This window comes from Budorcas taxicolor, chromosome 25, assembly GCF_023091745.1.
Source record: "Budorcas taxicolor isolate Tak-1 chromosome 25, Takin1.1, whole genome shotgun sequence".
Classification (NCBI taxonomy): Eukaryota; Metazoa; Chordata; class Mammalia; order Artiodactyla; family Bovidae; genus Budorcas; species Budorcas taxicolor.
The window spans coordinates 35,369,598-35,441,686 of record NC_068934.1 but is presented as its reverse complement, the minus strand read 5'-3'; positions in this window follow the sequence as shown (position 1 = coordinate 35,441,686).

Here is a 72,089-nt window from a genome sequence, read left to right as displayed (position 1 = left end):
GTTACAAGGTTCTAAATCCTCGGACTACGTCCCCTCACCGATCACTTACAGCTTTGAGCTGAGAAAGGCCAGTGCCTGTGTGGCCACTTCTCTGAGCTGTCCAGGCCTTTTACTTGTTGAACAGGAGCAAGGTGGAAGGGATAATGAGACAGAAGCAAAGACTTGAGACAATGAATGTTTTCCCCTTCTTGTCCCCAATTTCGGACAAACATGGGGCCCAGAATGAGTGAGGGAATTAAATTAACGAAGACAATTTCTCCCTGTCATTGAACTCTGACTAATGAGTCTATTTCTGGGTAATAAGAAGGAGCAGGAAGTGACAAGGCAGTGTAATGAATTAGTGGCCCAGAACCTCGTTAGTCAGAATAATCTTTCCACGAAAGATAAATGAGGCAAACATTAATTATAAAGCCAGGCTGGAAATGCATCCCATTATTTGGCTTCCTAAGAAATATCTCCCAGTTATCACAGGCATTTCAACCAACAACAATAACAATAAAGTAAAGGTTCACTGAGAACTCTGATCCTGGGGAGACTGGCTGGTGGTGAGAGCCTGGGGACCAGCCCTGCTCTCTAAAGTGGCCCATTCTCAAATCTCCTGCAATCTCAGGGTCTTGTCCCAGCCCGGCCTCTCTGTGACCTGCAGCTTCTCTGTCTCTCCGGCTTGGCCATTCAGAGCCGTCCACTCGGGGCCATTAGAGCCAGATGAGGCCAGGAGTTCAACAGGACTGTTCTCCCACGTCAAAGAGAGAGAGGGCAAGATCAGGATTTTCCCAGTGACTCCAGCATCCTAAAAGAGAGCTAGAGATCAAAACTGTGAGGGAATAGAGGAACAGGGGTCAGCTAAGTTTCTGTCCCGGCTCTCTGTGTTTGAAAACTTACTTAGCCTGCCGTTTTGCTTATTTGTTTGTTTGATCATAGAACTGCTGAGAGTGAGGTCTCTGGTTAAGAGTGCTCTTGGTGAGGGTTAAGTCAGGTTGGCACCTATTAAGTGCTGGGTGAATGCTGTCAGCACGTGCTGTGATGTAGTTTCAAGGCTGCAGAGCTGGCAAGGGTATGGAGCATTGGGGGCAGTTCTCTTGGAACAGGGATGAGGGAGAGAGAGGCACCTGCCTGCCAACGTCCCTAGGGGGTGAGTGCCAGGCCCCTGAGGGGCTGTCATCTCAGGCTGGTTATCAGCTGGAATTTTGGGAGGTGCCCAGAAGGGAAGGGAGGAGAGGGAGGAGGCCTTCACTTGGAACCAGAGCAGAGATGGAGTCAGTAATAAATGTGCTTTGCTGCGGCCATTACTCCGAAAAGTAAACAAGCCGGAATTAAAAACTATAAAAAAGTCCTCGGCAGCGTCCGGTAATAAACTTGTCCGTGACTTCATGGCTTAGAGGTTCCTGAGCTTCTAAGGATGTTTGCTCCCTCCTGCCCACGGAGGGGCTAGGAATCCTTTGCTGCAGACCTGGGAGTCTGAAGCCCAGAGGCTGGAAGGTTCCGAGCCTCCTTCCAGGTAGCACCATCGAAGCAGAGGCTGCAGGCGGCTTTGTTTCTAAGGCTTGGTTGTTATCTGACTGGCAACTCTTGGTAATGAGAGAAGAAAAAACCAATTAATCGGGAATGAATTTTAATTGTCTCCGACTTCTCATTTGTAGGCTATTAAAATGAGTTGCTATTAAGTGATCACATTGGGTTGCATCATCCGAGAAGATGGATCTTCCCAAAAGTGCCCTTTCCTCTTCCAGCCTCCCCTTTGGACAAAACTGGGCTCTTGGGCTTTACGCAAAGTGAACCCATGGGGGGGAAATATAGAAAAAGGAATCTTGTTGCCAAAATCTAATTTTTTTCTTTCTTGTTTCTACTGAAGATCAACTGCCTGCACTTGTCTGTGATTCTGTGGCTGTCCACCTCTTGCGCATTTTGGGAGCTGTAGGAGGGTTGCTGGGGAGGCAGGGCTTGCTTTCGGCAGCTTCTCTGTCAGCTCATCACCGGCTCTGCGGTTGTGGGGATGGGAGAGGCTGTACAGGGTCCCCGGAATCAGCCTGTCTGGGCAGAAGGAGGGGACCCGGCCTGCGAAAGGACTGCCAGGGCCACTCCCCGACTTCCTCCCCTCCACCCACCTCTTACTGCTCCAAAATGAGCTTTTATTTTTTTTAAGCTTTGTGTGTGCCTGTGTGCATGCCAAGTTGCTTCAGTTGTGTCTGACGCTTTGCGACCTCATGAACTGTAACCTGCCCGGCGCTTCTGGCCATGGGATTCTCCAGGCCAGAATACTGGAGTGGGTAGCCTTCCCTTCCTCCAGGGGATCTTCCTGACCCAGGGATGGAACCCGCATCTCTTAGTGTTCCTGCGTTGGCAGGCGGGTTCTTTACCACTAGCACCACCTGGGAAGTCTGTTTTGAGGTGTGATTGCCAGATAAAATTTATATATATGGAAGGTGTACAGCCTGATGCTTTGATGTATGAATACATTGTGGAAGGATGCTCACAATCAAGCTAACTAAGGCATCCATCACCTCACACAGTGACCATGTTGTGTGTGATGAGGACCCTTAGGATCTGCTCTTAGCAAATTCCAAGTGCGGGATAGGATACCGTTAACTGGAGTCACCTTGCTGTACACCAGGTCTCCGGAAGTCACTCATCTTGATAACCTAAACTCTGCAAGCTTTGGCCAGCATCTCCCCACATCCGCCTCCCTGTGGCTTCCACTATTTTAGATTGTGCAGTATTTGTCTCTCTGTGTCCAGATTATTTTACTTAGGATAGTATTCTCGGCAGAATTATTCACAGTAGCCAAGATGTGGAAACGAGCTAAATGTCCATGGGGGATTAATTGGTAAAGGAAACACGGCCTATCCATACCATGGAATATTACTCAGCCTTAAGGAAGAAGGGAATCCTGCCGTTTGGGTCCTTGTGGAGGGGCCCACAGGGTCAGCGAGGTCTCCTTGCTGGAAGCTGGGGGGCGTAGCAAGGTGGGTACCTGAGCTACTATGGACATGGCAGGTCACTAGATGTTTCTGAACCTGCCCGGGCAGTGCAAGGAGTGGAGATCGCAGCCCCTCCCTGAGGGCTTGTGTAGATGTCATAGGTCAGATGTAGGTTGTGTAGGTGTCCAGCTAAATGCTTACCCCGAGGGCCCGGGGGTCCCCAAAGTGATGGAACCCCAACCTCTCCCCTTCCAGCTCTCCCTCATCGGCCCCCTTCCCATCCCTCTCTGATCTTTCTCTCTGCTCAGTTTTCTGAATGCCCATCACCTGTATCTCACCCTCCATGTCCCCCCACTCTCTCCACACAAAAGGGCCAGGGCACCCATAGAAGGCTCTGCTGAAGGCTCTGCTGGATAGGGCTTGGCTCTCTGCCTGTCCAGGTGAGCTCTGCCCTCAGCAGCTTTATGACTTTCAAGGTGGAGCTGTCTCTGCCCCCTTGGGCAGAGATATAATCAGCTTGGAAGGCCAGTCCCGCCCCCTCTGCTCCCAGGGGTCTTATCTGGCCTCTCTCTCCGCCCCGCAGCCCACCTGGCAGCTGCACAGTATTTATGGAGGGCCGGGCACCTGTCCCCTTCCATCTCCTTCCATCTAAATCACCTGTATGTTCAGGGACTAATTCATGGCTCCTACTTCACATGGCTTGTCAGCTCTGGGCTTTGCAGAGGAGGCGGTGAAATCGCTCTGAACTCTGCAACTGGTGGTGCGGTGGGTGGGGCCCAAGGGACCCTCACCAACACCCCACCTCCCCCACACACATACCAGAGCCCACGCTGGACAGGGCACCTCTGTGACATGACGGGGCTGGCAAGCGGCTTGGCTTGTGAGACTGGCCAGGAGTCAGAGGTGTAAGACGTTAAGGCTGGAGCAAATCTGGAAGTCACCAGAGGGTGACGAAATGCTGCTAATCGACAGTAGCTGATCAAAACGACATCAGAAATGCAGAGAGCCCAGTCCTGAATGAAGACAGAGAGGCTGGCTGAGGCAGTGCTATTTCTCAGTTTTGGGGCTGAGGCCCCTCTGAAGGTCGAGGTCCAGGGACTGGAATGCGGCACCTCTGATGGCAGAAGTTGCTGGCCTCAGCAGCCGTGCCCTCCTGACCCCAGCTTGCCGTCTTTGTCCCCATTGCTCTAGGATGGGCTTATTGGGACGTCAGTGTTGGTGTTTACTTTTCTTGTCCACTAGATTCCCAGAACTCTTAGGGAATGGACATGATCCTCTTTAGGTTTTTGTTCACCTGCCACCTGGTAGGAGCTCAGGAGAGGTTTATGAAACTGAAATGCCCATGGACGCCCTCCAACCACCTCTTCCCAGCCCCAAAAGTAAGGCTGTGTGGTGAGATTTTCCCTCAGAACAGAGAAGATCACCACACACTCGATTAAGAAGCTACTGTTATTTGAAGCCTAAAAATAGATCCAGACAGATGAGAGGATGGACAGGGTTTCTGAGATGAATTGTGGGGATGTGATGGGCCAGAAGGTGACCCACCGACCACTGCGCTATTGGTGATCCAGGCACGCTCATCCAGGGCAGCTCAGGGGTCCCGAGTGAGCAGCGGGTGGGGCTCGGAGTGATCCATGGGATCCCTAGGACCTCGGAGGACATGGAAGCCGGGGGCGGCCTGCTCTGAATGCCAGAAATGGCAGCCCCGAAAGGAGCGTGTGGCCTTTGGGCCGCGTGTTTCCCAGCCGTCAGCCAGGCTCCAGATCTGTGCTTTGTGAGAGCCACAAGCCGTCACCCTCTTGTGGGTGTGTATGCGTGCCTGTGTGTGTAAGTGTGTGCTGTATGTGTAAGTGCGCGCGTGTGTGAACACGCATGATCTTTCTTCTCTCCTCCTCACCATCCTGGTCACCCAGCTCTGGGCAAAGCCTCCATTTAAGTGCGGCACAAGATACCGACATAGAGCATTCTGGGGGTGTCTGCCCACTGCTCCCCTCTTGGCCTCTGTCGGGACCTCCCCAGAAATACTCCTCCATCCCTCACCCAGAGCATCGCCAGATAAACAGAGCTGGAGGCCCTGTTCGGGGCGCTCCCAGCTGAGCCCCGTCTCCTCCCCAGGCACCATCACGGCCTTCACCTCTTTAGGCCTCACCCACGGGGCTGGAGAACAGAGGCCTCACGTCTGCAGATTGCCTTTTAAAACAAAACACCCGAACAGGGAAACTACATCCCCCCCCCACCCCCCCAGTTCAGTCTGTTGGTGTCAGACTCTGATATGTTGAAAGGCAGCTCAGAGAGAACAGGGGTGGGGAGAACAGCATCTCAGGGAGATAATTGACTTCAGAAAAGCGATGTCTGAGATGTAGGAAGAAAACAAGTGAAAATATGTTATTTTACAACCTTGATACTCCTGACCTCATTGAAAATAAATATACACATGCTGTATGGGCGATCAGGTAAGGAAGTACCCTAGCATGGGGTACTGGCGCCCTCTTGTGGTCAGAGCGAGTACTGCCACACCACATTCCACATTCGGATTCCCATAGAAGCCTGTGTATTGCAGGAGTTGCCTGGGCCCTGCTTGAATTAGCGCCAGAAAATGACCCTAATTGAAAAAACGAGCCATTCCTAAAAGCCCCCCTTCTCCAGACCAGACATCTGGTCACTCCTGGACTGGCTGGCATGCTCCCAGAGAAGAGGAAGCTATAGTAGGAATGCAAGTCCTTCCAGAGCTTGGTACCGTCTTTTGTGATTTAACAGCTCCATGTCCTTTGAGGGTCTGAGTCTCATTACCTGCAAAATGACAAACTGTAAATGCACAGTGCTTCTGGTCCCTTCCAACGGGACAGCCATCAGGTCTCAGCAGTCCTTGAGAGAGGCGGAGGCCTCAGAGAGCTGGTGAATCACTGATCAGTCTGGGGGTGGTGGGACGCTTTGTATGGGGTTGCTCCATTGCATTAAGCTCATTCACTGCTATTATGACAGGCTTTCTCTATTGCTGATGAATCCGGTGTTAGCTCAGTGTAACAGAACCAGACCTATTGTTCCCCTGTCTGCAAGAACATCCCCATTGTCATTCCCAGGCTGACTTCCAGTCTGCGACTTGTGATGTTATCTCTGAGAGTGGTGAGCGAGGGAACCTTCCCAGGGGCTGTGATCATCAGACACCTAAGCTCAATCCCACCACAGACCTGCACCCAAGAGTGCTGGTGGGCGGACGGCACCCTGCGCTCTGAATTCGGGGCACGGTTGGTGGTATTTGCTCTTATGGTTTTTCCTTTCATCTGCATCTTAATACAGTTCTCTCACTTACTGCATGAAAAGAAAGCTCTCCAGTATGAACTGTGTTTAAAAAGTTACCATTCTCTGAATTCACTCTTTGTGTAGCAAGAATCTCTCTCTCTTATTCTTGTAGAGACAAGACTTAAGTTTAACTAATCTTTTTTTCAAACTTTTTTATTGCAAGGTATTTGCTTTACGATATTGTGCTGGTTTCTGCCATACATCAACATGAGTCAGCCAGAGGTGTACACGACCCCTCCCTCTTGAACCTTCCTCCCATCTCCCACCCCATGCCACCCCTCTAGGTTTCCGCAGACCACCACCTGTGTGTGTCGCACAGCAAATGCCCACTGGCTCTCTGTTTTACATATGGTGATGTATATGTTTCCATTCTACTCTCTCCATTCATCCCACCCTGTCCTTCCCATACAGTGCCCACAAGTCTGTTCTCTACGTCTGCATCTCCACTGCTGCCCTGAGCATAGGTTCATCAGTCTTTAAAATGTTTAGCCCTGTGAGCTGAGCAAACACCAGCTCTCACCCCCGACCCTCACCTCCTGGTCGCCAATGGGACCATCTCACACACAGACTTCAGTTCTTGTATAAGATGAACAGAGCCGTTCATCTTTTCGGTTTAAGCCCTTGGGATATTTCGGTTTGGCAAGACAGCAGTTTCAGCAAGCTACACTGTTTTATTAAGTGTATTAAACAGCACAGAAGCTCATCTGTTTGGCCACAGTTTGTCTACTGGTTGTCTTGGCTTTTTCCCAATATATCATGGGTTGTTTTCCCAACACATTTTAAAATTCTTATTACTGACTACGATGTGCTTTCGTGGATGTTATTATCATAATTAATTTGTTTCTTATATAGCCGAAAACACAGAGTGGACCTTTGCCAAATTTGCATCATTTATAATGTTTCCGGAATGGTGGCCACATCCATTAACAACTGCTGAGTGCCTACTAAGGCCCACGTGCATGCTAAGTCACTTCAGTTGTGTCTGACTCTTTGCAATCCTGTGAACTATAGCCTGCCAGGCTCCTCTGTCCAGGAGATCCTCCAGGCAAATGCTGGAGTGGGTTGCCACGCCCTTCTCCAGGGGCCCTTCCCCATCCAGGGACTGAACCCACATCTCTGACACCTCCTGCATTGGCAGGTGGGTTCTTTATCACCAGCGCCACCTGGAAAGCCCACATAGCTTTGCATTTACTTTCTTCAGTTTTTCATCACAGCCCTGGAAGGGAGATCATTTTATCTCAGCATCACAGGTGGGGACACTGAGGCCCCAGGAAGTTGAGTGGCTTTCTCAGTTCTCACAGCTACCGAATCCTGGAGGAGATAATACCCACACCCAGTTCTAGCCCCACAGCCTAAGCATCACTCACCATCACCCTCCACCCACAGTCCCACCTCCGCTGACATCCCACTGGGGGCTTGATTCAGGAGCAGGTCCATCAGTCAGCAGACAGGCCGTGGCTTCACGTGGCCTCTCCTGTGGAGGTGACTCAGTTTGAATGGAGTGTGTTTTCAGTCCAAGCACCCTCCCAGGAAAGGCCCTGCTCTGGGAGGGGAAAGCTCAGACCTTGGCTTGGCTCCTAATGAGCCGGAATCTGGACTCAGACGCTCAGTCTGTGAGGGTTTTGATTGCTTGACTATTTAGCAATGGGGTGAGAGCTCCGGCAGAGAAACTTGGTTCGTTGGTTTGATTCTTAGGCGCTTACCAAGCTGCTTTGTATCACTCAGTCGGGGGACACTGACACGGCCAACATCTGTAATGAGAGCCTTGGGCTCGAGCCCCTTTCTCTTCTGGGGAATTCGAGGTTTTGCTCTTTTTTTTTGGCATGCAGGGTTCTTCAGCTGTGGCACGTGGGCCTGGCTGCCCCATGACCTGTGGGATCTTAGTTCCCTGATCAGGGACCAAACCAGCATCCCCTACAGTAGAAGAGCCGGCCCAACAGAGAGGCCCCCAGAATCTGAGTTTTGACAGGAGACTCTGGGAAGGCTCCAAGGTCCATGCTGGTTCTAAAATATGCGAAACTATGGAGACGGACTGAGAAAAAGGAGATGCTGAGGACACATAGCTGTTTTCAAATACTCTGGGATGAGCTGTTTGCTATATGAGCACGTCCAGTAGAGCCAATAGGCTCACGTGATGGGAACCATTAGCTTGATATAAAATAAACGTAAAGGTCAGAGGTGCCCACATAGGTGAAGGGCTGCCTTGGAGTTCTTCCAGCACTGGGTGTGCATGACTGTGAACACGCATTTACACGCTCGCGCACACATGGGAAAGGGCAAGCGGATCTGATCAAATGGCCTTCACGACTCTATGATTTAGAATTACAGAATGATCTCTATAACTAAATTTGATGGGCTTTCACGCAGCATGCAGGTTATCAGAGACATATGTTTGCTTGAGATATCTGCCCATTGCACATTTTTTTAGAGTTTCGAACCTTTGCAAAATAACATGAATAGCATACGAGCAGCTCTCACCCACACTGGCTCTGCAGCTTCTTGGAACCACAGGGTCTCTTACATAATCCGTAATCACAAAGGAGTGATCAAGTTCAGGAAATTTACGCAGATACCGGCTGTGTCCACTGTCGGCTCACACACAATCTGTCTCAAGTCTCTCCTCTGTCACAAGGGCCCCACCGCTGACTGTCCCCGTGGCTGGACGCATCCTCACATCTCCTTAGCCTCCAACCATTCTGACACTGATGTTCTTGAAGACGACAGATGGACTGGTAGTACCTGGTGCTTTTCAAACGTTGCTTGCATGTCCAGCAGACAGCTCTGCATCTGGGAGTGCCGCACCTGGTCAGGGTCAGCAGGACAGAAGGCTACCTGTGCGCTGGTGGGCCAGGACCCTGGCCATCCTGGCCGGCAGCAGAGGGACCGCCAAGGCATGAATTCTGAGCTTGTGCCCGTCCCCCGCCTCCTGAGACCCATGGCTTCCTCGCCTCATGGCAGTCATGAGAATTAAGTGGCGTATTGTAGGTAAAAGTGCTTAGTAAACTATAGCAAAGAGCTAGACCTGCGCAATACGTTGTAATTTATTATTAATACACCAGCAAGGCAGCCTGAAGCCAGAATCAGAGGGGGAAATGGGAAAATCTGTAAAATGCTGGGTTGAAAACAAGAGCGAGCCGACCGGGTGGGGCTGCTGGCCCGGAGGCTAGACCTAGCGTCCCCGGCCTGCCTCTGCTCAGCTTGACCTTCTGAGGTTGGGGCACAAGAACTGGCCATGGGGACTGAGCCTTCACCAAGGGCCAAGCCCTTTGTGGAGGGAGGCCCCAGGTGTAACGGAGAGTGGATCCAGCTGCTCGCTGCTCAAAAGCCAATAGGGGCTGGGCTGGTGGAAAGAAAAGTTTGCTTTATTTTGGGTGCCGGCACCTGGGGCAGAGAGGGTGGGTTCCTGTCCAGTGGCCGACTCCCCCTCACTGACAGTAGGCAGGAGCTTTTTAGATGGAGGGAGGCGGTTACCTGCAGAAACAGCACAGTCAGCTCTGACAGTCATCTTGAAGTTGGTCATCAGCAGTCTGATCAGTGTCACCAAGACTGTTTTAGGTACAGTTTATCTTCACTTCTAGGATAAGTTTGTTTCTATTTCTTGAGGCCAGTTCTCAGAATTGTGGCAGCTTCCCTCGTGGCTATAGTCTGGTCCTCATGTAGCTAACTTCTCCACCTGGTGGAGGTTTCAGCATCTAAAGACAACTCACAGGATATGGCTCAGAATATTATCTATAGCCCTGGAGAAGGAAGTAACGGTCCTTGATTATGGTTAATGACTAAGCTCTTATTATTTGATTTCCTTTGACTGTTTTCCTTTGTTTTTGAAAGTTCTCACTTCTCTGGTTAAACTTATTTTTTTGGCTCAAATCTTTCCACAGACAAAAGACAGGCTGAGGCCATGAGTGACAAGGTCCTGCTCCATTTCACCAATGCTCATGAGAACTCTGAAAGGTCTTAGGGTCCTTCTGTTAGAATGTAGAGCATCAGAGGTGATGTTTATGCACTCACACAGCCAGCAAGTGTCAGAGTCAGGAAGTGCATTTCCAACCCCTCCTGTGGCACATATGATTACACACTCGTATGTACGTGTGTGTGCATAGTGAGTGCATGCTCAGTCATGTCTGACCCCTTTGTGAACCACAGACTGTAGCCCACCAGGCTCCTCTCTCCATGGGATTTCCCAGGCAAGAGTACTGGAGTGGGTTGTCATTTCCTCCTCCAGGGGATCGTCCCCACCCAGGGATCCAACCCGCGTCTCCTGCATTGCAGGAGGATTTTTTACTGCTTGAACCATCAGGGAAGCTCATATTTGTGCAAGTGTGTATGTGCGTGTGTGTGTGTGTGTCCCCTCCGTGGACACTGCAGCTGGAGCATTAAGGTCAATGACCTCAGTGGATAAGCTCATATCCCCCCATCTCAGGTGACATCTCTTGGGGAGACCACTTCCAGGGCTGGAGGGCTGGAGGCAAGCCTCCTCCACACCAGGAACCCCCTCTTACCGGCCTCAGCGTCTGCATCACGGCTGAGACGCCTCGCAGGCTATGAGGACCAGCGCGCAGGCTATGAGGACCAGCGCGCTGAATTCTGACTCCATCCGCAGGTTTCTGATCTCGAGTCCCTTGTCAGCTACTGAGAGGTGGATGCATGATTGCTGGCCGGCCATACGTCTGGGCAGCCTGTTTCCTCACCTGGAAACGGGGTGATGCCCGTCTTAAGGGCAGTTGTGAGGACTGACCTGAGTGTCACCACAGAATCCCCGCTGCAGTGCAAGGCACTGTGAGCCCGCCTCTGGGGACACCCTGCAGGGCCCGTGGAGGACCGGGTCCCAGTCCCTTCTCCGTGAGCACTTGTCTCCCTAACTCCACAGAGGCCGGGCGCTCAGGGAGCCGAGGCTGGCTGTGGTCCCTTCTCCCCATCTCAGTCCCCCGCCTCGGCTCAGTGCCATTTGAACACAGCTGCAGAGTCAGAGCCGGACACCCTGTGCTCAGCCTCTCGGTGCAGGGCTGCGCCCTCTGGTGGCGCCTGGCGGTGCTGCAGGCCCTCAGCACCGCCTGTTGAGGAGGAGGACCCGCCCCTCACTTCCTCTCCAGGCTGCAGTGCTGGGAATGGTCCTTGCTTCTCACGCCAGTCTCCGCCAGAAACCTACCCAGCTCCGCTGGATCTGAAACTGACTGCCCCCACACATCAGAAATGTTCCCTCTGGACTCTGCACTCACCTCCTCTCGGGGTTCGGGTCCCTCCTGACGGCCCAGAGGGAGGTGAACTTGGCATCCCCACACTGTGCGTGAGGGCGTGTCTGGGCTCATGGCCCGTGTGCATGTTCCTGCCAGCCAGGCCTGCCCTGTGCAGAGAACACGACTGAAAGGCATGCGAGTATCAGAGACAGGACAGCACCTTCCCCCAACCGTCTCTCACACACACACGGACACCCACACAAGGACACACAGACAGAGGACCCCTGGAGCCAGGGAGAGCTGTCTCTCTCTGTGGGATGGTGGGGCAAGGAGTGGCCAGTTTCATCAACACCTCCATCACGCCCTCCCTCTCTCTGCACCCGGCGCTGACTCCACCCACTCTTCCAGGGTGGTCACGGAGGGTCACTCTGAGTGGGCCACTGGTGACGACAGAGATCACAGGACGATAGCCTGAGCCCACTCACCCCCTACAGACTGTGGGGAGGTGTTTGGCTCTCTGCACTTGCAGGGCAAATGAAGCATGGATTTGGGGCCCTGCACAGAAAACCTCATCTCAACAGCCTTGGAGTAGCTGGCAGCATCTTCCTTGTCACGCCCTCTCCCGCATGGGCTGCAGCTTACAGGGTGCTGAGAGCGGGCAGGGAGTGGGCACAGCCTCCCCTCGGGGCTTGGGACCTGCCAGTCTCCTGTCCTCTGGCTGGGGCATGGGCTTTCTTTACACTGAGTGGTTGCTTAGCTTGGGGTTTGAAGCTGGACCTCTGGGCTCAGCCCGGGCTGGGGTCTGCGGCCTCCCCACCTAGGTCTCTTGGCCCTGCCTCCCACGCCCCATCCCTCATCGCCTGTGGACCCTCCTTGTCCCAACATCCCACCTTCCTAGAGACCAGGGAGGTGTCGGGAGGCAGCGGTTTGAATCCAGCCCGGTGATGATCTGGGGGAGATCACATTCCTCTGGGATGTGGCAGCCCCCAGGAGGAGAGTAGGAGAGACAGAGGTGGGAAGAAGGGCAGGGCCTGGTGTGAGGAAAGTCTAGAAGGAGGCTCAGAGGGTTGCCACGCTGCCCCGAGGGAGGTCCACAAGTGGGCTGATGTCTGCGGGAACGCCAGGCCTCCCTGTCCATCACCAACTCCCGGAGCTTGCTCAAACTCATGTCCGTTGAGTCAGTGATGCCATCCAACCATCTCATCCTCTGTCGTTCCCTTCTCCCGCCTACAGTCTTTCCCAGCATCGGGGTCTTTTCCGATGAGTCAACTCTTTGCATCAGGTGGCCAAAGTACTGGTGTTTCAGCTTTAGCATCAGTTGCTGCTAAGTCACTTCAGTCGTGTCCGACTCTGTGCGACCCCATAGACGGCAGCCCACCAGGCTCCCCCGTCCCTGGGATTCTCCAGGCAAGAACACTGGAGTGGGTTGCCATTTCCTTCTCCAATGTAAGAAAGTGAAAAGTGAAAGTGAAGTCGCTCAGTCGTGTCTGACCCTCAGCGACCCCATGGACTGCAGCCCACCAGGCTCCTCCGTCCATGTGATTTTCCAGGCAAGAGTACTGGAGTGGGGTGCCACTGCCTTCTCCATAGCATCAGTCCTTCCAATAAATATTTGGGACTGATCTCCTTTAGGATGGACTGGTTGGATCTCCATGCAGTCCAAGGGACTCTCAACAGTCTTCTCCAACACCACCGTTCAAAAGCATCAATTCTTCAGCGCTCAGCCTTCCTTATGGTCCAACTTCATAGTCTATTTTATATACAGTAGTGTGTATTTGTCAAACCCAGTCTTCCAATTGCCAGTTTATCCCTCGCCCCTCACCCGCCTTGGTTAACCATAAGTTTGTTTTCTATATTTGTGACTCTATTTCTGTGTTTGTTAATACGTTCATTTGCACCTTTTCTGAGATTTCACATAGAAGGGACACCATATGATAGTTCTCTTTCTGTGTGTGGCTAGCTCCATTCAGTATGACAGCCTCTAGGTCCATCCATGTTGCTCCAAATGTATTAATCCATCCCTTTTTCTGGCTGAGTAATAGTCCCTTGTATACAGGTACCATATCACCTTTATCCATCCTTCATTGATGGCCACGTCGGTTGCGTTCATGTCTTGGCTCTTACCCAGTGCTGCCGTGATCGCTGGGGTGCGCTTGTCTCTTAAATTTACGGTTTTCTCTGGATCTGTGCCCAGGAATGGGACTGTAGGATTGCATGTTAGTTTTATTTTCAGTTTAAGGAACCTCCATACTGTTCTCCACAGTGGCTGCACCAATTTTCATTCCCACCATCAGTGCACCAGAAGGGCTCCCTTTGCTCCACACCCTCTTCCTTTTCATCTGTGTAGCCTCAGTCTCTCTACTAGAAGCAAAGTTTCAAATGCTCAGAGGCACTTCCCTGTCTCTATCCACAGTGTCTAGAACATTGGCAGAAAAAGGCACTTAAAAAACACATTTGGGGAATTGAGTCACGGTAACTGAGGGACTTCGCCGACTCAGACGACGACCTTAAGCTGCATGAGCAGTGCTACGCTCTACACTGAACATTTACAAAGTCTAGACTCGGTTCCGCCCCTGGGATTTGTCTGCACAAAGGTGGGGGGATGAAGCACAGGTAAGGTGTTGAGTAACCAGGGGCCCATGAGAGCCCCCAGCGGGAAGGAACCACAGGGCCACATGGGAGCCTGGGAGGGGCTTCGAGCAGGTCAGCTCTGCCCCACCCCACCCCGGCTCATCTTCCCATCAGGGATTATGTGGTTCAGAGATACCTCTCTGTGCCTCTAAAGGCTGGGCCCCACCCAGATGCCACAGTGAGGCTGGCCCAGAGACACCGATGAGAATGGGCTAATTTCCTTTGCTTTCCTTTGATGTCTTCAAAGGTAGAAAATAATTTCTGTGCTTTTCTGAGAACCACTCAGCTGAAGGCTGGGGTTTGGGGAATGTTCCATCTGTGGGAAATGCTAATTAGAGACAATTACACCCCAGACCTGGCCTGCTGGGTGCACCTCTAGGAAGCAGCCTGAGCCAAGTGCCCTGGTCGGAGGGGTGCGGGGGGCCCTGAAGCCAGGCCCGCAGGCCGCGTCCTCCAAGGACAGCCCAAGGGCGGTTGCATTTGGGGGCAGCAGGGGACATGAACAGGGTGCTGGCTTTCGGGGCAGGAGGGGCTCAGTCTCAGCTCACCCTACACGGTGCCCCCCGCCCAAACAACCTCCCTGCCTGTTGTCAGGCAACAACTGAACTAAACCATGTTCCTGGGAAGCCAAAAAGCTCCATCAAGTGTGAAAAAACATGGAACACAGTAGTGAACATGGACAAATCCGTCAGCTGCCAGGAGTTTGGGGTGCCCAGGTCACCTGTATCCCAACTGTGTGAATGCGGGGTTTCTGCCCCTTTCAACTGGGGTCCCAGCCGGGCCCGGCCCGGCCTGCTCAGTCACTTGGTGACCCTAATGAGGACAGCATGAGGGTGGGAGCGTGCCTCCTGCTGCCTCCTGGGGCTCCCAGGGTCCCCACCAGCCACCAGGCTGGTTCCCACGGTGGGAGACCTTCCTGAGCATCCAGCCTGGAATCACCCTGGACTGTCCACCCTATTTCCGGGGGTGACCAGAACTGGGTAACCACAGTTCCCTGAATTAATGCACCCTGGTGCCTGCAGACTGCCAGGCACTGCGGTCCGGGTGGGCATCAGGGTAATGGGAACAGAACCCCTCCACCCCAGGGAGAAAAATGACTCCACCCCCTGTCACCAGGGAGAAAGGGACAAAGGGCCGCAGGAGGGAAGGGGTACTGAGCAACCGGGGATCCAGGCCGGCTGGGAACTGCCCCCTCGTGGCCTCCACTGCCTACCCTCAGGTGGTCCCCAGCGCCCACTGGCCCTGCTGCCCCAGACATATCCCCTGGCACCGAAAGAGCTCTAGCAAGTCAACCAAGTGAATATATTTTTAAAAGAAAGCTCATTTACCGAGCAGGCCTCTGCAGCAGTTGATGGAACAACCCTTCTCTGGATGGAAATAGTGGTGCAATGGCCTCCCCGGGGCTATTATTGCGCTGACATTACGGGGGCTCATAAACCCCACCGGGTGAGGTGCGCGCAGCCCGCAGGTTGCACGCCTGGATCCCGGATTCTGCAGACGCGGGGCCCGGCGCGCCTGCAGCTCCGAGGACGGCCACCGGAGGGCGCGCTCGCGCTCCTCGCGCCGCGTTCTGCGCTCCAGGCAGGTGGACCCCTGAAACTGGGGCGCGGAGGGGTGGGGGTGGGGGACGCTTCACAGAGCGCTCCGTGGGGGAAGCGCAGTCTGCCCTGCTCTCTAGCCCACCGCGCCCCCGAATGGGTGTCCGAACAATGGTTTGCAAAGCCAACCGCACAGGTACAACCAGAGGAGGCTGGGTAGACACGTCACTAAACCAGATCCCAGCAGGTGAATGATGGCTTTTAAAGCTCCTGAAAAATCTTTTCAGATCATATCAAAACGATCCTTTCATGTGGGAAGGTCTGTGAGGTGAGCCTAAAACCCCCAAAGCCAGACTGGTCTCAGCTCTCCAGCCTCCATCTGCTTCCCTTAGGGAGCCTGTGACCCGGGACCCCTAGGGCACTGCCCCACCCCCCCCCCCCGCCCGCCCCCTGCTCCCCGTGGACTCCCAGCAGGGACAGAACCTGGACTATACGCCTTGCATCCCCAGGGCCTGGTCACGATGCTGACGGCAGTTCGTGTTTGAGTTGAAGCTAACACTACTTCTTGTCAGGTGTGCGGATGCTCGGGCAAAAGACCCCAGCCGTTCCCTGCACACTGAACATCAAATCCCGATCCCACCGTCAGGCCGTGCAACCCCGTGAGAGATGGGAAAATGCAGCCCCCAGTCTCAGAACAATGGGCAGACACCCAATCACCCTCTGAGATGGTCTCAGCCAGTCCCGAAGGCCCACGGACCCCAGCCCCTTTTGGAGATGTTGCCTTAGGGCTACTAGACCACTCTCAAGACGGATGGCACATTTTATTTTCTTGTTTAAGTGTTTAGGTAGCTTTTAAAATTCTTCTTTATTGGAGTATAGTTGCTTTACAATGTTGTGTTCGTTTCTGCTGTGCCACAAAGTGAATCAGTTATGTGTATACATATCCCCCTGCCCTTTTTTAAAATTTCCTTCCCATTTAGGTCACTACAGAGAACTGAGTAGAGTTTCCTGTGCCATGTAGTATGTTCTCATTATGTAGCAGTGTGTGTATATGTGTGTTAATCTGTTTTAGTTTCCCATATGTGCGTTCTTAGGAAGGGGCTTCCCAGGTGGCGCTGGTGTAAAGAACCTGTCTGCCAATGCAGGAGACATAAGAGAAGCCGGTTCAGTATTCTTGCCTGGAGAACCCCATGGACAGAGGATCCTGGTGGGCTACAGTCCATGGGGTCGCATAGAGTCAAACATGACTGAAGCGACTTAGCATGCATGCATGCCCTTTTAGCAAGAGCAAATGCTAGAAAACAAGTTGGATGTTTGTTAATGAAAATGCCTGCAGTCCCCAGGGGCTGAGGAAGGCGGGAAGCCTTGGAGTGGGATAGCTCTTTCTCCTGGGGCCTCTGCCACCACCACCTGTGTGTCTGCAGCAGGACCAGGCAGAGCCAGGACAGAGGTGGGCAGGACCCTCCCCCCACCTCCCAGTGTGGCCCAGGAACTCAGGAACTCCTGAAAAGATCACTCAGGGGGGCCAGGGAGGACAGGTGGAAGTGAGCCTTGCCTTTCAAGTTTCAGGGCAGGATAGTTAACTCTTTAACTTTCAGGGCCTTAATTTGCAGGCTGATCAGTCCCTAGACTGGACTCAGGACATTTATTCTAGGGAATTCCGTCTCCCACAAATGCTGCTTTTGGCCCCAGTTTCCCCCGGAAGCACTGGTTCTTTGCAAGGTGATATTCAAGAGGAGGGGTGGGGTTGGGTTGTCCTTGTGCAGGAAGGGGTGCTGGCATCAGGAGATGTCAGTTTCTCGTCTTCCTCTGGGAAGGTCTTGCAGCCCAGTTCACAAAACATCCCCTCCTCTTTGGACACCGAGTTCGTCTTCTCCCGGGTCCCTCCTGTTACTCTGTCCTCCGCCGGGGCCCCTCCACTCCGAGGAGGTGGCACCTGTTACAGTCACAGCACCTGATGCTGGTTCACATGGGATCACGGAAGACAGAACACGATGCCAGGTGTCCCGGCCGCAGGCTGAGTAAGGCGCTGTGCGGGCAGTGCTGAAAACCGCCCCTATGCTCATCCTTCAATTCCCGTCTCTTGGCAACCCTCAGGGGGTCGTCAGCACCCCATTCTGCAGATAGGAATGTGAGGCCTGGGGAAGTGGTGGGTCATCCCCAGTCTCACATCCAGTCCCTGCTCCTGGTGACCACTGAGGCTGGGCTCTTGCAGAGGCAGAAAGCACAAGAATTGCCCCCTGAGGCCTGGCAGGCTGGGAGACAGCCCTGGCCGGAGAGCACAGTTCTCGTGTGCCCTCTAGACGTGAGAAGTGAAGGGATACCAGCCTGGTGCGCCCCAGAGCCCCAGGATGGAGAGAGGCACGTGCAGTAGAGAGGCAGGCGCAGCCGAGGCAGGACGAGAGGACCACAGGGGTCCTGGATCCTGGGCTCAGCCTGTCCATCTTCCTCCCTGCTCCCCATCCCCTACCCCACCCCAGGCTGAACTCGAGGCTGGACCAAGGCTTGTCTCGTCTCCTCCTCCAGACAGCTGAGGCTGCCCTTCCTTTGCTGCAGGGGCCCCAGGAGGTCACTTGGCTGGAACCCAGGGGCCCAGCATGGCTGAGCTGAGATGTCAGAGCTGGAGGGGGTCCATCAGCTGGCCCTGCCCCTCCGCTCCCCCTCTTCCTCCCAGACCGCCCCCATCCAGGGCTCCTGTGGGCACCGACCTCTGATAACTCTCTCTGCCTGTTTCCCCTGAGCACCTCTCACCATCCTTCTTCCCATCACTTTTGTTTTCTCCGCTTCTCTTTCTCCTTTTTCGTTCTTCTCCCCCTTAATATAAACCCCCAAAGCAGGGACAGTATGACCACCACACCCCAGAGGATGGGGTCCCTCACTCAGGGTTTGGGGTGCAGTGACCCTGCTGAGCTCAGGCCCCTCCACCGGGTGGAGCTCATCAAGCACTTGTGTTTCCAGGGTGCATTTAGCCGAGATCAACAGGCTGCTGGAGGCTGGGGGAGGGGTGAACCAACATGCACCGAGCTCTTCCTGTTAGGAGTTTGCCATATCCAGCCTTACTCATTACCCAACACACACTCACACACACACACAGACACTGTGCTACCAGGTAGATACCATTAACTTTTCAATGAAGAAATTGAAGCTCAGCGATCTTGTCTAATTCAGATACTGAAGATGATGGAGATGGCCGTGTCCTCTGATCAGGAAAGAAAGGCGCTCTGGCTGGAGCACGGCCAGGCGGACCTGCAGGTGGGGGTGGGATGGGGTGGGAGCTGCGGCCGTGGAGATGGGGCGGGGAGCTCAGGAGGGGAGGAAAGAGACATGGCTAGGGGTGGGAAACCCTGGCTTGCGCTTCTGCAGTCTTTACAGCTCCAGGTTTCTCTTCCTCCCCTGCCACCACCCCACACTTCCCCCGTGCACCGGGGACCCCTCCCGGAGGTGGTGCGGCAGCTGCCTTCCCCATGCGGATCTCCAGGTGGTGCTGAGACCAGGCTAACTCCTGTTTAAAGAAAGGAGAGAAAGAAGAGAGGGAGAGAGACTGGGAGAGAGAGAGAAGAGGAGGAAGGGAGGAAGCGGGGAGGAGAGAGAGGTTGAAATCCCATCGTGGTCTTTGGCCAAGACAGGAACAGGAGCCGCTGACCGATGCTGACAGGGCATCAGGGCTGAAGGCGTCTCCCTGAACTTCATAAAGGAAGTCAGGTAAAGGCAGAGACTCAGGCAGAAAGCCAGGTCACCCACGAGGCTCCTTGAGGGTTAAGGACACTGAGAATGGAATCCTAGGGAGAGAGAGTTCAAACAAAACCATAAATAAGGTTTCCTGATTCCAGAAAGCAATCAAAGGGAAGAATGTCATGAACGTTCGGGGCTAGTTTTCAATGGCTTAGCCCAGAAATAGCCTGGCAGGTCATTAATGAACTGCGTTGGGATTCTGGGCTCTTATGCTATGGTTAATTAATCTGTGTAAGTATTTATAATGGTAATGGCAGAGCGACCATCAGCCAAGACAAGTCATTATAAGGCTAAATCAGGCCAGGCTCAGACCAGGGTGGGGAGGGGCGTGGGGCTGGGGGCCTGGCCTTACAGGAATCGCTGTGTTCTGAGTGTTCTGGGTCAGGGCAGAGGTGGCCCAGAGGAGCAAAGCCACGGTCTGAAGATCAGAGGTCAACAGCCCTGGTCCAGGGCGGCATGGGTGGGACGGAGGCTTGCCCAGGGGCCTCTTTCTAGTTCTGAGCTATTCTGTCTCCATGAGGGATGTGGGGAAAAAAAAAAAAGTCTGCAGCTGAAAAATGTCACCTTCAACCTGACACTGGAGCCAGAGCATTTACAAATCTGCCTGTCACCGTGACAGCCTGACGGATCGCAACCTCAGTCAGGGCTGAGTTAAATCGCCACTATACGTCTTGCAAGAAGTTGGGGCTCTTAAGATTTTTATCATTGAGACAGGTTAAGAGATGGAGGGGCACGCCACTTCCAAGCAGGAAGGAGACTGAGGCTGTGAGCCTACCTTCCCTGGGACTCCAGAAGCTGCAAGATTATCTATTACCAGAGGGGAGGTGACGGCAGAAAATTACCCAGCGTCAGCCCCATCTGTTGCTGAGCACCGTTTATTTCACCTTCACTAACTCACTTGGTCTGTCATTTTCCCTTTGTCTCCGTGTCAGGCACCACAGCCTACATCTCTTTGCCCTGGTGGCCCAGCCGGGCAAGTGTGGCTGCAGAAGCAAAGCCCGGGGAACCTTTTCAGAGAACTACAGTCACTCTGCGTCTCTGCCTCCTCCACCTCATTGTCATTTCCTCCATAATTGATCAGGAACTGGAGGCAAGAGAGAAACTGTGATTGCTTTTACAGCCTGGGTCTGCAGGCAAAGCACATTTCTGTGTTTGCTTTGTCTCCTGGGACCTGACTCTGTCAGCGGAGGTGGCAGAGTGTTAATAAGGGCTGGCAGACTTGTGTCCCCGGGAGCGAGGTTGCACACCTAGGCAAGAACCCTGGTGCCCCCGTTATCCTTGGCTGCTTGGCCATCAGCCTCTCCCAGATTTGTCTTCTCATCTGTAAGAGATCTGATCCTGGCTCACTCCACCGGCCAAGGTTGATGGAAAGATTAAATGAGATAGTATAGGGGCAAAGCGTCACTGTGCCTGTTTAATGAGTAAGTGAATTTAATGCACTTAACAGAGGCTTGCAGATAGCAAGTGTTCCATAACTACCCTTCTATTATTATGCAAATAGAAGTAACCATGGTGATTATTTTTACCCTTGCAGCATCTGCCGTTCTTCTGGTTCCTGAGCTAGATAGGGTTTCTCATTCAACATTTGTTGAGTGAGTTCTATGTGCCAGGGTCTGTATCTCTCCTGGGCCTGGGGAGACTTTTTAAATGCAAGCAGAAATGGTAGCTCCTGGATCTGGTAACACAGAGTCTGGTGGGGAACCCTGTCCCAGAGTTGAAACCACGATCTTTAGGTGTGCACCCCACTTAGAAAGGGGTGGGGTTGCCAGAGAAGGTCCTGATTGAGAAAGCGACTTTTGAGATGGGTTCTGTAGGGGTTGATTTGTCGAGGTTGGGGGCAGGAAAGAGCATTCAGGTGGAAATTATGCTCAGTAACACTTCTGGGTGGGACAGGGATCAGGGCTCACTGAGAGAAGCACAGAGCCCAAGGTTTCCCTGAGGGATGCTCTCCCCCTCCATATCTGGGAGTGGACAGGTGGATAAAGGAGAAATTGCAGGAGCATATTCATTTGTTGCTGAGAATTCTGAGCTTCGCTAGAGGGCAGTGAAGACCGTTAAAGGGTTTTAAACAAGGGGCCTGAGTGGTCCTGATTACAAAGAGTGAGGTTAGCTTAGAAGGTCACCTGGACTGCATGGGCCATGGACAGAGGAGGCTGGTGGGCTGCAGTCCATGGGGTCGCAAAGAGCTGGACACAGCTGAGTGATTCATACACACACAGACACACACAGGATGGAGAGGAAAGATCAGCTAGGCTGACAAGACAGAGATCCAGAAACTGCCTGCCTGAGGAACGGGTGAGAGAGCAAATATTTCAGTACACCCTCGTGCCCTCTGTCAGCACAGAGGAGCTGGCCCCAGAACAGGCAGGATGGCGGGGCCTGGGGCTGGGTTAGCCCCCTGCCAGTTCAGAAGAGCCATGCCATTGTGGGCTGTCACCACCAGAGGGCAGTGGCGGGCGGGCTGAGAAGCAGGCAGAGCTGCAGGCTTCAGGTTCAGCCACCGTGAGGGTGAGTCAGAGCCCTCTGCAGGAAGAGCGCTCATGTGATGTCCAGGCTCTTTTCACCTGAAAATGTCCTGGGGAGGCCAGAGATTCAGCTTGAAAAAAACCTCTGCGATCTCACCGACCAGATGCACAGCGGGCTTGCATGAGGCTTCGGGCCAACTGGGGTCCTGTCTACACCCCAGGTTTGATGTTCAGTGTATGACCTGCCCCACCTATCAGACGATGCGGGAGGTGGGCTGGGCTTCCCTGGAGGCTTCCAGGAGGATGCCCTTGGCGTCAGTGTGCTTTCACAGGCACGGTCTCCACAAAGCCTCCGAGTAAACCTTCAAGTTGCAGATTAACACTTTCCATGTGCAGGTTCAGTTCAGTCCAGTTCAGTCGCTCAGTCGTGTCCGACTCTTTGCGACCCCATGAATCGCAGCACGCCAGGCCTCCCTGTCCATCACCATCTCCCGGAGTTCACTCACACTCACGTCCATCAAGTCCGTGATGCCATCCAGCCATCTCATCCTCGGTCGTCCCCTTCTCCTCCTGCCCCCAACCCCTTCCAGCATCAAAGTCTTTTCCAATGAGTCAACTCTTCGCATGAGGTGGCCAAAGTACTGGAGTTTCAGCTTTAGCATTAATCCTTCCAAAGAAATCCCAGGGTTGATCTCCTTCAGAATGGACTGGTTGGATCTCCTTGCAGTCCAAGGGACTCTCAAGAGTCTTCTCCAACACCACAGTTCAAAAGCATCAATTCTTCGGCGCTCAACCTTTTTCACAGTCCAACTCTCACATCCATACATGACCACAGGAAAAACCATAGCCTTGACTAGACGGACCATAGTCGACAAAGTAATGTCTCTGCTTTTGAATAAGCTAATTAGGTTGCTCATAACTTTTCTTCCAAGGAGTAAGCGTCTTTTAATTTCATGGCTGCAATCACCATCTGCAGTGATTTTGGAGCCCCCAAAAATAAAGTCTGACACTGTTTCCACTGTTTCCCCATTTATTTCCCATGAAGTGATGGGACCGGATGCCATGATCTTCGTCTTCTGAATGTTGAGCTTTAAGCCAACTTTTTCGCTCTCCTCTCTCACTTTCATCAAGAGGCTTTTTAGTTCTTCTTCACTTTCTGCCATAAGGGTGGTGTCATCTGCATATCTGAGGTTATTGATATTTCTCCCGGCAATCTTGATTCCAGCTTGTGCTTCTTCCAGTCCAGCTTTTCTCATGATGTACTCTGCATAGAAGTTAAATAAGCAGGGTGACAATTTACAGCCTCGACGTACTCCTTTTCCTATTTGAAACCAGTCTGTTGTTCCATGTCCAGTTCTGACTGTTGCTTCCTGACCTGCATACAGATTTCTCAAGAGGCAGGTTAGGTGGTCTGGTATTCCCATCCTTTCAGAATTCTCCACAGTTTATTGTGATCCACACAGTCAAAGGCTTTGGCATAGTCAATAAAGCAGTAATATATGTTTTTCTGGAACTCTCTTGCTTTTTCCATGATCCAGCAGATGTTGGCAATTTGATCTCTTGTTCCTCTGCCTTTTCTAAAACCAGCTCGAACATCAGGGAGTTCACGGTTCACGTATTGCTGAAGCCTGGCTTGGAGAATTTTGAGCATTACTTTACTAGCATGTGAGATGAGTGCAATTGTGCAGTAGTTTGAGCATTCTTTGGCATTGCCTTTCTTTAGAATTGGAATGAAAACTGACCTTTTCCAGTCCTGTGGCCACTGTTGAGTTTTCCAAACTTGCTGGGATATTGAGTGCAGCACTTTCACAGCATCATCTTTCGGAATTTGAAACAGCTCAACTGGAATTCCCATGGGCTTCAAGCCGCTTACCTGCTCTGCAGGGAAATGAGGCAGCTGGCGTGGCCTCAGGGCTCAGGTCCTTCCGCCCTTTCACTCCAAGTTGAATTCTTTGTCCTTTGAGATCGGGTGTGTTTACTTCCTCGGGGGCGCATGTGTGGGCACAGCATCTTGGAGAAGCTTGATCTGCTTTCGAGAGCGTGGGAGGGGGTCCTGGGGTGGATGGGGATGGACAGCCCTGAACGCCAGGCATTGACTGTGACTGAGACACTTACCCAGACGTGTCCCACTGAGTCTTCGAGGCAACCACATGAGAAGACTTATATCCCTTTTTTCAAATAGGGAAACTGAAGCTCAAAGAGCCTTCTGTCCTGAGTCAGCACAGCCAGTGGCCCCCCAGGGTCTGTGAACACCCTCTGCTGGGGTCTGCGAGCCCCCTGGACTGGTTGGGGGGTTGAGGTCATGAGGAAGGCTAAATTTTGGCCCAGAAAGGGACATACGTATTTAACATTTCAGAACTAGTTAACCAACACCAAATGTGGTCGACACGATGGACCTGTGATCGATCATTCAGGGCTGAGCAGAGAGGCTGATTCCATCTGGGACCAAAACAGCCATGATCATTCAGAGAACAGATACAGGTCCTCTGCCTGTCGGGCTGTGGTGGGTGGTCCCCGTCACTGTAAAGACAGGGTGAGGATGGTCAGGCCCAGGACTTGCCAGGGAAGGTCCCAGGCAGAGAGGAAGAGAGTGGGGAGGGAGCCCATGACACAGCGCTGACCGCACAGCTGGACACAGCTGAACACAGCCCCGGCAGTCCTGGTCAGAGCCTCCAAGTGTCCTGGGTTCAGACGTCAGGCTAGCATTGCCATTTGCTTCCTCCCTGGACTCTGCAGAGGACAGATACCCAGTCAGATGGCCCCACCTACTTCCCAAGCCTGGGTTAGACCACACAGGGCTGTGTTTCCATTAATCATGGACTCTAGCTTCCTCCGACATATGGATCTCCCTCTATCTTGTTGGTCCCCTTTCCTAGAGCTAGCCTCGAGGCTGCCTGACCTTCTCCTCTTTCAGAACTTCTCTGAGCCTTCTTATCCTCACGTGATAAACGAGCAGGATACTGCTCTCTGGACCCTCCTGAGGATCGAAGGGATCAGTGTGTACGACTGCAATCAGCCCAGGGGATGGCACAGATGAAAGCGAAATAAATATTGGTTTTCTCTCTCCCTTCACCTTTGCGTCCAGAACACGCACACGCGTGCACACACACAGGGCAAACCGCAAACCTTGCCAATAAATCTGTGCAAAGTCAGAGTTAACTTAGAGAATCGACCTGGTGCAGAAGCTTTTAGAGGACTGGCGTGCCTCAGGTGATGGAAAACAATAATAATAAATCTTCGGGAATGTCACCTTGCCCCTGGCACTGAAGACGAGAACCTGAAACGTTAGTGGAATAGCCTTGAGTGTGTGGAGGGAGGCGGCTGAGACAGCCTTCTTCCTGCAGGAGGGGCGGCGGGGTCTGGAGGGAGCCGCTGGAGGGCACAGGGACGGGTCTGGGGATTGTCAGAGTCTGTGATTGTTAATTTCCTGGATTGCATGTCAGGATGGGGATGTGAGGAAAGATGGCTGCGCATGGGTACACACAGAGATCACGGGGAAATTTGGAGATGGGCTTGCAAATGTGGATGCCTCAGTGCAGAGCTGTGCAGACTGGCACCTCTCCGAGTCCTAGACGCCCCCAGGGGGCTGGTGCTGTCCCTACTGGCATGGTGGCCATTCTGAGCGTGCATCGGGCTGCCCACTGCTGTCTCTTCCAGAACACTTTACTTTTGATTGTTCGACGTGTTGTTCAGCTGCTTGGTCCTGTCCGACTCTTTGGACCCCGTGGACTGTAGCCCACCAGGCTTCCCTGTCCCTCACCATCTCCTGGAGTCTGCTCAAACTCATGTCCGTTGAGTCAGTGATGCCATCCAGCCATCTCATCCTCTGTCGTCTGGCTGTTTGACATATTGGTTGGTTACTTTCAGTACTCAGGTCCTTCAGTCATTTTGGAGAATTGTTACTCTTCCATTGCCTCTTCAAATATTGTTTCTCAGCTCTCTCTTTCTGAAGCTACTGTGAGGCATGGATTTGGTCCTTTCACCATTAACTGCTGTTTCATATTTTTCATGTCTATACATCTGGATGACTTCCAGGTTTATCTTCCATTTTGGTAATTTTATCTTCTCGGATAATGCTTAACCATTCATTGAGACTTTAAAATTTTCATGACTTCATTTTTTGCCTCCAAAAGCTCTTTAAGGCTTTACTTTTTCTGTGTCTTAATTTCAGATGTATTTGATTCCTGCTTTTTAAAGCATTTTAAGCTGAGCGATTCCATAGTCTCGATTTGGTCTTTTGATTTTGGCTTCCTAGGTGTCGCAGTGGTAAAGAATTCATCTGCAATGCAGGAGACCCAGGTTCGATGCCTGGGTCGGGAAGATCCCCTGGAGGAGGACATGGCTGCCCACTCCAGTGTTCTTGCCTGGAGAATCCCATGGACAGGCTACAGAATCCCTGGCAGGCTACAGTCCATGGGGTTGGAAAGAGTTGGACCCAACTGAGCACACACACATGCGCAGTCTTTTGATGACTTAGTCCTAAGAAGCTGTGGTTCTGTCCTTGCGTGTTTGGTGATGTGGAATCAGGGGCCCGTGATCAGCAGGAGAGGGTGGAGACTGGGGTACCAGCATGTCTCTCCCTCTGTGTTTGGCTCCACGGGGACCCAGGGAGTGAATCAGCCCAGGAAACACAAATCAGACCCCCAAACCCATCCGGGCACAGGCTGCAGTCACGCCTTCCCTGGGGAGACGCAGCTGCTCCACCCATCAGGTCTGGACAGACGAGGTTCCTCGCTGTCCTCGTGCCAATTCTGGAATCTTTTCCTCATCCAGCATTCGGCAGCTCTCGAGGGCTCCAGCCTCTTGTGGAAATGTCATCCAGTCCTGTCCTCGATCTCCAGGTTCCCACGAGGACATGGCCCTTCGGCTTCTGTCTCCGCAAGCTGACTCTCCCTCCCTTGGCTCCAGGGAGCTGCAGCCCCAGCTCATGCCCTGGCTGCTTCATTCCAAGTCCCTTCTTTGTTGGCAGTCCTTATAGAATTCTTTCATTTTCTCATGTCAGCACCATCATTAGTAGCAGCCTCATCATGGCCAACATTTATTAAGTCCTTTAACTACGTGCCAGCCCGGCCCAAGTTTCTTGGTACAAATGAACTCATTTGCCTTCATAACAACACCATGAGGTAGATGCTATAATTATCCCCATTTTACAGATGATCAAATTGGGAATTTTCTTTAAAGCAGGGGTCCCCAACCTCTAAGATCTAATGCCTGACAGTTTGAGGTAGAGCTGATAGAATAATTACAGAAATAAAGTGCACAATAAATGCAATCATCTAGAAACTTCACCACCACCACCCCCACCACCTCCCGCCCTATGGCCAGTCTATGGAAAAATTGTCTTCCACAAAACCAGTCCCTGGTGCAAAAAGGCTGGGGACGCCTGCTTTAAGGAACACGCACTCCCTATTGGAAGAAAAAGAAAAATATCCTAAAGATGCAAGTAATGATTTTATAGCAGAGGAAAAAATCAGATTCATAAAGGAAAATTATTTTACCAGGTTCTCATAGTTATTTTACACCAGAGTCAGGACCAGCCCCCTTAGCCCAAAGCTAGATTTCCCTAAGTCTTCCGCTGATGAAATTCTACTTGTTTCTTATATTGTAGACGAAACTTGATCGGCAGAGGGAAATCTGAGAGAAGGTCTGTGACATCCTCTGCATAAAGGTGCACTTTGTCACCTGGGTCACGGCTTCTCTGATCTTTCTAACCAACCTCAATACTGGGAAGATAGCAGAAGGATTGTATCATCTGATCACAAAATTGTTATGAAGGACTGGCTGTTAAATTTTGTCTTCCATGAAGGGTGTTTCTTACAAACCCAGAGAGATGTATAAATACAGGTAGAACATCTCTAAAGGAGAGGCTGAAAGATGATCTGGACTCCCTCCCTTAATGGGAGTCATTTTGAAAACAAAAATCTCCCTGCTGAAATCAGTCTCTGGATTAGGCTTTGAAATTACATTTCTATTTCTACAGAGACTGATGGTTGAAAATTAAAAGTCACAGAGAAACTCGGGCTCCTTCTGTTACCTTTCAGTCCTAAGGTTTTCTTCTCTTTGTTCACCGAGAAGACTGGGTTTGAAAGCCTGATAGAGTGAGTCAGAAAAAGTGGGACGGGGAGACATCCAAGCCTTGGATCTGCCAGGTCTGATAAAGCAGGAAAGACTAGGAAGAGGATAGAAATAGCAGCCTCCGAACTGAAGAAAGCAAAGAATCAGCCAGCGGAGCCAGGCGACCGCGCATCTCAGGATAAAGCTCCCAGCTCCATGTGCTGCCCGTGTGTTTCACAGCGAATAAGAGTCCAGAGCCCACGGGTGACCTTACCCTCCCCAGGCAGGAGCAGGTGCCAGCAAGGTCATGAGACATCTGCAATTCACCCGCCCCCACCTGTGTGAAGACCTGCATCTCTACCCCAAACAATTCTTGTCTCATCACCTGTGCTGTTTCCTCCTGACCCAAAACCTCTTGTCCAAACAAACTACCCCAGGCTCCACTTGTGGCCTTCCTGACTTTGCTAGGCTGCTTTCCTTCCGACATATTTTATTTCACCTTTTCTTTGACACCAAACCATGGATTTCACCTCCTGTGTGTTAGCAGCCATTCTGATATGCAGTCATTCATTTCCTTCATAAAACCCGGGGCTGACCCATCCCCACCCATTCTATGCATTAAACATCCAGCTTGCAGCCTGATTCTTGAATGATGGTGGGAAATTAACCCGGGAAACACACAAGGAAGACTTTGGGGATGAAAATGATCTTCATCTTGAATATGGTGGTGGTTATACAAGTATATGGGCTTCCCCAGATGGCTCAGTGGTAAGGAATTTGCCTGCCAACACAGGATATGCAGGAGATGCAGTTCCATCCCTGGGTCAGGAAGATCTCCTGGAGGAGGAAATGGCAACCCACCCCAGTATTCTTGCCTAGAAAATCCCATGGACAGAGGAGTCTGGCAGCCTGTGGTCCATGGGGTCACAAAGAGCAGGACACGACTGAACAACTGAGCCCAATCAGTCAATACACAAGGACGACAATACACAAGTATTTATAATTATCACAATTCAGTGGGTGGTGCACTTAAAATGTGTGTAAACTATACCTCAACAAAGGTTACCTTTCCCTGCAAAAACTCCCCATCATGGACAAAGAAGGGCTCAGATCACTGATGTTTTCACATATTCGCTAAGTCTAATCTGGAAACAAAAGTCGGCTGGACTACAGAGAAGATGCTGAAATTAAAAATGTAGTTTCCAGGAATAAATTTTTAACACGAGAGTCTTAGAGTACCTATGATAGTCAGGCACTGTGCTAGGACCTGGGTCTAGGGATAAAACTCTGATGTAAGTTTGTAGTGTAACAGGGAAGCCAGAAAAGCAGCAAGTTCCAATTCAGTGGATAAGTGCTGAGAGTGGGAACTAGGGAGGTGAGCAAACCCAAGTGAAGCAAAAAGGATTTTCTGAAGGAAGTGATGTGTATGGGACTAGGGATCAAGAGGAAACCTCCAGCATCACTAGTCAAAGTAGCAACCAGAAAGTATCGGAGGTGTGTGTGTATATGTGTGCATGTGTGTGTGTGTGCGCATGCACGCACAGACATATTCAGTGTCTTGAACTAGACCACAGCTCTGAAGACCCCTGACCCTTCACCACGTAGAAGCCTAGGTACCACATTTGGGTTGGAAGCTGATTGAGGGGCTGGGAAATTATCAGCTACTATGATGCTGGGCACAGGTTCACGGTCATTCTGTTCAGGGGCAAAACAAAGCAGCTGGGTTAGCTGTGGTCCCTTTTTTCTCTAGGAGTTCGGTTTAATCTTATTTTGTTTGTTATTTCTGACTCTGTTGGTTACCGTCCAAAGAATTGTCTTCCTTGGTCAGAGACGCAATGCTTTATTGCAAATATAAAGAGTAATTTCTCTTTTGTTGAAACTTCAGAAATGGCTTTCTAATGGCCAGCCTTTATCCAGTTCCTCTAAGACAGTTTGTGCATCTCTGATGACGCTTGTCCTGAGGCTCTCTTCTCTTCTCTTTCCCTTCTTTCTGCTTTTCTCCCATGACTTGAGTTCCCATCTATAAATTCAGAGTGCCTGATTTTGCATCTCGGCAAAGATCTCTCTTTCTTAGTTCCATTTGACCCAGTTGCTTACTGGGTCATAATAATCTTCTTAGCTCCACGATGACCCACTTGTTCACTAGGCCATAATAATAGCAAACGCTTCTGTAGCGCTCACTCTGTGCCAGGCGTCATTCCAAGCACTTAAATGACTAACTCATTCAATCTCTGTAGCGACACTTTAAGGAAGGTGCCATCATTGCTGAGCATCCTCTTGGGAGTGCCATCCACAAGCCTCAAACTCAGCTTGTCCACAATGATGTCACAAGCACTCCACTAAAACCTTCACCTCACCCTTATCCAGTTCACATTTCAATGAATGACATCATCTTCCCACTGGCTGCTCAACCATGAAACCTGGAAATCTCCCTAGACTTTTTCCATATGCAGTCTATAGTCAGTCACCAGCTTTGCTCTGCTACCCAGGTCACAGCTAACGTCAGACACAACTTAGCAAATGAACAAACTCTCTGAGCCCCAGTTTCATGGTGAGAATGAAAGACATTAAAACATGGAAAGCATTTAGAGTGGTGCTTGGAGTATAGCAATGACGTATTTCTTCATCTGTGCCGGTTTCACCAACAGGAACAAGGCAAATGGTGACAGCAGGCCTGGGGTGGCATCCTTTTTTTGTCACTAGCCATCTATGTGATTTGGTCAGGTTGACCGATTCCCTGGTCCACCTTCTTCATCTAACGGGATAATTCGATGCACCCATAGGGTCCTTGTGAGGAGTAAACTGGAAACTAGGTGGAAAGCCCCAAACACAGCGTCTGGCATATGATAGACATGCAAGAAACGTATTTCTCTGCTCCCCTGAACACGGCTGTTTTCTGCACCACCCTCCCCCGCCCCCACCATTTCCATGTCTAAGAGGTAAATAATTAGTTTCCAGAAAAGCTTCTGGAATGGGAAGGAGTGAGGGAACAAGTCAGCAGATTTGTGAGCTTTGCCATGAACTACAGTGTCCAGAACCCTGCGCAAGGATCATGCCTCTGACATTCCCATCTCTTTCGTGTTTCATCCTCTCTCTCTCTCTTTTTTTTTTTTTTCCAAAGAGCTGAGTATCTGGTTAGCTTGTAAATCATGACCTGTAGTTTAGCCATGCACCAATGTCCGATACTCACATTTCTGATAAAGTGTAAGCTCCAGCTCTCCCTCCCACTTCATGGAAAGTGCACTCTGAGTGCCCCTTCCTTGCCTAAGTTAACGGTGTGTCAGCGTGGAGGAAGAAGGGCCCCAGAGGGACCCAGAGCAGTCCTCTTCCCACCAGCTAGAAGGCCAGGCACGCCATGGGTCAGCTGCATCTTGTGTGGGCCCAGTACAAAATGAAGGTGCAGGACTCTTGTTCAAAAGTCAGTAAGCATTTCAGGTTGGCAGTAGCAGAGCATGAAACCAAACTCAGGGCCCTTCTCAGCTGGGGCCCTGTGGGACTGCATGGGGCATTATCCATGTGGCAGCCCTGTGGGGATGACCCAATTCTTTTCCATGGGCTCCCTGTGGCCTCCCTTAAGTGTGCAGAAATTTCCCCAAACCTTTTCCCTTAGCCCTGGCTTCATCTTTTTTATCCTCTGCTCAGCTCAGACCTCAGAAGCAAAGCCCCAACGTCAGGTCCTCAGTCTTTGCACCTACTCTGTGGCCTCAATTTCTCAGACTCTGCTTCTCCAGCGACCTTCACTCCTTCTCTATATAAAGAAAGGATGGGAATGACAAAGATGGGTTGATTTTTGAAAGTCATCATTTAGTGAGTGCTTCTTAGTTCCACACAAAGGCTTTTGGTGTAATTTTCTGTTTAATCTTTAAGATTATCTCATCAGTGGTTACTGGTTTAACTCCATCCTAAGGATTAACTCATAGATTTAGGAAGATCAAATATTCTGTCCAAGGTCAGGCAGTAAGAAAGCTGGAGCTGGGAACAGAACCCAGAATCTCTGATTCCAGAACAAGGGAGGAGCTTTCAGAGTCTGGAGAGATTTGTGATAAAATGGAATCAACAACAGCAACAAAAAGAGAGAGAGAAACAAGCTATATTTGTGACAAGAAGATTGAAGACTATTAAGATGTCATTTTTTCCCAAGTGACTTTATAGTTTTAAGGCAATGCTAAGCAAAATGCTAATAGTTTTGTTGGAATAGCTATCAGGGGAGAATAGAGTTTACTTTTAGCTTTAGCCATGAAAACCCCCAAAGAGAAACCAACTGGAGGATGAGAGGAACAGCCTAAGTCATTCCACAAACTACAGTGATAGAAACGGTGAGGGTCTGGCATAGGAACCAATAGACGGGTCTATGTACAGAATCGATTGCCCAGAAATACTTTTATGAAATGTAAGATTTGTGGGCATGAATATGACAATTTCAGAAATAAGTTAGGAAAGATACGGATGTTCAATAAGCGATGTAGATTTTTCTAATAGTGAAAAATCTATCCTGAGCCCAATTGCAAAATAAATGACAGATTACAGAGAAGAAAGTAAAGCACAAAGTCGTTAAAACTAGAAGTAAATGCAAGTAAGTTTACAGGTCTGTCTGTGTCCAAAAACGTGGCATAATAAAGGCAGAAAAATTGATGAATTTGGCAACATTAAATCCTTCTTTATGTCAAACATCATGTAATTTAACAACAGTCAATGGAAGTAATTTTTTAACAATACAAAAAAAAAGGTAAATATTTTGAATACATAAATAACTCCAAAAACATGAATATTTCAGTAGCAAAATAAGAAAAGGCTTTGAAGAGATAGTTAAAAAGATGTTAATGAGTAAGAAAAAACAAAAACTTCAAATCACTTTGCATCAAAGAAATTCAAATTCATGTGAGATTGAGATGTGCCCCCCCTTTTTTTTTTTGCCTTCTAAATTGCCAAAGGTAAGAAAACTAAATGCTAACTTCACTGTAGCAGTGGGTATTCTCAAACACTATGGTTGGAAAATTAAGCTGAAAAGCTGTTTGACTGCATGAGACAAAGGCATTAAAACACCTATGTCATTTTACCTGGTGTTCCCATTTATGGGATTATATCCTAGGGTGGTTAAAGTGTAACTAATAAATGATTCTTATAAAAAGCTATTTGTTGCGATGTTCTATAAAGCAACAAAATAGTGGAAAGGACCTGAACACCCAGCCTCAGGAGAATGGCTATGTCAGTGAATATGATGCAAATTATGAAAGTCACAAGTTTCATTCATTCATCAAAAATTCCAGTGAGGACTTTCCATGTGTTTGAAATGATTCTAAACCATGGGAATACACCAGTGAACCAAACAGTAAAAACCCTTGTCCTTGTGGAGCTTACATTTTCTTGGGGAGAAAAGAGATTAAAAAATAATATAAAGCAAAAACTGGAAGATGTAAGGGCTAAGAGGAAAAAATATAGCAGGGTAGGAGATGGGGAGAGACAAAGCGTGAGACGGCGGGTTGCATTTCCCAAGTGGAGCATCACAGTTGATCTCACTGGGAAGGGGTTATTTGAACAGACATAGGACAGTAATGATGCAGGAAGTGTATTGGGCATTTGTAGGGAGAAGACACATTCCCCTGAGGGAAAAGAGGCTGCAAAGGCCCTGAGATGGGAGTTTGTCCGCTACATTCAAGAAGATTAAGGAAGACAACATGACCAGAACAAAGTGAGCAGGGGCTGGGGTAAGGTAGAAGGTGCTAGAATTAGGGGGTAAGGCAGGGGAGGAGGGCCAGAGATGAACGACTTTAGAGCAGAGGCTGTTTGTTTTAATGAAGTTACAATTGTGTTAGTTTCAGGTGTACAGAATCATGATTTACTGTTTTTGCAGATAAGACTCCATCGTAGGTTATTGCAAGATAACGTGTATCATTCCCTGTGCTCTACAGTGTATCATTGCTGATTATCTATCTTCTATCTAGTGGTGTGAATCTGTTAATCCCCTACCCCTAATTCATCCCTCCCACCTTCCCTCTCCCATTTGGTAACCATGAGTTTGTTTTCTGCAACAGAGTGGATGGGCCTGGAGGTAGGATGCTCAGAGAAATGAATCAGAGAAAGACAAATACTGTATGATCTTGCTTTTACGTGAAACCTAAAATATGACTAATGAAAGTATGTGCAAGACAGAGTGGAGTTTTATACGTCTCGGGAGAGCTTCTGCTCTCACTGGGCTGTGCTTAGTCACTCAGTGGTGTCCGACGCTTTGCAACCCCATGGACTGCAGCCCAGCAGGCTCCTCTGTCCATGGGGATTCTCCAGGCAAGAATGCTGAAGTGGGTTGCCATGCCCTCTTCCCAGGGATCTTCCCAACCCAGGGATTGAACCCAGGTCTCCCACGTTGCTGGTGGATCCTGTATCATCTGAGCCACCAAAGAAGCTTTCACTGTAGGTGAAAGGAACTCCGTCAGTATCTTCAGAGCAGAGGAGTGCTATGGAATGACCTGTGATCTCAAAGGGTCAATCTGGCTGCTCTGGTGTGTTTCAACTCCAGGTGGTAAGAGCGAGAATACATATTGGGACACTATTTCCAAGAATCCAAGAAAGAGATGATGGAAAAGTAATGAAAATAGTAAGATATCTGTGGTTAGTTTGAAGGCAAAAGCCAACAGGGTTCTCTAAAGGACTGGTTGACAGCTGTAGTTGAGAGACAGGAGTTAAGGTGAACTAAAGGATTTTGGCTCCAGCGTCTGGAAGGACAGCACTTCCACTAACACAGATGGGGAAATCTTGGTCAGGCAAGACTCGCCATCCCTGTTCTACGTGTTCACTTTGAGACTTCTGATAGTCATTCAAGCAGAGATGTGGAGAGGACAGTTAGCTGCGTGGTTATGCAGTTTATAGCAGAAGACTTGAGGCATTGATGCATTTGGGAGTCATCAGCATGTAATGACATTTAAGTCATAAACCTGGATGAGATCATGGGAGTATAGATGGAAAAAAGAAGGTGTGCAAAGTGTGATCCCCAGGCACTGCACAGGAAGGGGAAGGGGGCAGGGGAAGCAGGGGAACAGTAAAAAAGGCTAAGAGGGAGCGGTCCTTGTGATAAAAGGAGAACAGCACGCCCCAAACGGACAGCGTGGAAGCCATGAGGCTGAGGGGAAAGGGTGTGCTGGAAGCAGCTTGAAATCCACGTGTGATGAGGAATGATCCCTGGATGGGGCAATGAATCAGCAACGTGGAGACCATTAATGACCTGGACGAGCACAGTGCAGAGGTCGAGAACGTGCAGCTGGAGGCAGAAAGCCTGAGCTACCCTACCCACTGGCGCAAGGGTGCTGGCTCCTTAAGCCAGCCCTCCACCCTCTCTACCATGCCATCAACGCCTTCTCCTGGATCACCCCCATCAGCATACACATGTTCCACAATTCCTCAGTCTGTGTGTGTGTTTTTTTAACTACTTAATGGCATCAGAAAATGCTCAGAATCCCCAACTGAAGGACATGAATGGCACAAAATAAAATACCAGTGTGGGGCCACCAGCCACCCAAACATGGGCTCAGTCTCTTTTCCCTGAGTTACTAAACCAGTGGTTCTCAAAGGGGCTCAAATCCGAGTCTCTTAAGCCTCCTGCATTGGGAGGTGGGTTCTTTACCACTAGAGTCACCTGAGAAGCTATATATATATATATTTACATTTATATATATGTATATATGTGTATATATATGTATATATGTTATGAATAGATAGAGGCCATCATTCATATATCTGTGTGTCAAAACACAAAGGTACGTGCTTACCCTTAATTGACAGAATAGTAGATGGCTTTCTCTTTTTCCTTCTTCCACCTCTTCCCCCTTCTCTTTCTCCTCCTTCTTTTTCCAAATTTTCTGCAGTGGACATATTTCACTTATAAAAATGGATGAAAACTGAAAAGAAACAAAGGAAGAAAGAAAGAATCATGAATGAGTCAGTGAAGGAAGGGAGAGGAGGAGGGAGGGGGGCCCAGGGAGCCTCCCTGGCCCCTCTGTGGAATGCAGGGGGGCGGCGGGTGGTCTGGCTGCAGGCTGCAGGCGTGGCGGGGCAGGGCGGGGGGCCAGGCCTGCCCGGGGTGGAACTCTGTGGAGGCTGAAGCTGTTTGTGGTGGCCGGTCCGCCCCTAGCACTCCATCTCAGCCCTCAACCGCTGCCCAGCGCCTTTCTGGAGCAGCAGGAGCCTAGGGAGGCAGCCTGCCTTTGTGTGGGAAACCAAGGAGGTGGGGCTACCCACTGGGTCTGTAATTATAAACAAGGGGAAATTTTTTGGTGCAACAAAATACAAAATAGTTGAGAACATGTTCTAAATATAAACTACACAATGCCAAACATGCACCTAAAAGAGAGAGAGGGAAGATAGCAATCCACTGTGCATGAAAGGGTATTGTTGCCCCTTAACTGTGATAAAGCCCCGTCTCCAACCACGGGCTGTGTTGTCTCCTCCTATCTCCCTGGTTCAGCCTGGTCTGTCTCAGCATAGCCTCAGCGATTAAGCAAGTCCAAATGTTAAATGCCTCATTAACACCTCTTCCCACCAGGAGCAATTGTGTCTCCAGTGATTTTTCTCACCTTCTGAAGTCCAGTTCATTCTCTTCTATTTGTAAAGAACTTGCCTTTCCTCTCAAGGACTTCCTTGGTGGTCCAGCAGTTAGGATTTTGCCTTCAATGCATGGGGTGCAGGTTCCATACCTGGTTGAGGAACTAAGATCCCAATGCCATGCAGCCAAAAAAAAAGAAGAAGAAGAAGCAGGAGTAATATTTTAATAAATCCATTAAAGGTTTTTTAAAAAAGATTTTTATTTATGCATGTTTTCCTTTTCTCTTCATCCTTAAGAAGGTATGTGTCATACTCAGTTTGGCAACAAAATACACTTCTCTTTGTGTTTCCAGAGGAACCCACTCCACTCATTTTGGGCTTCCCAGGTGGTTCTTGTGGTAAAGAATATGCCTGTCAATATGTCTGCATCTTCTTGCAGAAGATGCAAGAGATGTAGGTTCGATCCCCGGGTTAGGAAGATCCCTTAGAGGAGGAAATGGCAACCCACTCCAGTATTCTTGCCTGGGAAGTTCCATGAACAGAGGATCCTGGCTGGCTAACATTCCATGGAGTTGCAGAGAGTCGAACATGACCGAGTGTCTGAGCACATAGCAAAGAGACGTCACTCATTTTCAAATTAATCTCAATGTGCTTTGTCACAGATGAAGCAAGTGCTACCGTGAGCAGCAGCGCGCATGGAAGGCATACATCTTATTTTCAGAGCTGTCCTCCTGGAGCCCACTCTGGCCCACCATCAGCCCGTGACGTCTGAGAATATTAGATATCACTTGCAGATGGCCCTCTGCAGAGACATGGGCAGGCTTTGCTCTCTCCCACGGCAAGAAAAGAGGGATTGTAGGTTGAGTGATACTATTTCACAAAAGTTATGCTCATTGACATTTATTGAAATGGACTCCTTAGTCTTGCAAGCTGAAGCAGTCTTAGAACCACACTGGCTTAATAGACGCTTTTTTAATGATAATATAAAGAAGCAAAAGCTGTTTATACATGGAATTGTGCCAGGTGCTTCAGGAAGATTCACAACAAAGAGTAGCTTCTAGAAGCTTATGATGCAAGACAGAGGAAGGAATGGTTATTAGGTACATTGTTATTAGGTGGGGAGCAGCACCCTCCCCCCAGTAAGGTGGCTTAACAGAGATAGAATTCTACGGCCTCTCACCTGACAGTCAGAACTAAGGTGCACAAGGGTTCTGGCATCACCAGTTCCCAGTTAGTAAAGAGGAAGGAAAAATGCAAGATAAGCCGTGTACACCTTTATTGCTTCTATGCTGGGGGCTCAAACCCAACCCCTGCAGGAAGCCTGGGGACTGTGGTCTTTAGGTGCAAGGCTGATGCCTGGCTGAAACCTGAGAAGGGGAGAAGCAGCTCCTGTTTCTGAAATAAGGAAGCAAACAGTTTCCTGGAGGCTGTGTTAGCTCTGGAGCTGCCATACTAAATTAGCACAAGCTGGGCCACTTCAAGCAGCAGAAGTGTGTTCTCCCACAGCTCTGGGGGCCAAGGCCCAAAGCAAGGTGCCAGCGGATTTGGTTCCTTCTGGAGGTTGTGAGGAGGACCCTGCTCCAATCTCTCTCTTTCCTCCTGGAGTAATCCCTGCTGATCCTTGTCTTGTAGACACGGACTCCAGCATCCGCCTGCATGTTCTCTCTGTGTGTCAGTATCCAGGTCCCCTTCTCCTTCCTCTAAAAAGAGACCAGCTGTTGACTTTAAAAATAGTCACAATATATAAGTTGGGAGTTATGTTTTATTTTCTGGGTATTTTTAGGACTTCGAGCCTAGGAGGCAGCATCTCAAGTTAACACTGAGAGAACTGTTCTGAGGAGGTGAGGAGAGGAGCCAGGTTATACAGAGGTTTTGCAACAAAGGGCAGGTAGTCTGAATATCAAAAGATGATTATTAATTAAACCAGGTATCTCAAGTTAGGGAGTTTAGCACTTTTCTCTTTACAGAAACGTGTGAGAGTCTGGGCTGACTGAAATCATTCCTTTGCTCTGCTATCTGGGGCCAGGATCCTGTGTTTTCACATCCTGAGTTCTCTCAGGGTTCAGGGTGCGGAGTGGCTGCAGTATGATGGCTGTTAGATGGCAGGTATTCTTTCCTTCCTGAGTTCCCCCAGGGTATACCAGCTCACCATCCGTGGCTGCAGTCGATAGTGAGTGTGGCATCCTTAGTTTACTGATATGGCAAGAAATATTCCACTTATCACACATGCTCAGTTGCTAAGTTATGTCTGACTCTTTGCGACTCCATGAACTGTAGCTTGCTGGGCTCCTCTGTCCATGGGCTTTCCCAGGCAAGAATACTGGAGTAGGGTGCCATTTCATCTTCCAGGGGATCTTCCCGACCCAGGGATGGAACTCTTGTCTCCTGCATTGATGAGTAGGTTCTTTACCACTGAGCCCCTGGGAAGCCCATGCTCACATATATGCCCCCCTCTGTTTTGGATTTCCTTCCCAGTCAGGTCACCACAATGCATTAAGCAGAGTCCCCTGTGCTATATAGTATGTTCTCTGTTTTATAGTGTAGCTTAGTTATAGTTTTATAGTATCGATTAGCTCTCTATTTATAGCAAAATTATCTTTTTACATAGTATCAGTAGTGTATATGTACCAAGCCAATCTTCTAGGTCCTCCCACCCATCTCATTTCCCCCTCGGTATCCATATATTTGTTTTCTACATCTGTGTCTCTATTTCTGCTTTGCACACAGGATCAGCTATAACATTTTTCTAGATTTCACACGCATGCATTAAAAAAAAAAAAAACAATGCATTAAAAAAAAAAAAAAAAAAACCAGTTACCAGGGGTTAGGATTTGAAAATATCTTTTGGGGGAAAGTCCAATTTAACTCACCTCAGAGCCTATTAGAAGTATCCTGCAGATTATGTCAGCAGTAAATACAGTTCTTTTTAAAGAATAGGGTTACATCCGAGAAAGGAGCAACACAAAGAAGGAGACTGGCATGGAATTCCTATTGCTATGCACAGCAAAATTGAGCCACAGAAACCCTGGGTGCAGGGAACCCAGCAGCAGTTTCCAAAGGCAAGCTGAGATTGAAGAAGAGTGATAGAATAGGTGGAAAGGTTTTTTTGTCGTTTGTTTCGTTTCAGCATTTTAGACTTCGCCAATCTTTGCTGTTTTTGTGTATATTTCACAGCCTTATGAGACAAAATTGATACACAATAAGGAATGCATATTTCATTGTGCAGTGTGGTAAGTTTTGACATGTCTGCACAAAGGCATTGAGGCCCAGTTGTCACAGTCAAGGTGGTGAGCAGATCCGTCATGTCAAAAGTCCTCTTGTTGAACTCTGTTATTCCTTTCTCTTGCCGAACTCTGTTATTCCTTTCTCTTGCCATCCCCTCTCCATCCAGGCAACCTCTCATCTCCTTTCTGTTGCCATAAATTACTTTGCATTTTCTAGAGTTTTGTATATTTGAAATCCCACATTGTGTATCCACTTTTGTCTGACTTCTTTTACTCAGCGCAATTATTTTAAAGTTTACCCATATGCTTGCATTTATTAACAGTTCATTCTTTTAAACTGTGGAAGGGTATTTCATTGTATAAATAAACCACAACTTCTTTTTCCATTCATAGGTTGATGAATATCTGGGTTGTTTCTAGTTTTTCTGTATTAGAAATAAAACTGCTAGGAACATTCATAAGAAAGCCTTTGTATGGTCACATGGTTTTATTTCTCTTGAGTGAATACATAGGAGTGGAATTGCTGATTCATGTCATTAAATGCATGTTTAGCTTTTTATGAAGTTGCTAAAGTTTTCCAAAATGGTTGCATCAATTTATCTTCCCACCAGCAGTTTAAGAGAAGTTTTAATTCCTCCATATTCTTGCCAACATTTGGAATTTTAATTATAGCCATTCTAACAAGGGTGTAATGGTATCTCATTATGGTTTTAATTTGAATTTCCTTAATGACTAATAATGTTCAGAATCTTAGTCTGTGCTTATTTGCTAATTGTATGTGTTTGTTAGCAAAGGGTCTGTTCAAATCTTTTGAAAGCTTTTATTGGATTGTTTTATTTCTTCTTATTGAATTTGAAAGTTTACTGTATATTCTGAATATAAGTTCTTTATCAGGTATATAATTCAAATATTTTCCCCAATCTGTACCATATCTTTTTGTTTTTCTAACAGTGCCATTAAAAGAGAAGAAATTTTGCATTTTGCTGAAGTCCAGTGTATTTTTATATTTTAATTCATAGGTTGTGCTCTTGGTGTCCCATCTGAAAAATCATTGCCTAGCCCAGAGTCACAAAGGTTTCCTCTTATGCTTTTTTCAAGAAAGTTTCACATTTGGGTCTTTGATCCATTTTGAGCTAATTTTTATATATGAGGCAAAGCATGAATTGCAACTTTTTAAAACTTGTTTGATATCTAGTGTGCCTGTATCATTTGTAGAAAAAATTCTATATTTTAATACCATGAATTGCCTTAACACTTAAAAAATTTAGTTCTTACAACTGTGGGTCAATTTTTGGACTCTATTTTGTTTCACTGACTTATTTTTCAGTCTTCATGATACATTGTTTTGTTTACAGTAGCTTTACAGGAAGTCTTCAAGTCAGGTAGAAGCTTCTCTTTTTTTTCCAAAATTGTTTTGGTTATTGTGTATGTTTTGCATTTCCATGTTGGTTTTAAAATCAGATTGTCAATTTAAAGTAAAAAAAAAAAAACTACTAGTATCTGGATTGAAATTATATTAAATCTGTGGATTAATTTTGAGGGGAATGTCATTTTAATAACAATGAATCTTGTGACTGATTAGCTCAGCATATACCTCTATTAATCTAGGGCTTCTTTAATTTCCTTCAGCTATGTTTTGTAGTCTTCAAAGTACAGATCTTAGACACTCTTTGATAGATTTAGCTCTAAGTATTTAAATTTGCAATGCTATTGTAAATGGAATTTTTAAAATTCAAATTTCAGACTATTCTTTGATTTTGCATAGAATATTATATCTGGCAACTTTGCTGCACTTATTAGTTGTAACTTTTTAATATATTTCATCAGATATTCTATAGCGACAATCATGTCACCTGCAAATAACAGTTTTACTTATATCTTTCCAATCTGAACGCTTTTGTTTCCCCTTATCTTAGTGCATTGGCTAGACGCTCCGGTACAATGTTTAGTAGAAATCGTGTAGACAGACTTTCTTTTCCTGTTTCTTATTTTTTGGGGGGAAGCATTCAGTCTTTTAATTTTAGATACGCTGGAAGCTATTAGTTTTTTCATAGATGCATTTTATCAGATTGAGAAATGTCTCATCTTAATTTGCTGAGGGTTTTTTGTTTTTCCTCAATCAAGAATGATGTTAGACTTTGTCAAAGGTTTTCTTCTCTACCTTTTGAGATAACCATCTACTTCTCTAACTTCAGTTTGTTAATATTGTGAATCCCATTGTTTTGATTTTTTCTTACTATTAAACCAACCTTGTTTTCCTAGAGTAAAAATACATGGTCCTGATGTATCTTTTTTCATATGTTGCTGGATTCAACTTGATGAATTTAATTTTGCTTAGCATTTTTGCATATATGTTCATGAAAGATGTTGGTCTATAGTTTTATTTATATTTTTTTTGTACCATCTCTTTACAATTTTGGTGTCAGGTTAATACGGAGCTCATAGAATTTAAAATGTGAATGATTTCTTCCTCTTCAACTTTCTGAGTTTATTTATAATTGATATTGTTTCTTCATGTATTCATCTGGGCTTGCTTGTTTCTTTGTGGGAGGATTTTTATCTACAAATTCAATTCCCTTGGAATCTCACACTGAGCTTTGTTAGGTAAAATCAGCACGATGTTTAGTGTTGAGACCAGCTGCTGAGGTGAGATGCTCGAGTCAAGAGTCACAGGTTTTCCGGTCTGACTTGTAGGAACAGACAGTATTCCTGGCCCTGCTTGTGGGCTGGGCAATGTTCCCTCTAACCCTCTAGAGGGTTATTTCCCTAGATTTTGGCAATTTCATTGCACATACAAACTGACTACCTGCTGAATACTCAAGGGGACCCCAACAGATTTCTGAAGTCCTCTCTCCGTGCAGGTCTCCCCTGCCTGATGGTCTATCCTGAGAACTCTGCTTGCTGTCATCTCCCTGGTTCCCCAGTTGCTCAGTTCTGAGTCTGCTGGGCTCTGCCTGGTCCCCTCTCCCAGCGCACGCTGGGGAGCTCTCTCCAGGCAGCAAGCTGAGACAAGCGTAGGGCGCACCTCATCTGTTTTCCATCACTCAAAGTTCACTCTTTCCCTGCCTGATGTCTGGTGTCTTGGGAACCACTGTTTATATACTCTGTCTCTCTTGCTGCTGCTGTTGTTTAGGTGGAAGGGTAACCTGGGGCCCATCACTTATCCTGGCCAGAGGCAGAAGTCCGCATTCGCTTTTGATTCTGGGCAGTCATGCAATGTCCTCTTGGAGAGGCAGCTGTTGGCGGCACCAGAACCATCATGTCAGAGAAAACTTTCAGGGAGAGGAGTGACGACAGAGCTCCTCATAATCCATAGCAGTAAGAGCTGCAATCAAGTAGACAAAGGTCACACGGGGGGTACTCATCACAGAAGCAAGAGGTCCTGCAGCTCTGGAAGCTTGCTGTAGTGAAGGGGGCAGTGTCTCAGGAGGGCTAGGTCAGAGAAATGATGGGTTCCTGAGTGCCGTAGGAGCCCGATAGCAAGCCGTTCCGTGCCTGTGCCTCCAAACTAACCGTGCTCCTGGCTTGCTAAGTGTGGAAGCATTTCTAGAGGCCAGGAGGGCCCTACTTATCTTCCACATCCTGTTGTGTTCCATCAATGCTAATGGGGTCTGAGCAGCCGAAGCACCACAGGTTACATCCATCGGGAAATTTTCTCTCTGAGATCTAAGTGGAAACGTAACAGCAGCTTCAACTTTGGGACACACTCATACGGAGGCAGGTTGCAAATAATGGGAAATTACTTTGTTCTGAGTGTGCCCACATGGTGGACTTCCTTTATTTACAAGGTGCCATTCTCACACTGATGTCCATTTTCTACTTTCGTATATTTGGCAACCTTGAAAACCTAGGTGGAAGGAAATAGAGACTTATAACCCTGGTATTTCAGGAGGTGCTTTCTTAGAGCAAAGAAGCACCACGATTCCAACAAGGTAATGATCAACCCAGGCTACAGATGATACTGCTTCAATCAATGTTCATTTTAGCAAGGCTACTGAGAAGTTACCAATTATTGTATGACTGCATTGTGCCAGGAGAGTGCTAACAAGCACATGTGACAACATGACCTCAAGTCTATGGAGAAGTAAGTGGAGACTTATCTCCAGGCTTCCCTGGCGGTTTGGTGGTAAGGAATCCATCTGCCAGTGCAGGAGACGTGGGTTCGATCCCTGGGTCAGGAAGATTCCCTTGAGAAGGAAATGGCAACCTGCTCCGTTATTCTAGCCTGGGAGATCACTTGAACAGAGGATCCTGGTGGACTACAGTCCATGGGGTGGCAGAGAGTCAGACATAATTTAGCGACTAAAGAACTAAAGGTAAGTGGAGGCTCAGGGAAGCTGTGAGTGAAGTGAGTGAAGTGAAGTCACTCAGTCGTGTCCGACTCTTTGCGACCCCATAGACTGTAGCCTACCAGGCCCCTCTGTCCATGGGATTTTCCAGGCAAGAGTACTGGAGTGGGTTGCCATTACACCTTGTTAAATGCAGTGGATCTCTCCTCAGACCTCAAGCTCTTTGCTTATGCTGCCTGAAGAACCCTTAGCTTTGGACAGTTCTGTATTGATGTGTTCTGTGAGGCAGTCCTGGAAAACAGAATGCTGTTAGACTTTGGAATCAGATGTGTATAATTTAAAAGGTTTGCTCCACACCCACCCGCAAAATCATTCATCCATTCAACAGATGTATAGGGACGGTAATGAACGGGGTGGGGGAGATTAGTTAGATTCTTAGTTTGGTAAGTTTGGCGGCCTAATGATGGTGGCAGTGTTGCGAGTCAAACCTCACTTTGTCTGTCACCCAGGCTTGAACTCTTTGCACCTCTCCCTGCATTCCCAGCGCAGTTTAGTACTATGTTGATTCCTGTTAGGCTAAAGAGCTCTTTTGACTCTGGAGGCAGTATATCATGGTAGTTAAAAGTGTGGACTGTGAAATAGGCTGCCTAAATTTAGGTCTCATCTCTGATACTTACTCTCTCTAAGATCAGGTGTAAATACCTTACTTTGCCTCAATCATCTTGTTGATAAAATGGGAATAATCATGAGTCCCTGCTTTAAAGGGTTTTGTGAGAATTAGATGAGTAGAACATGCAGATAGTTTTTGGTCCATTCCAAGTACTTAAAGGATAATTATTGTCAGTTTTTCTTCAGGGTTTGTACATAGAACACTTTCATTTTAGAGTTAATGAAAATTGTTTTCCTTTCCTAGGGAAAAAAATTAATGCACATTAAATTAATGATTTTAGAACTAGGAAGAAAAATGGAAAATAACTTTTAAAGTACATAATGTTGTTACCCTTTCAAAAACCCTCCAGCCCAATTAGGATAAGTGACCCTGAGGAGCTAGAGTAACCCAGCTAATTGCAATATAATTACCACTGGCACCCAGGAGATGACAGAGTTTCTCTTTTCTTTAAACTATGATGGTCCTCTGCCTCTGTTAAATTTCATCTTCGCACAGTGACTTTGGGGGCTAAAGACAATGAGAGATTCCTGGTGCCTCTAGTTACTGGCTGGATGACCTTGGACACGTTACCTAAACCTTCTGAGCTTCGATTTTCTCATTTATGACATGGAGATAATAGTGCTTCCCTCCTTAGGTCTTCATGATCATAAATTATGATAATGTTTGCAGTGCCGGAGATTTGGATTTGATCTCTGGGTCAAGAAGGTCTCCTGGAGAAAGAAATGGCTACCCACTCCAGTATTCTTGCCTGGAAAATCTCAAGGACAGAGGAGCCTGGAGGGACACAGTCCATGGGGTCGCCAAGAGTCAGACACAATGGAGTTACTGACCAGAAACAATGGCTAAAAGTAGAGTCTAGTGTCTTGTATGCCTGGACCTGAGGGCCCCCTCCCCTCACCAGAGATGTGTGACTGCTTGAAGGTAACGACCTTACCTAGACCTCCTCTTAGACCCTTGATCTGTATAGTAGGATTGCACTATCTCTGTCTTAAAGTTGATGTGAATATTCAAGCAAATAATGCTTGTAAAGACCAGATGCAATGTCTGGTATATAGTCAGTGCCCAGTAAATAATAACATGTAAATATGGTTGCAGTTCCTCTCATTTTAATTTTTTTCAGTCATCTGATTTCCACCATATCAATACCTCTATGTGCTTAAAATATGGCTCTATAAAGCTCAGTCTCATCACTGGTTAATGGAGAGGAGGGACCAGATTCCAACTCTCTGACATACTTTATATTATTACGCTCTTAAAATCCCAACATTTCACTAAATTCATTACTACTTTCTAATTTTTCTGTCCAGAAGTGAAGTCATCTAAAGTCACATAATTATTTAATGGCCCATCTGAAACTGGATTCCAGTTCTTCTGATTCTCAGTTTGCTATTCTTTCCACAAAGAAAGAAAGAAAGAAAGAAATGCCGAAATCCTCTTTTCAGAGCCTGGCTATTGAAAGTCATGAAGCATTATCTTCTGCCTTTCATATCATCCAGTAGTGTTTTAAGCCTCCTTGCCATGGCAACCATCAAAATACTGAGCCCCTCAAAGCAGAATTGGAAAGGCTACTCCTGCCCAGCTATTGTTCCTGCTGATGGATGGAACAGTGTAGAGCCAAGAATCAGTTACCACTGGTCATCTCCCACTCAAGTGACGTGGCTCACACAGCTGCTGGGCCAGAATTCAGTTTCCTCTAAGATGTCTTTGCCATGTGGAATGCATCCTGTGATAGGTTCATGCTAAACACACAGCGAATAAAGACAGGCATAATCGCGGTAGGTTATCCAAGACCACTTCTACTCTGCCTTCTGTTTTCCCTCCCCTCCTTCTTCCCTCTCTTCGTTCCTTCCAGTCTTCCTCTCTTTCTTTGAATGAGAATGATAGCGTAGCCTCAAAATCATGTCAAGTCACGGTTTCAGAAAAGAAGATAAACTCCAGCTATCATATTCCAAGCCTCTAAGACACCAGACACTGGACGTAATGAGAAATGTAATAAAAATATATCCAGATCATTTTTCTTCTTGTTAGTCTCCTTCTTTATCTTATTTCTCCACTTCTGATATCTTCAGCGAAAAGATATGTATATGCAACTTGTGTGTGTGTGTGTGTGTGTGTGTGTGTGTGTTGGGGGGCAGAGAGAGATGTGTGAAGTTGTATCTGAAACAGACAGGTGATGCTTCAAAGGTGGTTTGCTACTTGCTGACCCTGAGGTGACTGAAACCAGCAGGGGGCAGGAAGAGGGGAGATGGCGATGACCAGCAGCAAGAAGGCCTAAGGGCCAATGCAATTGCTTTACAGCAAATTTCAAAATAATTTCTCAGCTTGACATTATGTATCTGGCAGTGCATTTTTAAAGGAGGTCATTTCTAACGAGTCAGCAGGGGGAGGGGCTATACATTTTCGAGCTGGGATTGTATGCTGGCACTGTGATTAGCGCCAAGTGGAACAGTGTGTGTGGGGGAGAGGGGTGCAGGTACCAGGCCATGGCTTTGTTCTCCTGTCCAGATGTTGCGCCAGCTGCAAGGTCACCAGGGAGCTTGTGGACCCCACCTTCTCTACTTGTCTGATACATAGCTGGAGGCTTCTCTCTTCAGCTGCCCATCTGGCTCCTGGCACCAGGAAGTAAAATTATTATTATTTTTCCAAATGAAAGGCTTTGAGTCACAGCTGTTAATTACCAAATGATTATTAAAAACACATATTGCCTACCGAGGTTTGAGAAGACAACTCATGCGTGCTGACTGGCCCCCTCTCAGGGATTCTTCACCTTAAATATTGCACATGTTTCTTCAAAGAGCAAAATGTGATTTTCCTATACATTCAGGCAAATGCATGTAAGATGGGTGGTGGAGAGAGTCCAGGGCACTACTTAAAGGAATATGGATGTTTTTCTCCCAGCACAGAATGTTCCAGAATCTCTCATTGCTAATCTTAGTGCATTACTTGACTCGAATTACCTTCGTTAGGGGATCTTTCAAACACCTGCAGTCCCTTTGATGGTGTTGACTAAGGCCTGGGTACAAGTGATGCCTGAGAGAGAGAAAATGAAAGAAAAAACCCTGCAGAAGGGCACTAATAAATTATGGATCTCGGCTGTCATGCTGCTTCACTGGAACTCGGCTGAGGGACAGATGGAGGCTGCCTGAGCAGGCAGAGCCTGGGGCGGGGACAGCAGCCAGCGAGAGTGGACTCTTTACATGTCAGGGGTGAGGACCGGGAATCGTGGCTGGAGGGGAAGAGGGAGCAGGCTGGGGGTTTTGAGCTGTGAGCTGGAGGGAGTGGAGAGGAGGGAGCTCTGGACGAATAAGGGGCACCACATGGGCTTTCTGTCTTGAATCCCAGGTCCAGGGGACAATGTGGTCAAATCTATAATTAAGAAGCATCACATGCTTTCTAAGTTCTCAGCTTGGTGCTGGACATGGTGGTGAAGAGGGTCATTCATGAAGCTTACACACTAGTTGACCATAAAGACGACAATGAATGGGGTAGCTCGTAAACAGGGAAGACAGGAAAGAAGTGCTAAATTCATACATTTGACAAACAGGTGTTGAATATTCATCACCACATGAGTCAGATACTGTGTCAATGAACAAAACAGGAAAATATGAAGCAAGATCTCTTGTTTCCTAGCTAACATCCTTGCAGAGTGAGACGACCAATGAAAAATTTGAGGAAGTGAAATATATACAATGTTACATGCAGATATATCCAATGGAGAAAAAATCAGAAAACAGAAATGAGTTGTCTTGATGGGAGCAAGCCTAATTGTAAGTAGTGTGACCAGGGTAGGTGTCAGAAAAGAAAGGACCTGCAGGAGGGGAGGGACCAAGCCACGCAGACCTCAGGGGAGCAGGTGACAGGCTTGGAAAGCCGTCCCGACGAAGGTGTTGAGGCAGGAGCAAGCCTGGCACGTTCTCCAGCCACTGGGTGCTGTGACTAGAGTGGCGGGAGTGACGGGGCAGTGGGCGTTGGGCACATGAGGTCAGGCAGGCAAAGGGGAAGCAGTGGACATATAGGACCCTGAAAGCTGTTACGGAGACTGGGTTTTGCTAACAGTGAGGTGAGAGCCCACTGGATGGTGCTGATCTGAAGAGAGAGAGGGTGGGACTGCCATTCTAAGGAGATGACTCTGGCCCCCGGGGTTGGTTCTAAACTTTGGTGTGTCAGGACCACATGCAGGGCTTGTGAAGATGCGTGTTGCTGAGCCCAAGTCCCAGATGCAGAGGGTCTGGGGTTGGGACTGGGACCTTGCATCACCACCAAGTTCTGAAACGGTGCTGCTGCCTCTGATCTCCAGGGGCACAGGTCAAGGACTCTGGGAGAAACAGCAGAAAGAAACGAAGTGTTGGGAAGAGGTGACTGACCTTAGGCCCTGCCGAACAGGTAGGATTTGGACAGTGGAAGGCAGAATCAGTCAAGAAAAGAGGAATTACAGGAGCAAACTCAGAGCAGTGTGTTTTGCTTTTCCATTTTATTTTCTGCTAAAAGATGGAGAGCAGTTTATAAAATGTGGAATGGGATTATCTATGTCGAACTCTCTCTGCGACCTAATTTTTTTTAATTGAAGTTTAGTTGATTTACAATATTGTTTTAGTTTTGGTATAGAGCAGACCAATTCAGTTTTACATGTATATTTTTATGTTATTTTTATTATATATTATATATATATATATTCCATTATAGGCTATTACAAAACACTGAATATTGCTTGCTGTGTTGTACAGTAATTTATCTATTTTATGCATGCTGGTCTATATGTGTTAATTCCATACTCCTAATTTATCCTTCCCCTTCCTACCCTCTTTGGTAACCATGTGTTTGTTTTCTTTGCATATAGATTTATTTATATTATTTTCTAGATCCCACCTATAACTGGTATATAATATTTGTCTTTCTCTGACTTACTTCACTTAGTATGATATTCTCCATGAATGCTGCTGAAAATGGCAATATTTCATTTTTTTATGGCTGAGTAATATTCCATTGTGTATATGTATGCATATGGGGCTTCCCAGGTGGCTCAGTAGTGAAGAATCTGCAGGCAGTGGAGGAGATGTGGGTTGGGGAGATCCTCTGGAAAGGAAATGGCAACCCATTTTCCAGTGTTCTTGCCTGGGAAATACCATGGACAGAGAAGCCCAGTGGGGCTATAGTCCATGGGGTCGCCAAGAGTCAGACACAACTTAGCAATTAAACAACAGCAAAAATGTATGCGTATATCCATAACCTTACTGCCCTGAGTTTTTCATCTGCTTGAAGGGGTCATGGTGAAGATTAAATGTGCTAATCCATGTAAAACACCTGGGATGAGCTGGGTGGTCAGTACGTGTTAACTGTTAGACCACGACATAGGAGGAACACTTGGTAGATACTGCTGGGGTCGATGCAGGCACCTGGGTGCTTGAGGTGACACCCTGTCACCCATGAAGATGGGAGATTTAGACAACATCCCAATATCCCCATGGGATATTTATGAAAACAAGTTCATTTACAAAAATTGACATTGTTGTTCACATCTATAAAATGTACCTTTTATTTTTTTGTGTAGTTCTTTTTAATAGGAGGGTATTTGCTTTACAACATCGTGTTGGTTTCTGCCATACATCATCATGAATCAGCCGTAGGCGTGTATGTTCCCTCCCTCCTGAACCTCCCTCCCACCCCATGCCACACCCCTAGGTTGTCACAGAGCACCAGGTTTGAGCTCCCTGCATCATATAGCAAACCCCAACTGGCTACCTAGTTTACATGTGGTAACGTATGTTTCAATGCAACTCTCTCAGTTCGTCCCAACCTCTCCTCCCCTCACTGTGTCTACAAGTCTGTTCTCTACGTCTGCATCTCCAGTCAGTACCGTCTTTCCAGATTCCACATATATGTGCTAATATACGAAATTTGTCTTTCTCTTTGACTCAGTTCTAACAAGGTAGATGAACCAAAAGCCTATTATACAGAGTAAAATGCACCTTTTTTTTAAATTTATTTTTTTACTGAAGGATAATTGCTTTATAGAATTTTGCTGTTTTCTGTCAAACTTCAACATGAATCACCCATAGGTATACATTATACATATATCCCCTCCCATCTCCCGCTTCATCCCTAGATCGGCATAGAGCCCCTGTTTGAGCTTCCTGAGCGATACAGCAAATTCCCGTTGTCTATCTATTTGATAGGTATGGTAATGTAAGTTTCCATGTCACTCTTTCCATTCATCTCACCCTCTCCTCCCCTCTCCCCATGTCCATAAGTGTATTTTTTATGTCTGTTTCTCCAGTGCTGCCCTGTAAATAAATTCTTCAGTACCATTTTTCTAGATTCCATATACATTAAAATATGATATTTATCTTCCTAAAATATACCCCTTTAAAGTATACAATTCAGTGGGTTTTAGTATATTCATGAAAGTGTGCAATCATAGCCACTGTCTCCAGAACCTGTTTTAATCACTCCCGAAAGAAAACCTGTACCTATTAGCCATCACTCTCCCTCCCCGTCCTCCCAGTCCCTGGCAATCAGGGACTACTACTTTATTTCTCTGTGTGTGCTCAGTCATTCAGTTGTGTACAACTCTTTGCAACCCACGCACTATGGCCAGCCAGGCTCCTCTGTCCATGGAATTCTCCAGGCAAGAATATTGGAGGGGGTAGCCATTCCCTTCTCCAGGAGATCATCCTAACCCAGGGATCAAACCCAAGTCTCCTGGGTCTCCTGCATTGACAGGTGGATTCTTTAGCACTAGCGCCACCTAAGAAACCCCTTATTTCTCTTGGATTTGCTCATTTTGAACATTTAATGTACATGGGACTATTCTATATGTGGCCTTTGGTGTGACTTCTCTCATTTAGCCTAATGTCTCCAAGACTGATCTGTGTTATAGCATGAATCAGTGCTTCCTTCTCCCTCATGTCTGAATAATATTCAGTTGTCTGAATATACCACATTTTATTTATCCATTAACTAATCAATAGAAAATTGTCATCTTTCCCCTCTTTGGTTATCATGAATAATGCTGCTATATTAAAAAAAAAAAAAACAGTAACTGAGCCTCAACCTAAAGGCTATACCTTAAACAAAAAATGAACTCAAAATACATCAGAAATCTAAAAGTATACAGTTATAGAACTTTTAAAGTAAACATGGAGAAAACATTTGTAACCTAGGTTTAATCAGAGAGTTCTTATTCACCCAGAGCATGATCCAGAAAAACCTCTTATCTACAGTCACTATAGCACAATCCAGGGGTTTGTTTGTTTTTTGTTTGGTTGTAGGGGAAGGATTCTGAGTTTTCCAGTTTTATGATTGTCTTTTACCCTATAGCTTCCCTGGCGTCTCAGACGGTAAAGAATCTGTCTACTATCAGGAGACCCAGGTTTGACCCCTGGGTTGGGAAGATCCCCTGGAGAAGGGAATGGCAACCCTCTCCAGTATTCTTGCCTGGAGAATTCCATGAACAGAGGAGCCTGGCAAGCTACAGTCCATGAGGTTGCAAGAGTCAGACAGGACTGAGTGACTAACAATTTACCCTAGAGCACCCTAAATTTGCCTTCTTATTTTTCTTTTCCTTTACACAATTCTATTGCCAAGAGCATTTCTACCTTCCTTTTTGACCTTTTTTTCTCCCTTGGAGGCTTTGTGTTTTCAAGTCCCCTTTAAATCTCTCCTAAACGTTTTAAGCATTATCTCCTCTTTTAACGTTTTAACCAGTACCTCCTCCTTTGAATCTATCGACTTAAAAAATCTCTTCTCTGTAGATTATGCCCTGATCCGTCCAGACACTTTCTCAGTATTTTCAGGTTTAGGATAGATTTAATATTTTTGGTGGTCATTGCAAGTAAATAAAAGTAATGTGGCTATGAACATTCATATACAAGTTTTTTTGTGGACATGTATTATCACAAAATCCCATGGACAGAGGAGCCTGGTAAGCGGCAGTCCATGGGGTCGCTAAGAGTTGGACACGACTGAGCAACTTCACTTTCACTTTTCACTTTCATGCTTTGGAGAAAGAAATGGCAGCCCACTCCAGTGTTCTTGCCTGGAGAATCCCAGGGACCGGGGGAGCCTGGTGGGCTGCCATCTATGGGGTCGCACAGAGTCGGACATGCACAGCAGCATTATCATTTCGGGCTTCCCTGGTGGCTCAATGGGTAAAGAATCCATCTGCCAATGCAGGAAGTGTAGGTTTGATCCCTGGGTAGAGAAGATCCCCAGGAGTAGGGCATGACAACCCACTCCAGTATTCTTGCCTGGAGAATTCTGTGGACAGAGGAGCCTGGCAGGCTTCAGTCCTGGCAGGGTCGCAAAGAGCTGGACATGATTGAGTGACTAAGCATGCGCATTACCATTTCTCTTAGGTATATACCCAGGATTGGAATTGCTGCGTCAACTGGTGATTCTGTGTTTAACACTTGGGAGAACTACCAAATTGTTTTCCAATCTGGTCTCACCATTTTACCTTCCCTCCAGCCAAGCATGAAGGCTCCAAGTTCTCATCCTCACCAGCGATTGTCAGAGCCTGTCTTTTTATTACAGCCATCCCAGAGGCTGTGCAGTGATAACCATGGTTTGGATTTCTGTTTCCCTGATGGCTGATGAATTGAGGCATCTTTTCGTGTGCTTATTGGCTGCTTGCTTATTTTCAGCACATTTGTTATTAACATGATACATTTGAGGTGGGGATGATAGATCTGAATATGCCCAAGGGGTAATATATGTCCTATACAGTACGCATGTGTGTGAGTGGATGAGCCTGGACTTTGAGTTTTGTGACAAACCACATGGGAGGTTACTGAAGTTGTGCAGAGATCTGAGTTCTAGGAGAAGAAGAGCAAAGAATCCCTGAGCCTTGGGAAACATCCATACTTAATGGGAGAGTTAAATGGGAGAAAGGGAAAAAGAAGAAAAATGATCAATAGCCAGGTATGGATCTAGGGTACCTCCTGAAAAGCAAAATTCAAATTTTAAGGAATTCTGTTATGATCAGCGAAATATCTGAGGTCAGTGGTTTCTCTCCGAAATAGAACAGTCCCCAGGAAGATTCTTTTCTGTTCCAGAACAAAGTCAGTAAGATTTCATCAGGTTTTGTTATAAAAAAAAAAAATCTATTTTTATTCTCCTTAGGGTATTATTACCCAGTGCTTCTGACATCAGACTGCTAGACCGCTTTTATTAAAACCAGTGATATACCTTAGAGATTCAGAATGTAGAGTTGTTTTCCCTTATAATTTTTCAGGCCAGGAAAATAGTCATAGTTTAATGGGAGACCTGATTGTTGGTTCTAAAATTTTTCAGGGTCCACAGCCTTAAATGCCCCCCATGTGTTCTCTTTGTACCTTCATGTCCAATTTCTTGACCCTAATTTTGCTCTATTTAGAGAACTCCAAAGAAAACCATGAGCACTGTGGATCTTTCTCGACTTTATACTTATCTGGTTTCTTTAGATCAAAGGTATGTAGATCAGCTCGCATTTTCATGTTGCTTAAAATAACTCAGTCTGGTTGGGTAGGTCAGTGTTTGGTTTTGATGCCAATCTTCCATTTGTGTCTGAGATCAGAGCGTTTCCTTGTATATGATGTTATCTAATCAACTCCAAATTCCTCTAAAAGGGCTCTTAGTGGTTCCTGCTTATCCCTCTTATTTCAGTGCATTTTATGCAGCTTCAGACACAACTGACACTCACCCAGGTCCATTAATGGAAAATAAAGGTCATGGCTGGGGCACCGATCATCACCTCTCCAGAATTCTGCTCAAGCTTGTGTCTGCGTATGTCAATCTTTTCCATTTTCTTCCTGATTTAGTAGAAGCAATCATAACAGAATTGGCTCTGAATGTAGGCTGCCACGCTTCTTTGATGAAATTCACCAGCAGGCAGGCAGCTGAACCTCATGACTGAATTCACCCAAATGCATTTTCAGAGGCGAGGAGCCAGCCCAACACAGGCTCAACGGTGGAGAATTGCTCTTCTCTGGAGAATACTCCTTGGGCTGTGTCTGCTGGCAATGGTTGGTAGCTGCTCGGTACCTCGGTGATCCCTCTGCACAATCCCCCCACCCCCACCCCAGCTGGGCTGCTCTCTGCACATATGCCTGTCCATCTGATGTCCTACTGTGTGTGGTATAACAGGTCAGGAAGAGGCATGCATTTTCAAATTCCACTATCACAGCAACATCTTAATTGGATGACTTTGGGCACATTTTACGTGCACGCTCCAGGCCTCCGTTTATTCTTCGGTAAAGTGAAGACAATTAAGGAACCTGTTTCATAGGGCTGTCGTGAGAATTAATGAGATAAGCTGTAGCAAGTTCTCGGTACAATAGAAAGTGCAAAATCCAGCTTGCGTTTTGTTATTTATTAGCCCCATTTGTTATTTATTCGCCCAATTGTCTGAGCCGGAAACTTGGGTCTTTATAAATATCTGCTGCTCTCCTCATTCTCTGTCCCATCAGCCTCCTCTTCCTGGTCACGCTGTCATAGTCGGTCTCTGTTGCCCCCTCTATTTCCTGCTACCCTGCAGTCCCCCAGGCCCGCACCATCTCCAGGTCTGCTGGTCACCCTCCACTGCCCTGTTCCTCTTTCCACCGTCATCAGACACATCAAACTGAACACTAATTTTCTCTCTGTGAGATTTCCTTGGGGCAAATTTTGAGGCAATATATCAGTTGTAATTTTAATAAAATCCCTCTCTCCCACTTTTGATTTTCTTGGGTCTTTTTGTCACATGAAATCTCATAATCTCCAGCCTGGGGCTATATTCTTCAGTCCTGTTTGTATCAATAGGTTTGTGTATTATTTTTCTCTCTTTTTTATTATTTGAATTATGAAAGTATGACAACCTATTTACAGGAGATTTGGAAAGTATAGAATAAAGTTACATATAGTTCAACTGTATATTACAATTATACTTTAGGTAGATAAATTAAGATTTTTAGTTGAAGTTTCAATATCAATCTCTCAAATAACAGTAGAATGAATAGACAGAAAAGTGTTAATAGAATGACACAGTAGATCTGAAAAGTGCTATGAACCAATTAGACATAACTGAGATTTATACAAATTTTCACACAACAGCAAGAAACAAATTCTATTCAAGTTCCCATAGACTATAAACACTGGAGACACTGGAACACATCCAGGGATATAGAACAGGGTGCAAAAATTTTATGGTCTAAAAGTACTGAAATCATACAGCATCTATTCTCTTATTGCTGTGGAATTATGTTATAATCAGTATCAAAAGCTATTTGGAAAAAAATCACATATTTTGAAGTGAAATGTGACATTTGCCCAGAGAGGTTATGCATTCTTAGAAGACATAGGACTGTTTGCGGATGATGCCTATTTGTGTGGGCGTTTGTCATTTTCCAGGGTACATGGTGCAGGTCTGTAGATGATGTATATTTTTCCATATGCATTTTTACTGTTTCAAATATTATTTTAATTATACTCCTGCATAAAACAAGAACCATGCTATCATAATTACATACTTATCATTACATGATAACGAATCACATGTCAGTTTCACAAAGAACATCCAAACATTAAAACACTGATTTGTTATAGAAAGCAGAGTAGGAGGAAAAAAATGAGCTATAATTTTCATTTTTATTAAAGAGCTATCCCTCTGAGAAGAATCAAATCAATTAATAATATTCTCAACTATTACATCCTGCAAATAATATATACCTGGGAAAGTTACAAAGTCTCATGTGCTTTAGTCATTTGTTCCTAATTACATGTTTTGGTTTCTTTTTTGATTGATTCTGTTAATATAATATGATGTTTTACATTAACACCATTACAGTGATGATCACTTATTAATTTATAGCATTAACATGCTATTAGATAAACCTAATTTTTAACTTGGAGAAGGCAATGGCACCCCACTCCAGTACTCTTGCCTGGAAAATCCCATGGATGGAGGAGCCTGGTAGGCTGCAGTCCGTGGGGTTGCGAAGAGTCGTACATGACTGAGCGACTTCACTTTCACTTTTCACTTTCATGCATTGGAGAAGGAAATGGCAACCCATTCCAGTGTTCTTGCCTAGAGAATGCCAGGGACGGGGGAGCCTGGTGGGCTTCCGTCTCTGGGGTCACACAGAGTCGGACACGACTGAAGCGACTTAGCAGCAGCAATTTTTAACTAAACAGTAAAGCCTTGATTTAATGAAAAATGACAGATACATTATTCTTTTACAAAGAAATTTTGCTGCTTCCCCATCTCCTTAAAGTGAAAGGGTTAGTTGCTCAGTTGAGTCTGACTCTTAGCGATCCCATGGACTGTAGCCTGCCAGGCTCCTCTGTCCGTGAAATCCTCCAGGCAAAAATATTGAGTTGGTAGTCATTCTCTTCTCTAGGAGATCTTCCCGACCCAGGGACTGAACCTGCGTCTCCTACATTGCAGGCAGAGTCTCTACTATCTGAGCTGCCAGGGAAGCCCATCCTCATGAGTTAAACCCAAATCCCCATAGCCTGGCACCCAGGATGAACCTACTAATCCAACTTCCTCCTTCTTTTCTCCGCTAACCAGGACCTTGCCCTCTAGTTTCCTTTCCTGTTTTTTTTTTTTTTTTCTTTTTTCTTCACCCATTTAACCACATCACATTTTCCCATGCCTTTAAAAGCCCTCTTTTAATAGCTGCATAATAATCTATCATATTGTTAGGCCATAATTTATATAACATCCTCCTATTATTGATCATTAAGATAATTCCAATGATCTAATATTATGAATAATGTTATAAAGAGCATCACTGTTCATTAATTTTTTTGCCTACAGTAATAGGTAATTTTTTGGAGTAACTTATTGATGACCTGAAAATGGGCTTAAAGTAGCAGTGAGCAGTGACTCCTGTCCAGTATAGACAGCAGACAGCAAAGCCCCCACATGGGGAAGTGGCGGAGCTGGGGGCAGGGGCCAGGGAAGACGAGGACAACCGTGTTAGTCACTGAGCTCCCTTCCGTCATTCTGCCTCCTCGTCCCCCAGCCCAGAAGCTGAGTTGTCCTCTGCAGGTTCTTTACCATCTGAGCCACCAGGGCAGCCCGTTTACCAGTCACTCTGGAAATAAACCTGGGTTTGGAGTGGCTGAATGACCATCATAATGCAGCTGGAGCTTTTGAGAAAGTCCACCTGAGGGCCTGGTACCTCCCCCCTTTCCTCTCTGACTTTAATCGACACCTTTCTACTTTAGTGAGTCCCTCCTTCCTTCTTCCTGCCTCCCTGCCTTCCGCTCTTTCAGCAAACATACACTGTGGGCCAGGTATGTGTTTCCTAGTGTGTTAGAGGGACCCAGAGGTCAACAGGACTGGGCCCCATCCTAAAGGAGTGACCCTCATCATTCGTCATGCACAGGACACAGAGACAAGAATTTGACGCCTGTCCCTAATTGCACTGCTCATGTCAATGACTCCCTGCTCTTCCTTGAGCTTGTATGGCCCTATTTTCTCTAAATTTAGGGTAAAGACATCGTTAACACCCAGACTCCTCCCCTTACACTACCCTAACATACGTGAACATGCACAAGTTATATTTCTCTAACATGCTCTCAGCTTCCAGATGAAAACTACTTCATTATTGCCACTACTGGTATCATTATTAACAATCTATTAATAATCCAACAACAATATCCGTATGACAGAAGCAGAGTATTCCCTGTGCCACTCCACACAACAGTTATTGTTTTATCTCCTCTTATTATTTCTCCACCGTCACCCAGGGGCTGCTCAGAAAATTAAAATCCAATAATAAGAAAGGAGAATAATTAAAATAACACCAAGAACAATACGAGTGAGATGACAAATACTGAGAGAGCTAAGAAAATTCAAGCAAGGGGCTAAGTTCCCTGTGAAAGGTGCTAATAAGATTGGCCAGGAATATGTGACAAAATCCTCCCAGAGAGCTTGAAAATTCTCGGCTTCTTACTCAATGGCCTTTTTGCCACCAAGGTCTCAAGAGGTGCTAGGATGTATAACACTTATTTAGCTGATCCTGCCAAAAATGTGCTGCAAAGGCGAAAAAAAAGATCAAGAAAAGGAAGGACAACTCTTTCATTACGAGAGCCGCACTGAAGAATATTTCCCCTCTGGCTAGACACTGGCGAGACTCCCAGGCTCTCTCCCAGCTGTCCAGTTCCTGTGAACACTTTGCAGGGCTGATGGGGAATTTTACACTGTATTTCCCACCATGTTCTCTGCACCCTTATTGAATCTGACCTTCAGTTTCTCCATCTGAGAAATGTATGCTATTACTAGGCATACAACTCATGAGAAAAGTTGGGTAAAATGAATGTTTCCAAATGAAACATACTATAGTAACACAATAGTCATTTTGATGAAGCACCTGGGTATTGAAAGTCTGAGGGAATGGCAATTTACTGTTTGAAACAAAATCAGGAGGAAAAAAAATAAACAGAATAGTCAAGTCCTGTTTGGTGTGTCCTGTGGCAAGGTGTTTCAGAGAAGGCGATGGCACCCCACTCCAGTACTCTTGCCTGGAAAATCCCATGGACAGAGGAGCCTGGTAGGCTCCGGTCCATGGTATCGCAAAGAGTCGGAAATGACTGAGTGACTTCCTTTTCACTTTTCACTTTCATGCATTGGAGAAGGAAATGGCAACCCATTCCAGTGTTCTTGCCCGGAGAATCCCAGGGATGGGGGAGCCTGGTGGGCTGCCATCTATGGGGTCACACAGAGTCGGACACGACTGAAGTGACTTAGCAGCAGCAGCAGTGGAAAGGTGTTTGGCTTTGAACACCTTTAAAGTTTCACCTTTAACTGACCCTCAGTCATGGCTGCGTTCACCTGGTGCTTGGCAGTTTCTCTGAGGGCTTCTGTGTTCTGTAACACAGGTGTTCCTTCTGTTACTTTTATGACAAAGATGAACGTGGCCAGGCCATGCACATGTTGGTGAGAGAGCCCTGGAGTGGTGGGGGCCAGAGACCTTGGCCACACCCCAGGTTTTCCATTCTAGACAAATATCCTTGGGTACGGCTGAGTCTGTCTGTGTAAACACTCAAAGCAGCAGCTGTCGTTGGTTAGTCTCTAAGTTGTATCCAACTCTTTGCCACTCGGTGGACTGTAGCCCGCCAGGCTCCTCTGTCCATGGGATTCTCCAGGCACGAATACTGGAGTGGGTTGCCATTTCCTTCTCCAGGGGATCTTCCTGACTCAGGGATTGAACCCATGTCTCCTGCATTGCAGGCGTATTTTTTACCCACTGAGCCACCAGGGAAACCCCAAAGCAGTAGAATCCTCCACAAATTTCATTTCCTTGTGTCTCAGTTTTGTAACATACCAACAAAAAAAAAAAAATTATAAAGTAGGGCATTGGATAAGCTGTTCCTCTCAACACTGATTTAATTCCCACTATTTCAAAAGGAAGAAATGGATCTAGGAAAGATGCCTTGTCCTCAGTCAGATGCCTCAATCTGATGCTGGAAATCTACCACCCTGGGCAGCCAGTCCTAGATTCCAGAGCTGTTTCCACATGGCAGAAGCTGCTTAGTATCCAACAGGCCATGGGAATAGTCTGCCTCTCCTTTACCTACTCACCCACCTTTATCTGTCCTCCACCCGTCTGCCAGGTCTATTCCACTGCCTAAACCTTCCAAAGTCCTCAGCAGATGCATTCGGTTAGGCAGCTCTGGAAGTGGCATTGTCTGCCCAAGACAAAGTCTGCTCTGCTTAGGAAGCTCTGAAGCACATGGGAGGGTCCGGGCAGCTCTGCCCACTGCCTGCTCTGGCTCCTCCTAACATCAGTCAGTCCAGTGTTGGCTGCTCCTGAGAAATGGATCTCACTTTTTGTTCCATCTCATATGACACTTTATCAGCTGGAGATGACAGGAAGCCAGTGATCTGTCAGCTCCCAAGATACGTAACATATCTGCTGAACACTGTTTACTCCCTGGCAAGGCAGCCCAGGACACAGCAAAGACGAGAGAAAGAGGTAGATGATCAGCTTAACTCTAGGTCGTTAAAGTCCTGCAAAAATCCCCCTGGCTTCTCCTTGGGCAGCACAGGGGAGGAGAGAAGAGGGAGGAGGAGATGAGGGGGGAGAGGATCGTCATCCCTGCTTCTGTCCTGGAAGGAAGTTCATCCATCTCAGCTGAGAATTCAGTGTGGACCCATCATATCCTCATGTACTATTGAGACATGGCTTAACTTTATAAATAAGCCATTATTTCTGTGCAGGGACCACTGCCATGGCAAGAACCCCGCACATAGTAACTGTCCTCGGGGAGCTTAAAATTATACCTGCTCCTTCAAAGGCATGAGCGTGCTCTACCTTCAGAATTCAGAAAGTTGACATCCTGTGAATGTCAAGCTGTCAGGCTAATGGTGTCAAGGGGAGGAGGGCAGGAATGGTCACTCATTGGGTTCTGATGTATTGATATCTGGCACTAGATAAGGTATCCTCTTAAATATGGCAGCTCACATAAGAGGGGGCCGTTGGTCACGTGAGATGAGCCCCACCCACTTTGTGCAACGAAGGCTAAGAAAAGGCAGTTGGGAAGATTCTAGATGGACTGGAAGGGGAGGGGCATATCACAGGAGCACAGGAGCTGGACTGGGGCGTGGGGGGCGGGGGTCTCACCCCTTCATCTTAGGACTTACTCCAGGCTGACCACAAACAGCCCACATCAAGGAGGATCTCTGTTCTGAAGTTCAATTAGCCTGCTTGTTCCGCTCCACGTCTCAGCAGAAAACCCATTCATGCTATTTGTTTTTACTGCCCCTCTGTTTTTGTCTGATATAAACTGTGTTGATTTTTTCAGCGTTTTCTTATTTGTTATTTCATTTGCCCTCCAGAACTCAGAAAAGAGCATCAGACATTATTTTCCTTCTCCCTTCCTGATCCCGGGGAAGATGAATGGATCTGGTGTTATGATGTCTGTGCTCTCTGCTCCCTTTCCCCTTTTTCTTTCTCTTTTGTGCCTCCTCCCCCTCCCTTCCTTTGGCTTCCGCAAATTTCTTCCGCTTAGAATCTGATTCTTGGTTGCTGCCCTCGAGTGAGGCAGGGAGGTGTGGGGGGAGTTCCCATTCTTCTCAAACTCTGTCGGAAATATTAATGCCCAGTACAAGGCTGACACCCCAGGGCCCAGGGTTGTATCTGCTACATTTTCTCTTTCTTGTCAGTTTCAGGAGTTATATGGTTTATTTTTTGATATGAAAATTAATTTCTGGACAAGACAATATATGCCTGTGCAGGGGCCAAATTTGTGTTTTCTCACCGCATGGCTGTAATTCCACTATAGCTCAAACCGACTCTCTCATCCTCAGGGCATTTTCCCCTCTCCATGGTCCTGAGGCTGCAGGGGTGGCCTGGAGCAGCAGGTTTCATATAGCAACGGTGCAAGGGGTTGCCCATGGATGGGCTGGGTTAGCCATCATTTCCAGATCTCTCCCCTCAAATTCTTTCTCTGGGTGGACATGTCCAATTCATACAAACACAGACGAAGCTGGGGCTCAGGTCCCTGGCACAGTGAGGAGGTTGGGGCAGGTGGGTGGCGATGGAGGTTCCCTTTGTCCTGTTTGTTGCAAGCATTTCAGTCCTGTGCTTTGAGATGTCGGCAACAAGAAGGGTTTGACACATTTCTTGTGGTCCCTGCACATTGCCCGTGACCACCCTGCCTTCCAAAAGCCTGTGTTCACCTGCTAAGAATGGTCACTGTGAATTAATATCAAGGTAAGAACTTGTGAAATAGGGCAGAACCAACAAGACATTTTCCAGAGTAATGAAAGTGAAGTGACTTTTATGTTGTATTCAATATTGTGACTTCTAGAGGAATTTCCAGGAAAACCATGGCCTTTCTTCATACCCGAACTCCCACAGCTAATTCTAATTCTGCTTACACACACACACACACACACACATGTATATACATACACACACACATATATATATGTAGCTGTACCACTGTTTGGTATAATTAGATATATGGTCCTCGGGTGGACATCTAGTCTTGCCTATAAACCATGTATCACTCCCCAAAGAAGCCTATTTGATTGTGACACCTACAAGGTGAATACAAACTATTTATTCACACTGTAGCTAGCATTCCTCCAAAATCCCCATAATATGTGGGTCTGAATGATTTGTGTATGGAGAGAGGGTTGTTCAGACATACTTTATACATTGGAAAGTCAACCCGGGAGGTGTAGACAACTCTCATTAAGTGAGCCAAGGCTCAAAATGAGATTACCTGTTCTTTCAGATTGAACTGGGGGCCAAGGGATGTGGGCACCAATCTCTCCAGTGCTGTCATTGGTCCCCAGTGGCTATTTCTCTTTTTTCCATCTGCCAAGGGAGGTGAGGTACCAGTCCCTTTCCACACACCCTGCTCACAGTGACATCTTAAAGATGATTGAGAATCAGTGACTCCCAGGCGGAAAAAACTCTTTCTCACACCCCTACTCCATCACTAAAAAATTATTATTATCATTTTTTAATGAATCAAATTATGGTTGGATGGCTTTTGAGAAGTCAAAACAGCATACATTTTTGGAGTGGAATAAACATAAAGGATGGGTTTTGGAATCAAGCAATTTAAGATTTGAAGCCCAAACTTATCACTTACTATATTGATGGGCAAGTTACTCAGCCTCTGGGAGCTTTATTTTCCCACCAAAAAAGTGGGGGTAACAGTGTCATCTATGGAAAGTTACAAGGATAAGTAACCAGCTTTCTTACATCAGTACTCTTTCAGCACCGAGAGAAAGAGCTTTATTTTCCCACCGAAAAAGTGGGGGTAACAGTGTCATCTATGGAAAGTTACAAGGATAAGTAACCAGCTTTCTTACATCAGTACTCTTTCAGCACCGAGAGAAAGAATTCCATGTTCAAGTAGCTTTGTGACTGCAAGGAGCCTCTTACTACCACACACTGGTTGCAGTTCGCCTGTACCTCTTCTCCTGTCACTGCTGATGCCTCAGAAGCTTCCGGAATCCAGTGAGCTCAGCACCATGTAACCAAGCAATGTCCTGTGCCGAACCCTGTTCTGTGCCTCCCGGTCCAGGGCAGGAAGCCACTGCTTGTCACTCAAGGGCTCTGCTCCTGGCTAGAGTCCCCATGTTTGTCCCCAGGAGAGGAGGGGCATGACAGTGCAACAGTAGGTCTCAGATGGGAGAATGCAGCTGCCCAAGGATGCCTGAGATTCTGGTTTCTCTTCACTCCTCAGTACAGACAGACACCCAGCACCAGCTAAAGGTGAACACTCTGCAAAAAACCCCAGTGAAGGGCTCAGGTGTACGGGAAACACCAGGAATGAGGAGGGAGCTAAACGCCCAGCCCTGAGACCCAGGAGTGCGATTATCTGACAGTTTGGCTTAATGGAAAAATCGATGGTTTGGGAGGTGCCTCTGGGTTTGAAGCCTCCTTCTGACAGGCTCCTGAGCACAGTGCTGAGTCAGCAGCCTTCCTCACAGACTCCCAGTTTTCTTCTTGCCAAGATCAGACTAATAGTTCCCTCACGAGGCTATAGGGTGAGTGTTCAAACCCCAGCCTAGCCAGTGAGCACCTCCAGGTCTCTGGGAAAGCTGCTTACAGTTGTCTGCCTCTGTTTCCACATCTGTGAAATGAAGACGATATTTCTTGCCTGTCTCGCGGGGCATGGTAGGGAATCAACTGTATGATGTACCCAGGAACCCTAGGGTGCCCAGCACCTGAACTCATGAACAGTCAACAAGTACACCCCCTTTAAGTGGCAATTATAGATGCTATCATTTTATTGATTTTAGCTTATTACACACAAGACTAGATAACTGTGCATGCTGTTGCTCAGCAGTGACCAAGCACCCCATGGACTGTAGCCTGCCAGTCTCCTCTGTCCATGGGATTTCCCAGGCAAGAATACTGGACTAGGTTGCCATTTCCTCCTCCAGGGGATCTTCCCGTCGTAGGGATCGGAACCGCATCTCCCATGTCTCCCGCATTAGCAGGCAAATTCTTTACCACTGTGCCGCCTGGGAGGCCCAGACCAGATAATACTTACCTACAAATTGGACTAGATGAGGACAGCAGTTGAACCAAGTGTGTGCTTTTAAATGGCTCATACTAGGTAAAATTTTTAGAAAATTTTTATTTTCTGAATTTTTTTTTCTTGACTCTGGAGTTTCCTTCCTTAAATTCATGATTCTGAATCTCCCTCCCTCTCTCTCTGTCCTCCATGCAGTAAAACAGAGCTGCAGGCGGTCAATTTCGAGTCAGTGGGCTGTGGAAAGCAGTTAGAATAATAGTTTATTGACCCTGAATGTGGCAGCTGGAACTGAGGGCAGGCTAGTCTCGGGTACAGTGTAATTGTCATGAGGGAAGTTTGATCATCTTTGATCATGTCAGCGACCTTTAAGAAACAGGATGTTTGCAGAGGAACATGGTGAGCACAGCCAGAGACCAGGCAGACAGCCTCCCCAGAGAAGGAGGGGCTTGGGTGGAGTGTAGGTAGGTGGGTCACAGGGGTGGCAGCTTGCTGTTTGCACCTGCACATTGACCTTGCCTCCCCTGCTTTGGATGTCTGAGCGCCGAGCAATGACTGGTGCTCTGAGTTCCACTGGTGATGCTAAACCCCAGTTTCAACGTGTCAGAGCCACAGAAGGACTCTCTGCTTTTGGGATCATCGTTTGCAACTGGGATTGTTCCTAAATACTGACTGGCCTGCTTCCTTCACTGAGATGATCACGAACCTTTTAATGGAAACATAATTAGGAAGTAAAATACAGTTAAGCTAATTTAATATTTCAGTATTACAAACAAACCTTTTGCAAGCATAATTTCAAATAAGGGAGATAGTTGAAGAAACTCAAAGAGACAGGAGAGCATGAGTAAGTGAATGAGTAAACGATGATTTACATTTTGCCTAGTTTGTGAGCTACATAATCAAATAAGAAAACAAGACTCTATAGGCATTGAATAACATACATTCAATAAAGAAACTCAAAATGTATTAGTTCTGGGTAAAATGGGTTGTGGCCTTTAGAAAATATTTCTATATAATATGTTACCTCATTCTCTAAGTGACATTTTTACTTAATTAGTTGTGCTTATAGTTATTCCCTTTGTGATCCTTGAGTTCAACTACCTATATTGACAAAATAAAAAAAACCATGTAAATATATTTTTTTTCCTTTTTTAAAGAAAGCACCAATACTACGAAAGAGGACATGGGTCTTTCTTGGTATCTGCCATCTGCACTGTGGCTGAAGCAACAAGCTGCGTTACATAGAAACTGGGATTGTAGCTAAAGAGCTCCCGATATTAGATAAAAGGCACTTATGTTAGTTTCAAGATGTTATGAGCTCTGAGTGAAATATATGAGAGGAGGAGCATGAATTATTTCTTTTCATTTAATATCTTTTCACTAAGAGCAGGGGAAGTCCTAGTGAACAAGCTGGTCAGGTAAAAACCAAAGTAAGGAGAACTGACTGCTCTGGGAGAAAGAGAAAAGCGGCTGCGTATTCAAGTTGAACAGAATCTAGTTGAAGGGTGAGAAGATAGAAATGAAATAATAGTTTGTTTTTCATAGCAACAATCCAGGAAGTGCACAAATTAAATTTGTATGAGCTGAATGCCTAAGTGCTGACTGTCTTAAGATATGTGTGAAGAAGCATCTCTGAAGGTTGACACAAGAGGCTGATGGATTCAACTTCACTTTTTTCAACTGTTTATGCATTTATATGAACCATCTGAGGTCTTTATGCTTGATTGTTCAGTCAATTATTGCAAGAAGGGATTTCATAAAAACCATCTCTGTCTTTTTTTCCGCACTCCCCCTGCTCATGAAGTAGGCAATTGTTTCCACAAGAGCTGAGACATGGTGCTAATCTCACAGGGCACATGCAGAAGACTTAACAAGTTTATTTATTTATTTTTTTAATGAACCTTTTCCTTATTGTGTGTTTTGCTGACTGCTGTTAACATTGTTTTTTTCACGTTTTAAAACTAATGATTCTTGGTTAGGATAGATCCATGTCTGATGTCTGATAATTATTTAAGAAACAATTTTGCAGAGTTAGAAGAGAAGTAAAGATGAAATGTGTTACAAGGTTTACATTTACAAAATTTCCTTTTAAAAATCAACACTCTGTTTTCTAGAAACTAATGATGGCAAGTTTCTGCACAAACTGTGAAACAAAATAAAACCCAACAAAACTTAAGAATAGGACCTTCCTAGTACTCTTCCTCGGAAGGGTAATTTGCTAATTTGCTATGTGGATTCTCTCTCTCTCTTTTTAAACTATGTCTAGTTATTTAGTTTTGGCTGCTTGGGCTACTCTCTAATTGCTGTGCATGGACTTCTCATTGCTGTGGTTTCTCTCATTTCAGAACTTGAACTCTAGGGCACGTGCGCTCAGCAGTTGAGAGCACAGGCTCAATAGTTGTGGTGAACGGGCTCAGTTGCCCCATGGCATGTGGAATCTTCCCAGAGCAGGGATCAAACCTGTGTCCCCTGCATCAGCAGGCAGATTCTCAACCACAGGCCCACCAGGGAAGTCCAGTGTGGATTTTCAGTGCATTCAGGGTCATGAATTCAATGAAACTTAGTCACCAAAGGCAGTATCCCTGCTAAATGCTTGGCCAGAAGAAAGATATGTCTGGCAGAGGACATCCCACTTCCCAGATGTATTGATATTTGCAAGGCTTTGACCCTTTGCAAGCCATTGGCCCTTTACTTCCATATCTCAAGAAGAACAGGCAAGAAGCAATGAGGGTGGGAAGCATGTGAAACAGTAGAATCAGCTGTTCTTATTTTTCCAAAAATGTGTACACTCTTCAGCATGAACCAGATAAACCAGAAACTTATCTAGAGTTGTTTTACCCCTGGGCAGTGCTGTTACATCGAGGACCATCTCCAGTTCCTAGACACCATCATGTCTGCTCATCTCTGGCACCCCAACCACATACTGTTTTGTTGATCATTTCCATTTTCCTCAAGCTTTCTTGTGACTTCAATCATCTGCCTGCATTTGACTGGTTCTGAGGATGAAACCTCAGTGTCTTTTTATACTGGGAGCTCTTGATGTTCCAAACTTAGCCCATTTTGGGGAAGCAAGTCTTATTCTGCCTCCTATCTTTGGAGACAACTGATTTTCTTTGTCACCTGAACCAAGCCTCTTTACCCTTCCTGATTTTCCCAACAGTGAATCAGAAGTAATTATTCCTAACCTGAAGGAGTTGTCGAGAGGATCAATTTGTTAATGTTTGTAAAGTACTTTGGATACATAAAGTGCTAAGTGTTATTAAATTCCATACGAATAAATTGAAATCTAGACTCTAAAGGGACTAAATAATTGACTTTATTCTTGTGAGTTTATAATATTTCAGCAAATGTACAAAATGTGGGTATTTTTTCTATCTTGCATTTGTACGGATATTATTATTGTTTGTAATACAGAACATGCAAAGCAACCCCTCCTTCCTACTCAAGTTAATAAAAACATAAAAGAAATGACTGTCATTATAAGCAAAGTGAGTGTCCCAGGGGAAATATCCCCCAGTTTCAAACATTGCTGGCAATTTCCTCTTCCAACCGTCTATAGAAAACCTGTCCCGAAAAAGGTAAGAGGAACTGAGAAGGCAATTAAGGAATTGAATATGGATTAAACAAGTAATGTTAAAAACTCAAGAATCTCCTAATTATGGTGCTTTCTCGACTCTGAAACAGTCGGGGTAAATAAGCAAACTTAAGGTGCTTGCCCTCAAGTCCAGTTTCTTCAGGACCCAGGTACAGACTAGGGCACGGTTGCACTTTGTTCAGCCCCTGGTGATCACATGTCCCTCTGACATCACCACACTGCACTGTGCCTTCCCTGCCTGTGTTGCACCAGAGCTGCTGGAGATTCCATAAATATTAGTCCACCAGGGCCACGGGCTTGCACATGTGCTCATCTCTGGGGTAAATGCAAGCACTGCCCACTGACACAGTCCCTTGATGAGGATAGCTGAAGCCAGAAGCAGTCTCTGCCACTTATAAAGGGGTGATGTTCTTTTTTTAGGGGGCGCTGCTTTGAGTTTTAGCTGTGGCATGTGGGATCTCTCCATGTGGTGCCCAACTCAGTTGCCCTGGGGCATGTGGGATCTTAGTTCCTTGACCAGGGATCAAACCCATGTCCCCTGCAGGGGAAGTGCAGAATCTTCACTACTGGACCACCAGGGATGTCCATGGGGTGACTCTCTTTAAACAAACCTGGCCCACAAGGCAGAGACGTCCGCTGGGGTTGTGAGGACTTACTGATGGGTGGGGCCTCCAGAGACCACTCTGTGGCCTTAGAGCCTTGAGTGAGAATGATGACTTCTCCCATCGCCGGGGCTGTTTCCTGGAGCTGTCCTGTGGGGTGTGTAGGATTCCGCAAGAGGACGGAGCATCTGGGTCCTGCCTGCAGTGGGGGCTGGGAGGCCCATCGAGACCTGGGCGAAGGACTCTTTCCCTCAGTCTCCTCTTTCAAGCCGAGAGGGTTCCTGAAGCTACTACCAACCTTCTAGGATGAGGACAATGTGGAACAATAACTGTGAAGGCATCGGAAAGCATACGCGCCCTGTGCAAATATGATGGATCCCATGGGAAGCACCCTTTCTCCTGTGAGCAGAGTCATCTCCCTGGCTTAACAATGCCTCGGGCTTCAACACTCCATCCTCCTGCTGTGGTTCACTCCTGGGGAACCTCACATCCCGACAGATAAGTGAAGTTTTAGCACTGAAATAAATCCCTCTCATTGGGCATAAGAAACCCCGTTTTATTTATTGTTTTCTTTTAATTTCACCAAAGGAAGAATTTCAGGGGACTAAGTTCCTTCTCTTATGGGTGCCTATTTTTCTGCTTTTAGCCTGGGCTGCTGGGTGGTCCAGGGCAGGGGAGAGGGTGCTGAAAGGGGACCTAAGGGTTCCAGCGCCTGAGTCCATGTCATCACTCATCTGAGGACATTTAATTTGCCCTTTCCAGGCGTGTTTATATCCTCCTGCTCCCATGGATAACTAGAAGGATAAAGTAAGCGGATATGATGGAGAACAGGAAAACATCTTCCCTCCAAAGGTGACTTTCAGGGTTGGAGAGATGTAATTTATTTCTCTGTGGCAACCATCAGGGACGTCGTCCAGAGCTGCTTGGTACATTTCCTGCCTGGGACTGGGGCACAGGCTGCTCTTTTCCAAGCCTGAAAAAGTGACACATTGCCCAACTGGGCGCTCTGTGTTGGTTTGTGTAGCCGAATTGGTGCGGTGGACATTTCACAGACAGGAAAGGAGGAGACCACAGAGGGAAAAAAAAGGCAGCGGCTCAGGAATTCCTTTCTTCATGATGCTCCCGGGGTCTAAGTTGGCCTTTCTCGATCCTTGAGACATAATTTTCCCCATCAAGATAAGCATGAAGTGTGTTATCAGTCTCCGCTGCACAGTTTGCAGTTCCAGGTTGTGCTCAGATGAATAGAACTGTGAGTTTGCAGAGACATTAATAAGCCTATGCATTTAAATAACCTTTATCTTCCAAGGAGCTCAGAGCATTATAAATGATGGGACGTTGCTTTTATTTTTTTTTCCCCTGCTTCAGACACTTAGCATTCTTATAAAACCTGAAATTTCAGTATCATCCTTCATGAGTCTAGTGTACCATCAAGAAAAAGAGAGTGATAACAATGATGTCAACAAATTATTATAACAAAGACTCAGTGATACATACAGAAAAGAGGCAGAAGACTGGAGACTGAATCTCGACGAAGTCATGGGTGTGCTACAGTACTTTTTAGCCAAGTCACCTCATCTTAGACACTAAATTTTATTACCTGTAAAATTGGGATTAAAATATTTTCATCTGTAGGGTTGTGGTAAGGAAAATGAGAAGTTAACCTATTTCATTGTAAAGCATTACGCAAATAGAAGATGATTGCTATCAACATTTCTTAGGATCCGCTGCTCCCCTTAGGCACAGTTTCCTGTTTATGTAAATACGCCAGAGGGAAACTAAGGCACAGATGGAAAATAGACTTTTTCCTACTGCAGTCTATAAACTCACAATTCCCAAAACTATTAATGCAGCCACAACTCCTATGAGCTTAGAACTCCGTCGCCAAGATGCCGGCTGTGACTTAGAGCCCCCGGGGCAGCATCTCTTCTGAGTTCCCCTGCAAACCGTGCCTCCTTCTGGATTCCTTCTTGAAGCCCCATCCTGGCCCCGCTTCTGTAGAGCAGAGTGGCCGAGTCCAGGCTTTCCGACTGTACCTCCTAGGCCTTCCTGCCATCACTCTCTTCCTTGTTGTTCCCACTATGACATCTCAGTGGAGCCCCTCCTGTGTTTCTACTAAATGCAGTAGCTTTCGCAGTGGGGCTTTCTGCCTCTTCCTCCCTCCCCAAACCACTTTCCATGATCTCGCCAGAGCTATGTAAACAAAGTGCAAAACAAACCATGTCGAGTCTCAGCGTGACCCCTCTCCCCTCCAGAGGTCCCTGTGGACCATAGGATAAGCTCAAGCTTTTCTTCAGGATGAAGAGGACACTTCATCACATGGCGTCTCAAACACAGACACTACCATACCTATCTCCCACTGGAGCTCCCAGAAACACCACGTCCGTCCTGAAAGCCCCGTGCACCTGTCCTGCCGGTGACACTGACGCTCAGGACCTCGCCCCACCCCCCACCCCCAGCCTCCTCTGGCAAGCCCCTCATCGTCCTGTGCTCAGGCGTGCCTGCTCCAGGACCAGCCACCCATCACCTCTGTGTCGCAGGGCACCTGTCACTTCTCATGGTGACTTCAGTTACACACGACACAGCTTTCTTAGCAGAATCCACTGATGAGGGGTAAGGGGTTTCAACGCCACTGTTCACTCAGGATTAAGGTTTGTTGTTGTTTATTCGCTCAGTCATGTCTGACTGTTTGTGAACATGATTGTCGCCTTCCCTGGAGCCTTGCTCACTGCTGTACAAGTTACTGTAACAGTTGCAGCGTTCCTGGTTTTGGCCCCTGTCTTCCTCACTCTCTGCTTGGTACCTCATCTCCCTACCTGCTCGAGGCAGAGGCCCAGTGGCCTGTTACCCTTCCTTTCCTACACTCCTGCCATCTGGTGTTAGTTCCTCAGTCGTGTCTGCCTCTTTGTGACCCCATGAACTGTAGCCCGCCAGGCTCCTCTGTCCATGGGACTCTCCAGACGAGAATACTGGAGTGGGTTGCCATTTCCTTGTCCAGGGGATCTTTCCAACCCAGGGATCGAACCTGTGTCTCTTGCCTGGCAGGTGGATTCTTTACCACTGAGTCACCTGGGAAGCCCCCAAGATTAGGGAAGCAAGGAACAAATAACGTTCGCTGCTACAGTAGAGCTGTGCGTGTTTGGTCATGCAGTTATTGGACCAGCTCTGTTAAGGGCTTATGTGTGCCAGGTACTGGATTAGATTCTAGGTCACGCAGTGAGGCTGGTGCTCTGTGGTGGATGTCCAGGGTGTGGACCATGTAGTGTATACACATGGATTCAGGCGTCCCCCTCATTCCCGAAACCTCTGAACATGAAAAGTGTTAGGTAGGTGCTTAGTCAAATCCGCCTCTTTACGACCCCATGGACTGTAGCCCTCCAGGCTCCTCTGTCCATGGGAT